This window comes from Rattus rattus, chromosome 13, assembly GCF_011064425.1.
Source record: "Rattus rattus isolate New Zealand chromosome 13, Rrattus_CSIRO_v1, whole genome shotgun sequence".
NCBI classification, from domain to species: Eukaryota; Metazoa; Chordata; class Mammalia; order Rodentia; family Muridae; genus Rattus; species Rattus rattus.
The window spans coordinates 602,215-673,388 of NC_046166.1; the positions used below are offsets into that span (position 1 = coordinate 602,215).

Genomic DNA, 71,174 nt, shown 5'->3' on the forward strand with positions numbered 1-71,174 from the left:
ATTTTCTTTGTTCTACTACTCAAAACAAAGTGGACAACACGACTCATACAGATTTCATTGAAAAATTATCTTTGTAAACATTTTATTTTCTCAAAAAAACCCACTTTTTTAAAAAAAGATTATTTATTTTATGTATATGAGCATATACAAATGCATTGTCTTCAGACACACCAGAAGAGGTCATAAGATGCCATTACGGGAAAAAAAAAAAGATGCCATTATGGATGGTTGTGAGCCACCATGTGGTTGATGGGATTTGAACTCAGGACCTCTGGAAGAGCAGTCTAGTGCTCTTAGCCACTGAGTCATCACGTCAGCCCTCAAAAAACAACTTTTAATACTTACATAGACCTAAAATAAACCATAGTCCCATCCCTAACATTTACCCTAGGACTGACCTTAAATCAACACCTCACTCTTATGAAAAACAAAAAGTACGCACTTCTAAATATTGTTTGTGAATCGTTGCTTTTACAGTCATTTATTGTCTTGGAAAAGATCATGCCTTGGTTTCAGAAAAGTATGGAAACTCAATGCAGTAATGATTTGCTTTGTTCTACTTCTTGAATCAGAGTACGCCAACACAGAACTTACAGGTTTCATTGAGAAAGTAAAAGTACTTTTGTAAAATTTTTTGTTACCTTTCTTACCAAAAACTTTTGGTTCTTTTTTTTTTTTCAGAGCTGGGGACCGAACCCAGGGCCTTGCGCTTCCTAGGCAAGCGCTCTACCACTGAGCTAAATCCCCAACCCCTTACCAAAAACTTTTAAGGTCCATATAAAATGTAATGCTAACCCTCACCCTAACCTTAACGCTAGCGCTAACCCTAATGGGATACATTAGGTATGAAATTCTACGTTTTGAAATATTCTTAAAAAGAAACACTTGTAATGCTCATCTAAGACCTAATGCTAACCCTAACCAAAACCTAATGAGAACAACCAAGTATGCACTTCTGTGTGATGTTTACGAATCGTTCATTTTATAGTCATTTACTGTCAGGGAAAAGATACTGTCTTGGTTTATGAAAAGGATTTGTGGAAACTCTAAACTGTAGTGATTTTGCTTTTTCCACTACTTGACGTAACTTACACCAAGACAATAATTACAGATTTCATTGAGAAAGTGACATTATTTTTGTAAAGCTTTTGTTATTTAAATAAAACTTTTTTATGTTCATAGAAACCGACTCTTATAATGGAAAACACTTCACTGGGGCTGGCTTACGGTTTCAGAGATTTAGTTCATTATCATCATGGCAGGAAGCATGGTGGCATGCAGCACACACGGTGCTGAAGAAGGAGCCAAGAGTTCTGCATCATGATCCACATGCGGCAGGAAGAGATAGAAACAGTGGACCTGGCTTGAGCTTCTAAAACCTCAACAACCCCTCCTCATGACACATTTCCTCCTATAGTGTCACTCCCTAAAGCCTATCAGGGGCCATTTCCATTCAGTGTGCCAACCCACCCAAGGCGATCCTCCTGCCTTCACTTCAGGTGCTGAGATGACAAGCATCTATCACCACACTTGGTTTATGTGTCACAGGGAATCTAACTCAAAACTTCATGTGTGATCTACACCCCAGCCTGGCAGATTATAATACTTTCTGTCCTGCAAGATTCATCTCTCCAGAGTAGGTAGTAGGTAGTTGATAAATATTTTCTTGAGGCAAAAAGGTAAGTCTCTTGGGTTCTGGTGAACTGCAGCTTCCCCCACCACCCTGGTGGGACCTCTGAGTGTCTTTCAGGAGTAGCAGTTACAACAAACCTGGAGCTCAATCCTTCCCATAGTGCACAGCAGCAAAGGTGAATTTCCTGTCCAGCATTTCTTGGCCTGTACATGAAGTATAGCACGATTTGTGCAATGTCTGTCTCTCACTCCATACCCCAAAGTGCTAACCTGGCAGTTCTCAAAACCCAGAGTGATTCTCTCCTATCCACCATAGTCATTTTTCCTAATCTCTATCCTGACTTTTTAGCAGCAAGTAAATAGAGCTTAGAGCAGAAGAGAAGAAGCCAAAGCAAACTGCTGTAAAAAGCTTATGAACAACAGATTCTTCTGTCCGTGAATGAATCTGATCACAACACCAAAGGCAATAACAATTTCTGAGCAGTGACTACACCCCGGCATGGCTCTAAGTGCCACACATCCATTGACTCCTTTGATTTTTGCACTACTTCAAGGTCCAGTGATGATCCCTAGTTTATACAACAGGGAAATAGAGAGCAAACAGCCCAGTGGTTATTGGACTTGATCATGAGTCAGCCCCAAACCTAGGGGACTGGACACGGAGTCATGGAGAGAGGATGGTTAGGGAAACCAGGGTGAACTTGGGTGGAGGAATCACTCCTTTTTTGTAACATGTTAAGTAACTGGCTGGTGCTATTTAGTTGTATATTACAAAATAACTAGTGAGAAGGATTTTGAATGTTCTAAGACATGACAAAGGTTGGCAGTGATGGGCAGATGTGTTGCTGACCCTGGGATCTCATAAAACTGCAAAGCTTCTGTAAGGCAAAGGACACTGTGGTTAGGACAAAACAGCAACCAACAGATTGGGAAAAGATCTTTAAAAATCCTTCTCAAGATAGAGGGGTTATATCCAAAATATAAAGAACTCAAGAAGTTAGACTGCAGGGAGACAAATAACCTTATTAAAAAATGGGGTTCAGAGCTAAACAAAGAATTCAGAGCTGAGGAATGCCGAATGGCTCTGAAACACCTAAAGAAATGTTCAACATCTTTAGTCATAAGGGAAATGCAAACCAAAGCAACCCTGAGATTTCATTTCACACCAGTGAGAATGGCTAAGATCAAAACCTCAGGTGACAGCAAATGCTGGCGAGGATGCGGAGAAAGAGGAACACTCCTCCATTGTTGGTGGGATTGCAGACTGGTACAACCATTCTGGAAATCAGTCTGGAGGTTCCTCAGAAAATTGGACATTGAACTCCCTGAGGATCCAGCTATACCTCTCTTGGGCATATACCCAAATGATGCCCCAACATATAAAAAAGACACGTGCTCTACTATGTTCATAGCAGCCTTATTTATAATAGCCAGAAGCTGGAAAGAACCCAGATGCCCTTCAACAGAGGAATGGATACAGAAAATGTGGTACATCTACACAATGGAATATTACTCAGCTATCAAAAACAATGACTTTATGAAATTCATAGGCAAATGGATGGAAGTGGAAAATATCATCCTGAGTGAGGTAACCCAATCACAGAAAAACATACATGGTATGCACTCATTGATAAGTGGCTATTAGCCCAAATGCTTGAATTACCCTAGATGCACAGAACACATGAAACTCAAGAAGGATGACCAAAATGCGAATGCTTCACTCCTTCTTTAAAAGGGGAACAAGAATACCCTTGGCAGGGAATAGAGAGGCAAAGTTTAGAACAGAGGCAGAAGGAACACCCATTCAGAGCCTGCCCCACATGTGGCCCATACATATACGGCCACCCAATTAGACAAGATGGATGAAGCAAAGAAGTGCAGGCCGACAGGAACCGGATGTAGATCTCTCCTGAGAGAGACAGCCAGAATACAGCAAATACATAGGAGAATGCCAGCAGCAAACCACTGAACTGAGAATGGGACCCCGTTGAAGGAATCAGAGAAAGGACTGGAAGAGCTTGAAGGGCTTGAGACCCCATATGAACAACAATGCCAAGCAACCAGAGCTTCCAGGGACTAAGCCACTACCCAAAGACTATACATGGACTGACCCTGGGCTCCAACCTCATAGGTAGCAATGAATATCCTAGTAAGAGCACAAGTGGAAGGGGAAGCCCTGGGTCCTGCTAAGACTGAACCCCCAGTGAAAAGATTGTGGGGGGGAGGGCGGCAATGGGGGGAGGGTGGGGAGGGGAACACCCATAGAGAAGGGGAGCGTGGAGGGGTTAGGGGGATGTTGGCCTGGAAACCGGGAAAGGAATAACAATCGAAATGTAAATAAGAAATACTCAAGTTAATAAAGATGGGGGAAAAAAAAAAATAAATAAATAAAAAAAAGAGACCAAGCTGGATTTGTCCTCTACAGCAAATTGAGGGAGCTGGTTCAAAGCTACAGTTTCTACTTTGTAATGTAATTAGGTTGGGTAGCAATGCCATTAAACACAGTGGATAAAAGCCTGGAATCTGAGCATCCTTCAGCTTCCTTACTTACCAGTTGTATGAACCAAGGGAGATTACTTTGCCCACTAAAGGGCAGGGAGGAGCAGGGAGAGGGTATGCTTTAGAGATTGAAATGTGTGTATCCCGACAGGGTTGACGTGGATAAGGCTGATGGGGAGAACGGATGCGTACAGAACATGTACGGCAGCTGGAGCAGCTCAGGCACGGCTGGGGTTTGGACGTGCCTACTCCTGGGAAAATACTGCCTTTGTCTTGTGCAGTGTGAATGCTTGGGTTGCTAGGGATAGAAACCACATGAGCCGGTTATTAGTTCAGTGATGGGACTGTCCAGGGCTCTGTGGGGCTGGAGCCCTCCCAGCAGTGTGCTGATGTCACCAAGGAGCCAAGGTATTGTGGCTTTTCTGTTCTCTGCCTTGATGCCTCCCATCCCACATAGGCAAAGCACTAGTGAGCACAGAGGCTGCTGACTTCCAAGAGAGGCTCAGTACAGTGGAGAAAGTTGCCTTTGCCCTGTAGTCAACAAGCCAGTCCTCCAAGTCTTCCAGGCTCCAGCTTTCTTTGGCCTCTGTAGGGTCAGAGTTCTTCAGTAGAAATCCTAGCTGCTTTAAGCAGAAAGGTGGAAGGGTGAAAGATGTTAGGTGCCCACAGAGGCACTGGAGGAGGGGACCTCTCCATTAAGCTTCTAAGAATAGTGCCCCAGACCACACTGTAGATCTGACTGGGTGAACTCACCACCACTGAAAGGTGGGCTAACAGCCCTCTACCGCGTCCAAGTCCTGGGTGTCAGGGCCTCACCCTGGCTGCTACCACTGCTGTTGTCAGCATCCGATCAGAGACGTTTCATTTAGGGGTACAGCCTCTGTGGGGCTAGTAGCTGACAGCAGGTCCTTTGTCCTGGCAGCATGGAGGTGGACACTTTGCATCTCAAGGTTGACTATGAGATGCCAGAATTGGTCCGGGGACATTTCCTTGCCCACAGATGCATTGTCTGTCTTTGCCGATTGCTTTTTAACTGTCAGCCTAAAATCATCTAAGAAAAGTCTTACTGAGGGATGGCCTGTGGGTTGGTCTGGTGTGTTGTGGGTGTCTTGTCTGTAAATTGAGGTGGGAAGATCCACCCTGAAGGAAGGCAGTAAGTACCATTTCCTGGGACAGACCCTGAGAGGTGGAGTGGAGAAATCTAGCTTAGAGTGAGCAGGGAGGCAGCATGGGTGCGCTTGCTTCTCTCTGGTCCTGACTGTGGAGAGGGCGTGATGCTAAGCTGCCTGTCCCTAACTTCCTCCACAACAATGGACTCTAAACCAAATAAACATTCCTCTCTGTGATGCATTTTGTCAGAGTATTTTTATCAGCGCACAGAAATGATCAAACCACCTTTGATCAAACCCTTAGGCAGAGATCTAGGGCTCCACAACGATAAGATTGGGCTGACCCGACCAAACTGAGGATTTCCTGATTCAGTCCAGTCACCTCCTTTCTGGTGTCTCTACATGCTCATGGCATGTGCAGATCTTTCTGTGGTTGAAGTAGGGTCTGGTCTGGCTGTGTAGTTCAGGCTAGCTTAGTACTAAAAACAAAAAAACCAAAACCTTCCCGTTTCAGCTTCCCAGTGCTGGGATCAGGTGTGCGTCACACTTGGCTGCAAACATTGCTTCTGATGCTTCCTAAGGCCCAGGTACCCTGTCTTCCCAGCCATCCACAGTATTTCTTGCTGATCCTTGTCCCTGTCTAGAATGCTATTCCCTTTCCACTTTATCTACTACGGGAGTTTGAATGTTATTGGCTCCCAAGTATGTGTGTGTGTGTGTGTGTGTATGTATATATATATGCAAGTTTAGTCCCCAGTTGATAAACTATTTGGAACCTTAGGAAATATGTCCTTGTTGGAGGAAGTGTGTCACCGAGAGTGGCTTTGAGGTTTCAGAAGCCCATGCCGGGTCAGTGTTGCTCTCTGTCTCCCCCTTGCTATCAGGATGTAAAACTCTTAGCTACTGCTCCAGCACATACTTACGGCCCTTTTGCCATACCCCCACCATGATGACCATGGACCAACCCTCTACTGTAAGCCACCCCCCAATTAAATGCTTTATTTTATAGGATTTGTCATGGTCATGGTGTCTCTTCACAACAAGAGAATGCTAAGACACCTACTATCTCTGGTGTATACTTAAGAACTCATTTCAATCATGTTTTTTCCCTACCCTTCCAGCTATTAAAAAAAAAACCAGTGTGTGTGTGTGTGTGTGTGTGTGTGTGAGAGAGAGAGAGAGAGAGAGAGAGAGAGAGAGAGAGAGAGAGAGAGAGAGAGAGAGAGAGGAGAATCCAGAAGACCAGAGGACAGCCTGGGTGTTCGTCTGAGACAGGGTGCTCAGGTATGACAGGGTAGCTGAGTTTCCAGCCATTTACTGATCTCTTCCTTCCATCTGGCTATAAGAACGCTGGGATTACAAATGTTGGCTACCGTGCCAGACTTCATGTGGGTCCTGAGGGTCTGAACGCTGGTCCCATACTGGTACCGGCAAGAGCTCTAACCACTGAGTCATCTATCTCCCCAACCCCTTTTTAGGGGATTCATTTATTCTTATCAAACCCTCCTTCCATCCTTCTAGAACATGAAATGCTGGTCTCGTTCACAGCTATTAACACAAAACTTGCCAGTTAGTGATTAAAGTGTTTTTTGGGGGGCATTAAGCAAACCCTATTGCTGGTATTTAAAATGTCCCTCATGTATCAAAAGACATTTTGATATCTTACATCTTTAATGATACCACAAAGTGTTTAGTTTACCACCGCCCTTTAAGACCACACATGTAGTCGTCACTTCCCATGTCAGTAGTCAAACAACGATGCCCTGGCTGCTACTTCTTCTGAGGGTCAGTTCAGTAACAAGGTGTTGATGGAAACAAGAGACAAGGCTGGTATCAGGATAGAAACTTGAATTTGGGAGTGAGGACTGATGGTGCCAGAATAGGAAATGTGCTGAGGTCAACCCCACTGCTTAGTCTTGCCCCTTATCATCAGGGACATCACACTTCCCTGGCCAGAGATTAAATCAAGATGATCCATTGGATGTTAGTGGGCTATTTAACCACACCTGAAACCCGCACTACAACCCATCATAGATCAGAACAGGGTCAATTTCAAGCATCTGCATAAATGATGGATATCTTAGTATACTTCTTGGTATACCCATGGGCCCACATTTGTTAAAAGACTGAGTAAATAAAATAACACTGCTGTCAAGAGAATTTAGGGGAACCACTGCTCTTCTTGTTAGTGATGTTCCAGTCTAAGCGACCGAGTCCTCCCAAGTGTCCCACGTTACTAGGCAACTCAGCTTCCCTCTCATGTAATTTACAGTTACATGGACAGGGCCTGACCAGGGCCTAGCCATCCCACACTGGACCTCACATTCTTAGGTTCTTTCCCAGTATGCTTTGAAGATGGTGTTGTTTCTACAGCCTCTATCTCAAAGTAAAATAACAACAAACACTTAATACCTCAGAATGAATAAATAAAGAAAATGTATTTACATTAGTTCATCATTGGAAAATCTGGCATAATTGAACGATGGGAAACCAGGACTGTGTCCTAGTCTCTTAGGTCTAGACCTAGCTCACAGGGCAGGCATGGGCACCTTACAACCCTCTGTAGAAACGGAGAGAGGTGGCATGGGTCTTGAGCAGGTTGAGCAGCAGCATCGACACCCCTCAGTGAAGAGAATCCCAGCGTCCCAATCAAGGAGCTCCTGCTGAGGGCATGGGCTTCGTCTAACCGTGTAAGTTCACGTAGACATCTGTCCAAGTTAAACAAAGTCCTTCCATTCAGCAGTACATAGGACAAGGAGCCACGGTCAGGAATGGCAACCTCTTGCCACAAACTATGTGACAAGAGGGATGTGGAATTCATGTGTGTCAAATATCAGGGGCCTCCTGGGTGGTTTTGGGTCCCTGTTGGCTTTGTGTAACAGTTTGAAGAGACCAGTTCCAATGTTCATTGGGATTCCCATGATGATGCACTCAGACACACCTGAAACCAACCAGAACCTCAGTTAGTGAAAGGATTCACAGAGTGGAGAAAACTGTACTGAGTTAGAATTGTAAACTTGAGATTTGAGGCCTAGTCCCTCCATGTAGCAAAGGACAAAAGCTCGGGACCCTGTCTCTGGAAGGACAGTGCCTACCACAGTCTAGCAGGTCACTGGAAACCAATTCAGCTCAGCCATTTCTAAAACAAGAGTCAAGAAGCAGTGGATAGATAGTCTTAGGGAAACAGCTCTGACACCAGGCAGCCTACACATGATCAGTAGATGATGAGTTTGTCACTATTTTCCTTACTCTAGTGCCTAGAAGAAAGGAAGACAAACAGCTGGACGTGCAGGGCCCTGGGAACCAGTGACAGGATCAGAACACTGAGGTTTCCATTGACTTCTAGAGGGGATGGGTGCAGAACCCCTTCTTGGCTTCACTTCAACTCATTCTTCTTTTGTTTCCGGTTTTTCAAGGCAGTTTCTCTGCTTATCCCTGGAAGCCCTGGAACTCACACTGTACACCAGCCTGGCCTCAAACTCTGCTTCTGCCTTCACAGTGCTTGGGATCACTGGTGTGCAGCACCACTGGGCAGTTTTAGTCGGTTTTAAAAGCTCTAAGTACAGTCTCCATTATAGGAATCTGATTCTCTAGGAAGCAAGCAAGAGGCAGATGCAATACAGGTTGATGCCACAGACAATGATAGAACCAGAGAGGCAAGGAGCCGATCCAAGTCCAATAGACAGGGAGAGCTACTGTTGGTTTAGAGTATTACAGGCACAGAGGCAGGGGCAATTTCAAAGTGGGATGGGGGACAGAAGGTGGACTAAGACTGCATGCTGTCAGTGGTAGTGATGCACCAGAAAGCGGGTGCTGTCGAGCTCAAGCAAAGACTTGCCTCCTAGATCAGGTGGGTGCCAGGCCCCAGTACCTCACATCTAGCTCTACTCTGGCCTGTGCCTGGGCCTCTCCTATGCTAAGCCTCCTCACTTTTTTTCACTTCCTTTTGGTGTTTTTAAGACAAGCTCTCACTGTGTAGCCTCGACCGGGCTGTGTAGAGCAGCCTGGCATGGAACTCACAGGTTTCTGCTTGCCTCTGCCTCTTTTGACCTGGGATTAGGGATGTGCACCACCTGGCCTGACTTTCTAGTCATTCCCACCCCCACCCTCTTCTCTCTTTCTTCACCTTGTGTCTTTCCTCATTCTCTGTGGCGCTTGACTTTTGAAATGATGTTCAATGTCTCACCAGGAGGCATGACCACAGGCCACTCTCCTCTCCTCCTTGTGGTACTTACACTGTCCATCGCCTGTCAACCCTGGGCAATGTAGGCTTAGTCAAGCGGGCCAACTCAGGATCCATATATTTTTTTTTTTTTTTTGGTTCTTTTTTTCGGAGCTGGGGACCGAACCCAGGGCCTTGCGCTTCCTAGGCAAGCGCCTACCACTGAGCTAAATCCCCAGACCCGGATCCATATATTCTTTTGGAACTCAAAAACTATCTGCACTGAAAGTAGTTCACACTAAGTAGGAGAACAAGGTGCCCAGCTGGGTTCTAGAGACAACAGATCCACTCCAAACCTACCACACACGGAGTCTTTCTGCCCAAAGTAGGCAGCATCAAAGAGATGGTCAGCTGTCTTCTCAAAGGAGGCCAGCATCAACACACTCTCCTTCATCTTGGCCAGGCCAAACCTGGTTATACCCAGTACTTCACCCTGTGTCAGCAGAGATTGTCAGAAGGGAATAAAGTCACTCTCAGAATTTTCATAGCAAAGCAACAGGTAATATCCCAACAACAGAAAAACCAAAAGCAGCCAAGCAGCTATTCAAGGAATCGAGTCAACCTCTGAGTTTTTTTTAAAAAAGGGGATGGGGGTGGAGGTAGCGTCTTCCTTCTGTGAAGCTAATACTGCAATTAGGTATTTCCGGTAAATGTAGGTGCCAAGCACACACAAGACTGGTGCTGTCAACATCTTAGGGTGGAAGGGAGGGCTTCAGGAACCCTTCTGTGAGGATTTACATTTTTCATGGGCACAGTCAGTGACAGACATTCTCCAGTGGTACAGACACTGGTAAGGTGCCCGTGCTCTTGTAAAGGACTCCTCCCTCACCCTGACCCTCTAAGCAGCCATAGTGAGTTTCACTGGGCCTTTAAAAAGGGGGACATGAAAACAAGGATGATCTGGGAGGAAGAATGGGACGAGCAGGAGGGAGTCAATAAGACAAGGCAAACGGAGGTGACTCCAACAAAACCACACCAAATGGTCAAAGTGCAAGCCCAGGCAATGCACCATTAACATGTGCCAATAAAAACACCTAAAAATCATCACACGGAAGTGCACGGCTTCAATTCCAGCACTCAGAAGGCAGAGGCAGGTGGATCTGAGTTCCAGGCCAGGACTTGGCTATAAAACCAGTCCATGACAGCCAGAGCTATACAGACAAACTGTCTTGAAAAGCCAAAAAGAACAAAAAGGCTTTAAAAGTCAAAGGTCAATGTCTGAGGAACAGTACCCACACTTGAACTCTGACCTTCATGCATGAAGGAATGCACTTGTGATTACACACACCCATGTATACACCACACACAAATGGAACGAAACCTGTCTGGTAGCCACAGTAAAATAGCACATGCGCTCAAATACCAGAAGGCGCACCTGAGATACCTGCTTTAGGGACGCTATTGTCACAGAAGCCAGGGATCAGGGATATTTATCATCACTGTGCTCCTCACCTCTGACTTATACGTCTGGGTCCTAAAAGCCCTTTATTGTAGTAGTGGGTTATCATGAAAACTGATGGACTGCAGCTCCCCACACTCACACTTGAGAGCAGGGCAGATCTCTGTCTGTCTCTCTCTGTCTGTCTGTCTGTATGTCTCTCTCAGGGCAGATCTCTGTCTGTCTCTCTGTCTCTGTCTGTCTCTGTGTCTCCCTGTGTGTGTGTGTGTGTGTGTGTGTGTGTGTGTGTTGATGGAGTTCAAGCACAAGGCCCATGCTTGGTAGGCAGACAATCTGTGACTGAGCAACATCCCCAGCCCTACTCTCTGGAAACAGCTAAACAATCAGCACAAGGGAACAACACTCCAAGTGGCCGTGGCATCCTAGTTTTGGTAATGGCCAGTTTTGCTATAGAACTGGACTGAGGAAATGGAAAAAGCCATGTTCACTCACTGAACCCACAAACTTTTCAGTGTTTGAAACTTGGCTGTGTTGAAATGCTGACCCTGGGAATTTACCAGAACACCCGGCCCCATTTCCACACTTAATGCTTTTTGGTGGTGACACCTTACTCCCTGTCCAGGTTAGTCCTCGCACCAGTGTGCTTCACACGCCATAGCTCTCTGGCTGTTTGCCAGGTAGTGAGTCACGACCGCTGACAAGCTGGAGCCTCCCTTGTCTCACACCTTGTAGGTCATCAGGTCAGAGAGCAGCATCACGTGCCTCCTGTCAATGCTCATGCCATGGTTGACCATCGTGTACTGGATCTCATTGATGATGGTTGTCCTCGCAGCCTCAATACCCAGGGTTTTTTCCACCTAGGAAAAGCATGGAGTGAGCAGAGGCAGCCCCATGCAGGATCCACCCCACTCCTACTCCAGGTGTCTGACAAGCGCAAAGCAAACCCTGCTCTATTTCCACAGCACATGCTGTGCAGTTGGTGGGGTTAGAGAAAGTAAATGTCAGGATCGGGAACTGTGCTGGGTATTGGCCAAGGGTCCAAAGGGGGATGGTACCTCATAGGTGTTATTAGAAGTGGTTCGCGTGCCTTTCACACCATGGGTGGCCATGACTGCCCGCAGGTTGTCACCTTCTACTAGAAGCTTGAACTTCTCCTTCCCACTCTGCTCGTCAATGTGGATGACTGCTCTTGACACCTCTGGGATGCCCTGTACCACCACCTACATTCAACATAAAATGTTCAAGATGAAATAACCCCTTGGTCCTACCCAAGAGCCTCAGACACAGGGCAGAGGAATGGGTGATAACCTGACTCGTCATTCTCAGCCATCCCCACCCCAGTGTGTGTGATCCAGGGGGCTATGCACTGTTTGGGGTAGGGGAAGACGGTCCAGGGGACAGCAGTGCCCAACCTACAATCAGCTTGGAGAGAGAGGAGAAAGAAGACCAAAGGACAGAGCTTCAGCCGCAGAATAAAATATAAAAGCAGGCCGAGGTCTCAGTCTCTAAGTCTCCCCCACAGCCTGAAACCCCAGGTTTGATTCTAAGGTCCCAAAGGTAGAGAGATCCAAGTACCACAAACACCACACACTCCCACACCTCCAGAAACACTTAATAAGAAGAGCAAGACTGAACCCGTGGGTGTATGGCCATGAAGGGCTGGGGTGCCATCCTTGGTCTTATAGTGACCTGGTCCTCAGCTCCACCCTGGCTGTTTCTCCAACAGAGGATGCTTTACCTCACCTTGGGTAGATCCTCTTTTAGAAACTGCAGCACATAATACATGGAGCTCTTGCTGTTTTCCCTGGGGGTGACACACACCACGGCCTCCCCATGAACCGCCACATCGCCAGGCTTCACTCGGAGCTTGGATGTGCAGATGGAGTAGCGCACTGTCTCAGCATTAACCTGCAGGGTGCCAGGGCCGTTACCAACAGACATCTGTAGGCTTCCACAGCAATGGCTTTCTTCCTTAATTACGGGATGATTCTTTAAGAAGTCCGGGGAGTCAATTTTGCTACCTCCTCTGCCATAAAATTTTATTCATGTGTATGTGTATGTATGCCTGTGTGAAATATGTCACCTACTTGTAGGTACACATGAAGACAAAAGGAGGGGTTCAGACCCTTGGAGATGGAGTTACAGAAGGTTTTGAGATAATCTATGTGGGTGCTGGAGCAGAATTCTTGCCTCCTGGAAGAGCAGTGAGTACTCTTAACTGTTCAGTCATCTCTTCAAGCCCACAAATGTTGCTATATTGTGTATCGATGTTCAATACCTGTGCTTTATTCATAAACAGAAGATTTTTTTCACTAAAAAAAAAAGGAACATTTTTCTCATTGAACATTCATGCTCAACTCAGGAAAGCAAACATAAGCAATGGAGAAACCTCTAGGGTGTCTGGAGAACAGAGGCCAGAAAGGCTGAAAAGTTTGTGGGTTTCATGCTATATACCCAGATGCAAATGCATCCTTCAGTTCTTATTTTTTCCAATCCCTAGATAAACACATGGGTCTTGTTTATACACAGGAGGCAATTACTCTACTACCAAGCTCCATCAAGGCCTATAAAGCGAGTGTTATCAGAGTCACAAGTTATACAACAAGACAGGACTGACGGTCAAATGGGAACCATGAGAAAACTTGAGAAAAGCTTCAAGATTTTTCAAGGCTAAAATAGGCTTAATTAGCAGCTGACCTCAGCTTACCCCCACCAAGGCTGTTATCAGTTAACCGCTATCTATCCCCACACATACCAGTAAAAGAGGCCAGGTTAACCCACAACTGAAAACAGTGCAAACCAGCCAAGTGCTATGCTAAGGATCCATAGGTTACTACAACAGAACTGGCCCAGGCTCCTTCCATACTACATGAAGATGGACAGAAATAAATTATCCTAACCCATGTGAAGGTAAAGCAGTAAACATCAATTACACCCACCAAGTCATTTACTGTGATGGCCATGTGTTGTCTGCATCAACAACCACCAGACAAAGTCTTTATGCTGTTTCTCTGTCTGCTGAACGTCACATCCACATTCTTCTGACTCACCTCCAGTCTCAGAAGTCGGATCCGTTCCAGGGACAGCTTGACAAGAATAAAGCAGTCATCAGGAAGAAACACTTCTTCAATGTACTCTGAGATCTGCCATGGCAAAGAGCAGGTGGTTACCTCCATCCTCAGGGCCCCTTCCCCGTCTCAACCCTACACAGGCACACATGCCACATGGACTTAGCCACAGCCCCCACAGCAGCCGCTCTGCCACATCCTCAGCACTGTGGAGAGGGGAGGATGTCTGACCACATTCTCTTGTCATCAAAAGGGATTCCTTACCTCCCCCAGGAGGGTTTTCTCAATCCTGCCCTTCACCAGGCGTGCATAATCTGCATCGTCATCCATGTCTAGCTGTGCTGTGATAATTGGAGTGCTGCAAGGAGGAGCAAGGATCAGCACACAGGAAGGGACCTGGACTGCACAGAGCCATCCTGTATTGAGTCTGAGTGCTACTTAGCCATGAGGACTTTACCAGAGCTCGATTCAGGGAGGCCTACGATAAAGAACTCTCCTAGTTTCAGGAGACCCTGGGGCCCAGTGTCTGTGACAAGAAATTCCCTTGTGGGAAAACCTACCTCTTAGCTCTTGACCTCAGGGAACCATTTCCTCTCCCTCTGTCCCTCTGCAATAATAATGCCCCTGCTCCTCTGACCACCATTGTCACCTTCTGTTCTCACAGGGACAGTGTCCAATCAACACGGGACCTTGGGTCAGACCTGACCAGCAGGAGGCAAGCAGACCTCCAACCTCCCTGGCTGTCCACAGGGGCTGGTCTACCACCAGGATCTGCTATCTTTAGCTCTTCCTAAGTTGTTATTTCTACTACAAAATAGACAGAATTATTTTTTAGCCCTAAAAACATGATGTCTCTCTAGTTCTTCTAATCCAAGGTCTCTTGAAAACTTGTCCGAATCACTAGGGGCTCACAAAGAATGTCTATAAATCAGGCAGGAGAATAATCAGTCAGCACTTCAAGCACAGAGCAATGCCACCAAAGGAATGAAATGTCTACTGACCTATTCCTCAATACTGCTAGCTTGAGTAATATTCTATATTTCATGTAGGGAATGGCCATAACATTAAACAAGTTTTGATTTGAGCCACTTTCTAAAAATCCAAACAATGATCAATACAGTAGACCTGCCCTCTGGACACTAGGACTTCCCAGTTAATAAATCATAGGCGTTCATGAGCACAAGGACCACTGGTCCCCAAGAAACAGGCCAGGGCACAGCTACCTGATGGCCTTGGAAGCATTGATGATCTCCTTGATCCGAGGCACACCCAGGGTGATGTTCATGGAAGCTACCCCTGCAAAGTGGAAAGTCTTCAGGGTCATCTGGGTGCCCGGCTCACCAATGCTCTGTGCACAGAGTGCACCCACTGCAGAGCCTGGCTCCATCTGTGCCCTAGGAGAAAAGGTGCAGAAGCAGATTTGACACAACAAGGAAAAGGCCATCAAACGTGCTGGACAGGGCTTCAGGTCACTGCCTTTTAAAGGAAAATATGTACATTCTGTCAGGTTTAGGGTGGAAAGAGCAATGGACTAGGCAGTGTTTGTGGCAGAGGAAGGGGCTGGCACAGGTGAGGAACAAGTGTCATCAATGGTGTGAGATGGTCAGAGGGGCAGACAATATGATCAAATTCTATGTGATTAGCTTACGAAATACACATGGCTGGTGTCCACTGTGTGGAGTAAGTAGAAGTGATTTGCTCTTATTGTGTAATGAAGTTGGTAGAGAGCTTGAATCTACCATACACACTGTGAGCTTCCTTATGGGTACAGGACATTCGGGACATTTCTTTGCAAGTCCTTTCCTGTTTAGGAGCATCCAGGTTGGGGTCCCACTGGAGAGAATAGATGTGAGGCACAGATCTGTCCAAAGCCTGGAGTGATGTCGGTCAGTGCGCTTGCTCACTGATACCATCAGCCTGACCTGACGCAGACTCATGGGGAAAGACAGACCCTCAATAGGGAATAATCTATGTTACACTGACTGTGGGCATGCCCGAGGAGGACGGTACAGATCCTTAATTGAGGTGGGAAGACCCACACTGAGAGGTCAGAATCACTTCATTGTGGGGGACCTGAACTGTGCAACATGAAGGAAGCCACAGCACAGGCAGAGGCGATCAGGCAGCATGGCTGCCCCCCTTCCCTCTGCTCCTGACTGTGGGTGTGATGTGACCACCTGACTGAGAGTCAAGCAGGCAGCATGGCTGCCCCCCTTCCCTCTGCTCGAGTGCCACTGCGATGCAACTAGGTGAGTTCTTGCCTTGACTTCCCCACATGAATAATTACCTGGAACTGTGAGCTAAAAATCACCTTTCTCCCCTATGTTGTTTTTGGACAAAGTATTTGACCTCATCAACGGAGATGAAACCAGACCAGCCAGGATCCTGAACCCAGAGAGAACACCCAGGACATGGGAGTCCTGGGTGGACGCCTGGCAGTGTAGGACAGTGAGCGTGCCTACCTCATGTACTTATCCCTACAGGTCTCCAGAAACTTCTCTATTTGGGTACGGGTAATACGGTCCAACTGGTACAGCACACGAGGCTGGAAGGACAAAGGCGAGAGCACGGTCAGCACGCGCTCTGTCTGTGAACCTCTGCGCCCAGCAGTCTAAGAAGGCAGTACCTCTGTTGTGCCGTTGTCATTGATGCCGTATTTGTCTCTGGTTTTCTTAATCTTCTCAGACACCCCTTTAATGAATGTTTTTATTTCCTGAAAAGATTATGGAACACATACCAATTTGTAGGATTTTCAATGATTGTCAATGATTTAGACAGCAAAACCACTCCGTAAGTCAGCAATGGATGCAGTACTCTACATCTTAGCAACTGGTGACCACACAGCATCCAGGATGCAGCACAGATGCTGGTTCTCTGTGTTTGTAAGGAGCCCACTGGGCTTTCCTACCTGGGGAAACTTGCCCTCTGCTTAAGATGTTCGTTAGGCCTCACTACCCAACCTTTTCCAATCAGTTATCCTGGACCCTTATCTCAGCCACATGGCAATAGGAAGGAGCTTGGCATAGCTCTCGGGGACTCTACAAGGTGTAAGATTCCACGCTCAGAACCCTCATGACTCCACAGTGAAGACCTCTTTGGAAGCATTGGCAGTCACCCTAAACATCACTGTCTCTCCTGTGGTGAGCTGCAGGCCTCATAACTGCCTGGGATACGCAACTCAGTCATTCTTTTGAGAAGGTGAGAGACAAGGAGGGTGACTCTGCAGTTCAGACTTCCGTCTACATAGAAACGATTTCATTTTAGAAAGAGCTTTTTTACATTGTAAGACTTAAAGTCTCAGGATGGGCTGGAGAGAATGCTCAGCAGTTAAAACACTGGTTACTGTTCCAGGACATCCAGGTTCGGTTTCTAGCACTCACATGGAAGCTCACTACCATTTGTATCTAGTCTCAGTGGACTTGACACCCTGTCTCCTGGCCTCCATGGACACCAGGCATGCAAGTGGTGCAGACATACATGCAGGCAAAATACACTATACATAAAATAATTTTTAAAATTATGCCTCACAGACTGATGTGGCAGAAAATCTCATTGTTTGTGAGATGGGTTGGGGTGGGGGGTAAAGTGCCTGTCCCAAAGCCTGATGGCCTGAGTTCTGTCCCCAAGACCATATGGGAGGAAGAGTTGTCCTCTGATTTCCACATGCTTGCCATGGCAGAGTATGCACACCACCCAGAATATAAATGAAAAGGCAGTAATGTTGAAAAGAAAAGAAAAATTCTCCAGACTAATCAGTCGCCTGCGGCTGGTTTGGGATACTGAGTGACTGCAAAAGACAACCTGCAAAGGAAAGGTGGGAAGCCACTGCACTGGGCAGGCTTCTCTCTGTGCCACTCAGGGCAAAAAATAAAATCCCTGCTCATGGTGGCTTTCACACCTTGCTATGTGTGGTCTGGCTCAGGGCTGAGATCTAACGGCCCAGGAGCTGTGACAACTCTTTCAGCGAGGGGAACAAACAGCAGAGGGCAAAGAGGACAAACAGACACACACACACACACACACACAGAGACACACACACAACCAGACACACACACCATACAACAGGCTACAGGCACTAGAGTAACATCTGTCAGTGGCTCCCCATGCGACACGCTCCCAGGGGCTTTGTGGAAAGGAATGAAGTCTAGGGGGCACACACACTGGATGTGAAGTTTCTAGAAATGATAGATTCACATTGAAGAGCCCAACCTTATACAAGCACCAAAAGTCTACGCATGCTAAGGGGAAGACACACACAGCACTCAGCAGGCAAATCAACATATAGGCAACTCGCTAGTCTCACGCTCATCCGGGTACACCTAAAGCATTCATACTGGCCTCTGCTCAGGGCCAGCTACTCAGACCTGCCTCGACTGTAGAACGGGCTGAGCTCAGCACTGAATTTTAGTTCTGTCAGTGCATCTGAGATCCTCAGATTGTGAGAGACTGGGGAGAGGGGACATGCTTCATCATTGTCATATCATCAAGTCTTTAACATGAGTGACACAGTGGACAAAATGAGCCAGTGCTCACTGAAGAAACTGCTGGCCACAAGGCCACCTATGGAAACTGGCCAAAGGCGTAAGAATCAGCCAGAAGAGGAACCTGTGTTTGCTACAATGGGACAGAAATGTGTAGCTGTACGCTGGCAACAGGTCGTCTGCTGGCTCGTAGGCCAGGCTAACACAGCACATGGCTGTTATTTCTCAGGGAAGGTCCTTGAGGGCAAAGAGAAGATAGCTAATGTAGTCAGGTGGAAAACAAAACTGCCATTCTAACCTCTAAATAGCAAAAAAGGAAGATGACGTCTGGGGTAAAATCCAACAGAAGTGGTACTTTGAAGAGACCTTTCACCTTTCCTCCACACAGGATTAAAGGGAGTGGGGTCTCCCCAGGATTTCCCTCTGGTCCTGCTGCAGACACAAAACTAGCCTGTGGCCTCAATCCCAAAGGCAAGCACTGGTTGGGGTCTCGACCTCTCTGCTTTTGATCCTAGCCATGATTATAGACGAGGAGACACTGCTGGAGCAGGTCCTCACTGGCCAAAAACAAAAAGCAAGCCAAGGCACATCCTGGTGATGGCCCCAGGAGGAAGTAGAAGATCACTCAATTGGTTTCTGATCTGTGAGAGAAAGAAGCTGTAACTGAGGCAGATGGCAGTCAGTGAAGACAGGCGTTCAGAATGGCTGCAGACAAAAAGGAAGAAATGGACACGGGGCTGGCAAAAGGATTACATAGACAAGATCTCTAGGTTCCTTCTAACACGAGTCACTTGTGTGAAACACAAGACATTATTCTTCATTCTGGATAGAGAGAAACTGCCTGGGACACAAAATTTCCCACAATAAAACCCTGTTTTATAAAACAAGTGGGAGGTACTAGTCAGAGGCTTCAGGCCCACCAGGCGGAACCTACCTGCAGGAAGCTGTCTTGGCAGCACAGGAACTCGTTCTTCTTCATGATGGACTCAGTGGTCAAGGTGAGCTCATTCTTACTGAGAGCACGTTCACTCTGACATGGATACACTGCCTGAGTATCAGAAGAACATGGTGTTATATGTGCCTGGGGAGGGGGAAGGGAGAGGACTAGGCAGAGAAATTTCCCAGATATAAAATTCTGCAGAGTGAGCTCTTAGCAACCTGTGGTTTTCTTTGCTAACTCTGGACTCGACATCTCATATGCAAATGAACACTGGATAAGCTCTGCCTTCTATTTTGTCTGACTGAGGCAGTGTCCTGTGTAGCTTAGGCTGACCGCAAGCTCACTACACAGTGGAAGTTGGCCTTTAATTCCTGATCTTCTTCCCTCCCAAGTGAAAGGATTACAGGAATGCACTATCCCATCAGGAACCCCCACATTATTTAACGAGTTCCATGTTACATTTAATAAGTATGGATCTACTGCTTCCCAACTCAAATACAGCCCAGATTTCTACTTAGGGGTTTTGTTGTTGTTCTTTGTTTTTTGTGAGACAGGATTTCTCTGTGTAGCCGGGGCTGTACTGGAACTTGCTCTGTAGACCAGGCTGGCCTCAAACTCAGAGATTTGCCTGCTTCTGCCTACAAAATGTTGGGATTAGTACTGCCTGGAATATTTTATATTTGTGAAAATGTACATTGCTGTCATCAGGCCTAGTGGCCCACAAGTTCTAGCTTGCCTAAGCTACAGAATATATTCAGCTTCAGTTGGCAGCCAAGTAAGACTTAGCCTGAAAATCAACAAAAGTAACAAAGGATCAAAGATGTGGCTCATGCTAGAGCCCTTTCCCAGCGTAATCCAGGCTCTGGCCTCCACTTCAGGACTACAAATGACAACCAGCCAATTAAACATCTCAAGAGGGAAAATACTTTAACACATCTTAAGCACATGGGGTTTCCTCAAAGTTTTACTAGATTTTGACCCATTCTGAACTGGTAGTTTGCAACTGCTAGAACAACTGGAAAAAACACCGCAATGGAACAACCTCCTCTCACTAAAATTGCTGTGTCAAAAGCACTAAACTGAAACCAAGATGAATATTGTCCAACTTATATTCCTGGCTCTAGTTTATGAAAAGAGCCTACTGCCTAACACCACTCTTTATAAAATTCATCTCTAGTTCACTCCACTAGATGAGAGGAACCAGGCCTCTTCCATTTGTACCTGATTTGGACTAACAGGTGCCCAAATGAAAACAGAGTCACTCAGAGAAGGGTAGGAACCTAATACTCAGGTAGAGGTGACTTAGAGGGACGCGTTAAGTGTGGTAGCACAAACAGTGCCAGCACAGGACACAGCCCCCCACCCCAGAAGTCTGTAGCCCCCAACAGAGTGCTGTATGTATCTCACCTTGATGTTGTCCAGAACTCTTTTAAACTCCAGTGGTTCATCTTTGCCCTCCATGGCGGCAGGATCTAAGCCATCCCCTCCATAGATGAACTGGATGATGTCACCGGTGGAACTCCGAACGGTCAGATCATACTGGGAACAGAGGTCTTCCAGGGATTTGACCAGTCTTCTCTACAGGAAGAGAAGAAAGCTTAGCTGCCCACTGAAAACTGCTCCACACCACACAATCAGACTCGCCTTTCAAAGTTTTAAGGTCACAGGTCATTTATTTGTTTGTTTTTCCTGGTGCTAGAGATCAAGCCAGGGCCACATGAGCACCAGTAAGCACTTGATCATCAAGCCTTATCCCAGCCCTGGGTTACAAGCACTGGAGTTACCTCAACAGCACTTATCAGAGATTCCCTCAAAGGGCCTCCCACGCCCGAGAGCAGTGAGCCACAGGTGCAGTGAGAGGCAGCTCTTGCTCTAACCTCGTCTTCACTGTGTTAAGTCTCCATATGACAGAAATCTTGACAGTCCCAACAACTCCCACACTGCTTTCCTGAACTGCTTTGCCTTCCCACTCAGCTCCCTGTGGTACAAACTATACATACTCAAGCCAGGACACCTGTAGACCCAGGACAGAGAATCGATGCAAACTCTGTTTTTAGGACAGAGGAGGAGAAAGCAGGGCAAGAATCTAAACCAAGAGCAGCAACCATTTCTCAACTCTGCTTGGGAGAGCCTTCCACCAGCACCCAGCATTGTACCTTAGAAAAACAAATTTCCCATTGCCAGAACCACTGCCTCTGAGTTAACACACTGCTCCAGAAATTAACATTACATACGCTCATACCCTCAGTTATGGCTTGTCTTGCAGGAATAGGAAAAGCATTTACAGTCCATTGGGTTTCCGAGAAAAGTGGCAAATTCAGGAGCAAAGGGTGACTCCTAGCACCTACAGCACCAGGTGATACCAAACATGGCACAGACAGGGCTCTGACTTGAACACGTGTCTTCTGCCTCTATTTTACCCTCATAACCTTTGTTTGGCTCACTGGTTCATCAATCCTGGTCTATAGGGACTGCATTTCCAGGAGAGACAGGAAACAAGCCAGAATCAAGTTTGTGGCCCAATAATGGGGCCTGTCAATATTCAGTGGTGCCGGTAAAAAACATGGAGAATTTTTGTGGGGCTAGCACTATGCTCAGCAGTTAAAGCCCTGGCCTAGCATCTGGGAGGCCCTGTGCTCCAAGCAACAGAAGCACACAAGGACTGTCTTGTAACACACAGAGCTGATATGTGGAGAGTGGAAATGACCTCCACCAGGATCTGGAAATAAATCCTGCTGCTCCCTTACAGGAGACACACAGGGTCAAGGTTGACAGCCATTCGTTAAGTGCAGCAAAAATCCTCTAGCTCAGTCCTGCTACTCAGCTGTAATTCCCGGGAGCCATGGAAAGAGTGAATAATGGGATCCAAACAGTAGCAAAGTGGGAGGCAGAAACTACTCGGTAACTACCAGGCCAGTGTCACCTCACACCCTTCATTGCTAGGAAACTGCTAGAGAGGGCGAATCACAAGTTTGGGCTATAAGCTGAGCATCTTCCTCTAGGGCACTGAGTCTCTACCATTCAGGGTCCATAGGACAATCTGAGTTGGGTTACTATTTTGTTCTGGAGCACCTACATGTCTAAATGTTCCCCTTCAATACCAAGATGGTGGTAAACCACAGCTCATGAACAAAAACAAAAACACACAGACATAGACACATGTTCTCTCTCTCTCTCTCTCTCTCTCTCTCTCTCTCACACACACACACACACACACAGAGCTGCTGCTCTGCAGCTAATGATACTTCCTCACTTACCTGCATGTATCCTGTTTCAGCAGTCTTTACAGCTGTGTCCACCAGACCCTCCCGACCAGCCATTGTGTGGAAGAAAAACTCAGTAGGCGTTAAGCCAGAGTAAAAGCTGTTAGCCACAAAGCCTTTGGCAGCAGGGAGCTAAAAAGAAGTAGGAAAGAAGAAAATCAAATGAAGTTCAAGATCCAAAATTGTGAAATCCATCCACATAAGAAAATGTTCCCTGGAGGCTTCTCACACCCAGCCAGAACTGGTAGATGCTGTATGCTTTGCCTGCAGTAGAAACGATGTGAACAGGCGTCTCTGCAGGAATGCCAGTGCACGTGAGTGCTTCAGAAGAGCGAAGTGTGAGTTGGAGCTGCCGTCCCAAAGTGTTAAGGAACTCGGCAGGTGCCAGACCCATTCCTGGGAAGCTGCTGCCTTCAAGACGTCCTTACTGTGGGCCAGCACTGCCCACCTCCACATAAGAGGTGGACTAAAACCTTAAAAATGAACTATTGTGATTGATGGTGGTGAAACTCTCACATATCGACAGTCACTAACAAGCACTTCAAATGCTTCAAGACTGATGTGAAGGGGACCTCAATGCCACAGCCACACATCATATTAAACACCCCATGGAAAAACCAATGGCGGCATTATACCCTGACAGCTCTGTGTTCCTAAAGGACAACCTAGACAAACCTTCCGAATCCTCCACTGCCATTTACCTTTGAATGCTTCTCAAAGTGAGGCAAAGATCTGTTCTCAAAGCCATCTGGAACGCGGGAGCCACTGATGGCTTGCTGTCCCACACAGGCAATCATCTGTGATATGTTAATGAAGGAACCTAGGGCACAGGTCAGAATGTAAATTATACTAGAAAAATGTAAAAATGCAGAACAGTAACAGAAGCCAGGCAGGACAGGGGATAAAATAGAATGGGACACAGCACAACCCTTATGCTCACAACCTAGGAGTCCACGGGTGGCAAAGGACAGCTACGGCAACGTAGGTGAAGGCAATGAAAGGGCTCAGGGGCATGTGCATGTGTGAGGTGGAGGGAAGCCCCTTTGGAACCTTTCAGGTCACCAGAATGGGGTTTGCATACATAGGACAGGGAGAAGGAATCTGAAAGTGAGTGCAAGAGTAAGAAGCAAAGACTGAGGAGTGGAAACCCAAGGTGCACACCAGGGACAGGAAGTACGACAATGGGTAAAAGGCAGCCAAGGTAGAGAGCTAGAATTCTATTTCATAATAAACAAAAATTACAGCAATAGAAGCCCCAGGTTCTGAGTTTGAGCATAGATTATGAAATCTGATACTTTTACAGGTCTGAGTAAATACGGTTACATTTTGCCACATCTGAGACAGAGCTACAACAGGTCAGTAATAGAGCACCTGCCTAAGATGCACAAAGCCCTAGATTTGATATTCAACACCACAAAACAAAAAAAAAGGAAAAAGACTGCTACATCACTAAATCTATTACCTTTGAACTCAGGAACCCAGTCATATTACCAACTAGTTTCTCCAAAAGACTTCAACTGCCCTAAATGCAAAGGTTCAGTCATCCATGATTTAGAAACAGGCACTTAATGAAATGAAGAACCTCTATAAAGTTACAAGCACCAAATATCTGTATTCTTCAGCCAAGCCCCTGGTAGGCCACACAAACATCCAACCCTGTTGGCTTAGCTCACCTTTGGAACCACACAGGGCCATGGTGAGAGGGCTGTTGCTCTTGTCCAGCTCTCGGAGGCAGGCACTGCCAGCATGGTCCCGGATCACAGAAAGCTCCTTCAGGATCAGAGCCTGGGGCGAGTGGGACAGGGAAGAAAATGCAGTCCGTGAGAAGTCATGCTCTGGCTCTACAGAAACAAAGCTTCAATGTGACATTTACAGAAAATTCAAATGATGTCCAATTTCCAATCAGTGAAGTTTACTGAGCTCTGATAATCAAAAAGTCCAAGTGGCATAGAGGCCTTTCTTCTGGAGAGCTCTGAAAGAGTGTGAATAGCTAATTATAGTAAAATCCTGAAACAAAAAGTCCAATTGTTCATGAAGCAGAATGTATACATGGCCTTGTGTATTGCTGTCTATGTGTCAGCTCCTGGACATCCCACTGTGTGTATGCACACATGGCCCTGTAAAGACACATGCTGTAGGGAGCGGCTAAAGATGGCGCCGACATCCAGTGGTCGTTTGTGGTAAACACCTACAGCGCATGTGTTGGCATGCCCCCAGCATCTACAAGGCCAGGGTGATATTCATGCTAAATAGGTTATTTCATACTCCACCAATCCCCAGTGGACAAATTTACAGCCACAGTCTGTTTTGTATATAAGGCAACTGCCTTTGTTCCTCGGGGTCCCCGTATCATCAATGAGGTGTCCTGCAATAAAGGCTGATTGAGAAGGATCCAACGGTGTTGCGTCTTCCTTGCCGGTCGAGGTGGGCGCGACAACTGGTGGCCCGTACGGGGACCCGAGAAAATCTTTTCTCGTCTGGATCCAGAACTTTTTCAGCCACAGGACGGTCGGAGTCGGTAAGTTCCCAAGGGGTGGCAGTTAATTGCCGGAATTGGGACAATAGAGTTCCTAGAAGTGGAACGGTAAAGTTCCTGAAATTGGGACGATAAAGCTCCGGGATAAGGGATTGTAAAACTTCCCTGGTAGGACAATAAAGTTCTCTGGAAAAGCAGAGACAATGATAGCCTTGGTTTAGAGGCAAAAAGGGGTTTGTGGAGCACGGTAATGTTGTCTTTTCCATTTGATCCTTTGTGGGTTGGACTAGCACTTTTGCCTTATACTCTTTTTGTGTTGTGGTGTTGCTTCTGTCTGAATTGCCACCATCCAGGGCACGAATGCATTTGTTGGGAAGAGTCCACTGATGAGCCACAAGATCGTGTGTAAATAAACACGCCAGCTCGCCAGCTCGCCTTGCTCGTAAATCGATCGTAAATAAGGTCGTAAAAGCATGGGAAGCTCACACTCCACCCCGCTCCTGTCAGCTCTTCAGGAGCTTCTTAGTCAGCGTAAGCTTAAAATTAAAAAGAAAATCCTGCTAAATTTTCTTGATGAGTGTAACCGTTGTGCCCCGTGGTTTATAGTGTCAGGGTCGCTCACTTTGAGAGCATGGGAGAAGCTGGGAAAAGATCTGGATAAGGAGACTACAGTGGGCAAGCTTAAACCAGGGACAAGGCCGCTTTGACATATGGTCCGTGCCTGCTTAGAAGATAAACGGTGTAAGGAAGCTGTTAGGACAGGTCAGAGAATCCTTACAGAGCAACAGGAGAGTATGTCAGAAGGAGAGAAAGTTTTGAAGGAAAGAAAGAAAAGAAAAGGAGGAAAAGAGGTAAAAGAAAAGGCAGAAAAGATCAAGGAGAGGACAGACAAAGGCGGGAATAATAATCAAAATCAAGGAACATAGAAAATGTATCCCTCATTAAAGGCATTGACCTTGGAAATGTCTAGTGATTCAGAGTTTAGTGATAGTGACTTAGCTGACCTTGAGGAGGAGGTAGCTCATTATGAGAAAGAGGTTTATCATTCTGACTGGCCAAACACTTATGCTGTGCAGAAACAAGCCAAGGACTTAAATAAGAAGACAATTATCCCAACAGCACCTCCTGCACCATCGTATAACTTTCAAAGGAAAACAATGGTGAAGTCTGCAAGAGGTACTTCTTTTTGCCCAGAAGTGTGGAAAGAGTTAGGATTGAGTTTTCCAGTTTTTCTGGATGCAAATGGGCAGCAACATCATGAACCTGTTGACTTTAAGACAATAAAACAATTAGCAGAGTCAGTCAAAACCTATGGAGTCAACACAGCTTTTGTTATCGCTCAAATTGAGGCTCTTGGCAGATATTGTCTCACCCCTGGAGACTGGGGGAGTTTAACCAGAGCCTGCCTCTCTTCGGCTATGGAGCAGGTGTAGTGAAAGGAAACTTAATTTTATAGACCCCGCTCTAGTGGCAGTGTGTTGGTTGATAGCCAACGTTAATTTTTGAAGCATAGTGTTTTATCTGTGCTTGTGCTCCCAGCCCATACAGTAGTGGGGAGCGAAACTAGCTGCAGAGCTGCTGCAGCGAGCATGGAGACTTCTCAGTCTCATCCAATTTTTCTGGCTCTTCAGGAGCTGTTTGAAAGAAAAAGGCTTAGGATAAAAAGAAGCACTATAGAGAGATTTCTTAGTGAATGCGATGCTATTGCACCTTGGTTCGCAGTCTCTGGGAATCTCAGGTAGACAGCTGAGATAAGCTGGGAGAGATTTACATTTTGCTTGGGAACAAGGAACCTTAAAGGGACAGGCTGCGTTAGAAATGCTACAGGAGGAATGATCTGAAAAGGCTGAGAGTGAGGTGGGGGAGGACTCTAAAGAAAACAAGAACAAGAAAGAAATTTCTGCCAGTTGAAGGCCTGACCTTCAACTTTTGCTCACAGAAAGAGAGCGCTCATTAAGAGAAGTTCTTTAAGGGAGCCTACCTTATCTGTTGGCTTTATTCCAAGAGAGGAGTCAGTCTCCAACATTAAGTTATTTTTCTCGTTAGTCATCATTAACATGGAGAGTGCCTTTGATCCTATCCCCACAGCAGCCAGTTCCTGCCCCTATGGTCATAATGCCCCAGATTGGGGGACAGAGAAGCCCCACGGACCAAAAAACTGCCAACAGCCAAAGGTAAAAGTTAAAACAGAGAACATTCCAGGAAACCGGTCTGCTCAAGCCTAACCAGATGTGTTTCAAATACAGATGCTTCATCAACTCTGACCAACTTTTACTCCGACAGGACGAGATAAAAATAAATCGGACCTGAAGATCGATCCTTCTCCTGATTTAGTAGCTCTGTTCCAAGAACCAGGGGCCATAAAACCTTTTGGCATCCCTTATCTCCTGGAGCCATAAAATAGGGACATATTGGGGTAAGATGGGCTAGAAAAGGCCTCGATGATTTGGGCTAGCGTGAGTAAAACTTGTAATAAAAAAGAGACAAGGTAATGGTAAAGTGTTTTTGTGTATGTGTTCTTTTAGAGTTATGTTTTAATCTTTGGACCCTGATTAGAGATAGTTTACACCCTAGACATGAGAGAGAATGGGTTTGGGAAAAACAGTCCTCCCAGACTCTCCACAGATGCTTTGGAGAAAGAGAAAAACTTTCAGAGCTCTCCTGGGAACAGAAGAAAGGCAGGAGACGTCCTGCCTCTCTGCTGGCTCCTATTGGAGAAATGCTTATTTCTGGTTCTGAATTCCATAGATAAGATATCTGGGTCCTTTCAGTGGGACATCATCTAGTTTTTTCCCTTTATGTCTATTGTCTGTCCTCGGTGCACCAAGCTGTCCATGTCTGTCATTTTATGTCTGTGGTTTTTGTTTCTCGTTGTTTAAATGTTTTATGTTTCATGTTCAAAAGAAAAAATGATAAAAACTTTATCTGCCGGTCATTCACACCTTGATTTGGTCTTAACTCGTTTCTGAAAAGGGAACAAATGAATAAAAAGCAGTTTCAATCGGCCTTTGGAGCCCTGTACCTGCAGCAAGGAGCCTAGGTCAGCTGGAGAAGCTGCCTGGGGGCGGAGCATCTGCAGGAGCTGATCTTAAAGGCGCCAACAGCTCCTCAGCTTCTTGGTATGGGAGCTGATGGCTGTTTCTCTTAGAAAAATCCCTGATTTGTTATTAGACTTAACAGATGACAAGGTGCTTCTTTTTAAATCACAGCTAGAAAAACAAAAATGGTGCTTGGTCTAAATATTAAAGACATGTGTTAACCACTTCAATTTTGTTTCTGACTGGTTTTAAATGTATAAATATGCTCTACATGCCTTGGTCATAGATTATTGGCCTTTAAGTTATTGGATATGGTTAAAAAATTATAACATCTATAACAAGAAGTTGACATAAAACTGATAATTTAGATAGAGTCATTCTAGACAATATGTGACATAAGCCAACCTAGAGAAACAGGTCTAAATTGAGATAATATTTTTATAGAACTCTTATCCTAGGAGCCAGGCACCCCCAAATTACAGAATGTAAAATTGTGTTAGAAGTTTTTAAAAGATTTCATGATTCTTTCAATTTAATTTCTGATTCTGCTTATGTGGTTAATGCTGTGCGCTCACTTAAAATTACAGGGTCAATTAGGTCGACTAGTACTATATGTCAAATTCTTTTAGAATTGCAAAAATTAATTTGGGCCAGGAAAAATAAGTTTTTCATACAACATATTCGAGCTCATACTAATTTACCTGGTCCCATGGCCAGTAATAACGCTCTGGTGGATGCTAGTACTGAGAGAATTTATTTTCATACAGCCCCAGTTGATCTGTAGAGAATTTCATCAAAAAGTTCCATGTTCCTGCTTTCACTCTTCAGCAAAAATTTAAAATCTCTAGAGCTACAGCTCGTGATGTAGTATTACGTTGCCAAAATTGTGTTCAGTTTCACCACCCTCCTCAGGTGGGAATTAACCCTCGTGGCCTGATTCCATTAAAGCTCTGGCAGATGGATGTTACACACATATCTCAATTTGGAAATTTAAAATATGCACATGTTTCTGTTGACACCTGTTCTGGCATTATACATGCCACTCTGATGACTGGTGAAAAGGCTCGTAATGCCATTAGTCATTGCTTAGAGGCGTGGACAGCCTGGGGAAAGCCTGACAGTCTCAAGACAGACAACGGACCTGCCTACACTGCAAAGTCTTTTCAGGCATTTTGCCAAACAATGCAGGTCAAACATACTACAGGATTGCCATACAATCCCCAAGGTCAAGGAATTGTGGAAAGAGCACATCATACTTTAAAAGAGCTCTTACAAAAACACAAAGGGGGAATTGCCTATGGCAAAACACCAAGAGAACAGTTGTCTTTAGCTCTTTTTACTCTAAATTTCTTAATTTTGGATACGCATGGCCGCTCTGCTGCGGATCGCCATGCTGCTACTAAACCTATGACTAATCAAATACAGACGGCTGAGACTATCAATCAGATTGTAGAAAGAACCACAGTAGCATTGGAGATACAAGAAGAAGTCAATACCCACTTGGCATCTGGCTTTCTATTAGCTAACCAACGAATAGATTTGCTTCAAGAACAAATTGAGGCATTATATCATATGACACAGCTGTCCTGGGTTTCCTCTTTTAGAGGCTTATGTGTTACTCCATTGCAAGCTAACCTTTCTCAGTATTCTCAACAGAGCAAAGAAATCTCGAATTATTTGAAAGGAAACTGGTCCATGAAAGCGGAGCGATTATCAAGACAATTGCTGATGCAGATTGCTGCCCTTAACAACACTAGATTGGAACCCATCACGTTTGGAGATTTCACCTCGTGGATCACTAATGCTTTCTCATTTTTTAAAGATTGGGCTGGCATGTTTGCCTGGGGGGCTATTGTCCTCTTGGGATGTGGAGTATGTCTATGGCTTTTTTGCCGTTTACAACGAGAGCATGCCAGACACAAAGCGATTGTTTACCAGGCTATGGCGGCCATTGAAAGCGGTGCTTCTCCCAGTGTATGGCTGGCCTCTCTGAGAGATTGAGAGTTCGCCCTAGATCATGTTTTGTCACTGTCATGTGAAGTCATTGTATCCAGAGACGGGCAACTTTCCTCAGGCTCGGACCAACCTAAGACAGGAGCCCGGTGGCGATAGGGTTAATTTCCAGTGACGGGTAAGGCCGAGTTTTTTGAGAGGAACGACCTAAGACAGGAGCAATGACAAGTATTGACGTGACACCCAGATCTAGACCAGTCATAGACAGAGGTGGCCTCGCCCTGTTTGAACATTCGGGCTGGTCCTATGTCCCTCTGCTCTGTTTCTCCCCTAATATTTAAGCACACACGTATAGCCCAGAACGGTGTGTTGTACATAGTCATCTCTAGCCATTGGGGTGCAGTCCTAACTGCAAGAGTGGCTCGCCATGGCCGAGCTGGGCACTCTGTGAGGCATGTCTGACCTCTCTCAGACCACTACCTCCACCTAATGGGTTCATTTTTAAATAAAACAAAAAAGAGGGAGATGTAGGGAGCGGCTAAAGATGGCGCCGACATCCGGTGGTCGTTTGTGGTAAACACCTACAGCGCATGTGTTGGCATGCCCCCAGCATCTACAAGGCCAGGGTGATATTCATGCTAAATAGGTTATTTCATACTCCACCAATCCCCAGTGGACAAATTTACAGCCACAGTCTGTTTTGTATATAAGGCAACTGCCTTTGTTCCTCGGGGTCCCCGTATCATCAATGAGGTGTCCTGCAATAAAGGCTGATTGAGAAGGATCCAACGGTGTTGCGTCTTCCTTGCCGGTCGAGGTGGGCTCGACAACATGCGGCATGTGAGGAAGAACTGCTCACTCTGCTTGTCTCTCTACCTGTTCTCACCAAGCATGCTTCCAACTTGTAAGAGCAAAGAATGTGACAAGATGACTCCAGGAGCCCAGTCTCTGAGCACAGTCATAACACACAATTTAAGGAGCCTGCTGACCCCTCTAGAAGTCCTGGTCCTATTGAGGACTCTAGTAATTTGAAGCATCCCAGTAAGACTTAAATGTCTTCCAGGGGATTAATATATTCCTTGGAGTCTAGCACTCAGGAGGCTATGGCGGGATTGTAAATTAGAGACTACGAAGGCTTACATAGAGTAACCTTGTCTCAAACACCCATCACAAAAAGAATTCTTCATCTCCCCACCTTTTTTTAGTCATAATATTGTTAAAGTTGCCTAATCTGGTCTTGAACCCTCTTTAGCAGAATATTTATATGATCTGAAGAGAAAATAAAATACTAGCTTTGAACTATCCATTTTCCTGACTCAGCCTCCAGGTGACTGGGATTATAGGCGTGTGCCACCACATCCAGCTTAGAAAACTTAACGCTTCAAGGGCCTATTTTCCCCACTACAGTGAGATAAAGGGTCAGGTCACAGAGAAGGCAGAAAAAGAGAGATATGGTAACACATACTTGCAAATCCCAAGACTCAAGGACACTGAGGTCAGAAGAGTTTGAATTAGAGACCAGCCTGAGCTACAGAGTGAGACTCTCACAAAACAGAACAAAACAAAGCCCAGTGCCCCACCTGCTGGGGGTGCCCCACCTGCTGGCGCCCCAGTTACTCTAGAACTTTAGGCTTCTAGAGGAGAGGTTAACAGATTTTGATGGGGCCAGCTCAGGACTCAGCCAAGCAGTTTAGCACGTGAGGAGGCTGTGGGTTGGGTGTGTAAGACCGTCCAGCATGAGTATTTCCTGCCCTATACATACCCAAGCCATGGTAATGATGAGCCCACTGAGAGCTAGAGTTTGGTGTCTATGGAAGGACGCTGGAGGCAGGGAGGGCAGAGGCACTGAGTGACAGTCGGAGCAGCCCCATGAGGTCAAAGAACAGGTATCATGCTTCCATACCAGAGAGCATGGAGCAAAGGCCCTGTCTTGTCAGAAAATAAGAACACAGGCTAGGACTGCAACAGATGGTGCTTCCCTTCTCGCTCCTCTGCCATCTCCTCTTCATGACTTTTAGCCCATCCCCAAGCACACTATAAGCAGGACAACTGACCGTGCCGATCTGGAGGGCAGGCTCACCTCTAGTGTCTCCTCAGCAGTGCAGCCTGGCTGCTGCTGCAGCTTGCCTGTGTTCAGGGCTTCAATGTATTCGTCACATTTTTTGTAGCCAGCATTTAGTAGCTCATACTTGGCTTTCAGCAGTCCCTGGCCAGGCGTGACATCACCAATCCCGATGGAGAACCCACGGTTAGCTGAAGAAGAATTGGCAGGCAGGATAAGAGAGTGATAACCATTATCCGTTAAACTGTCAGGCAGAGCTCATCCTACCGCCTGCCCTCTTCTCAGAAACCACTTTCAAAGAGAGAAAGGAGGAAGTGTCAGGCTGGGCGTGTAACTCCGGGGGGAAAGAGCTGTGTAAATCTGGGTTCTGTCCTCAGTGGGGAACGAAAAGGCAATATAAATGCCATTTCCGGTAGGGACTAAGCTTCAATGTGAAGTGGTCAGTCTCAGCTGCATGGGAAAGGAGAGGACCTCCCATGTCGGGAGGTGGAGAACCAACAAGGCTTAAGCCTGAGATTGCTAGGTTCTACAGACATGGAGATGAATATACTCAAAACCAGATGAACGGGTGGGAAGTCTGTGTAAGGAACAGGCTCTGGCTGTGCTCCAAAGGGAGACAGCAGGACACATACTCAGGAAGGAACCAAGGGCTCCAGATTTGGGAATTCTAGTCACAGCCGATAGGACGACATGACACTGGAGAACCTAGAACAGGGAAATCTGAGCCCCTCCTGTCCAGCTTCCAAGTCACTATCCCTGGGGAAGACTTGTCTTCTGATGTCTCTGAGGGAATCAAGCCTCCCTAGGGAAACCTGTTACTGCTGGAGAGAAGTGGTGGCCCTTTGGGTGCGATGTACTAATCATTGATTGGAAATGGGGCTATGGGTTTGATGGTCCTCTAGGTTCCTTGGTTGAACTGAGAGTCGGCCTTCTCACTGCAGACCAACACGTATCAACAGAAATGATAAGAGATGAATCAACAATAAAGACATAGGTAATAGAAAAAAGGTATAAAAAGCACAATTGATGAAGTAAATAGAAATGCAACAACACAAGGTAAAAACAGCAAGAAATGAAGATAACATTATCCAAGAAATAATGAGGAAATTTCCAGAAAGAAAGGACACTGTTGCAAATTTATGACTGACTGATTAGCACAAGAAATGAAAAGGCTTACATATACCAGGGCTTACCACTATGAACTTTTCCAAAATGCACAAGACAACACACACACACACACACACACACACACACACACACACACACACACACACACACACACACACACACACAGTATGAGTGGTTGGGATCAAGAGAAGCCCAGAGGGACCATTCCCAAGTACCTGGGAAGTGTCACATAAAGGGCTTTATATGCAGTGAACCCATTTATAGACAATGGGAAGCTACTGAAAGTTCTGATTAGGAAGAAAAAAAGAAAATCAAATTCACATCCCCAATTTGGCAGGCCTGAGTTGACCTTACTGCTACATGCACACATGACTTAGCATTCTGTCCTGTGTGGGCATGAGGATGAAGCAGTGGAAGAGCACTTAGAACACATACTGCAGCGGCATTAACATGAAACATGAAGCTACTGAGACACTCACACAGGTAGACAGGAGCCAGCCTGGCAAGCCGAGACATGGCATCGGCAGCCTCGTTCTGCCCCCAGTCTCGAAGCAAGATGTAGAAGATGTTGTTCTTGGACCCCGACCCCAGAGTCCCTTTGTCCATGCTGCCGCACATCAACTCGCTGTTCTGGATGGTGACATCTGGAAGGGTGATACTTGACAATGCATTTAGGTGGACAGTTATCTGGTCAACAATAATGTTAACATCCCGAAAATTCAAAGTACAGCCAAAGAATTTCTCCTTAAAACCTTGTTTTCTGATAAGGCAACAAATATGAGAAGAAAGTATCCCTCCAAACACTAGACACAGTCTAGTCTGACCTTCAGAGAGCTCAGCAGGGCATCCTGGAGAGTCACAGAGCTAGTAAGGCCCTGCTAGCCACGCTCATTCTGACCTCCGCTATGCCAGGGACTGCTAGCCAGTGAGCTGGGAGAGCTAAAACGATTGTGCTCGACAGTAAGCACTGGATGCTGGTTGTGAACCTCACTCAGAGTCACTGATTTTACTAAAGAGACGCGAATGAACTGTATTTAAATCCTCTTTCTGTTATGCCAAATCTTCATGTTAGCAAGACTTCTTTCTGACCAAATAAATTAAACCCATCAGTCTTGAGGAGGGGTGTAGTTCTGTGAGAGCATCATGCATAAGGCCCTGAGTTCAATCCTCACCACCAAAGCAGAGCGAGGTGGGACTGCTCACCACGGAAGTGCCAGCAGCACTCTTGAAGTGAAGCAGAAAGATGCTGTTAGCTCCATGTTGGTTTGGGCTACAGTGTGAGACTTTACCTCCATTAAAAGCTCACCTAGTTAGTAGTTGTGCTGTTAGACAATGAATATATTGTCTAAAAGGCATATATAATAATAATAATAATTATGATAGTAACTTATAAACCTTAAACAACCTTTGATGCTCACCTGCTCCCCACTCCCCAGAAAAAAAGAGAAATTGCACTAACTGACAAAACCATTAAAAAGGACCACTCTGACCCCTGGATCTCTGCCATCTAGAGGAACCAAGACTGATATTTCTGAAAAAGATCACTTCCTCCTGAGGCCTTTGTAGGAACAAGAGTGGAGTTCACTCTCTGCCATCCCATCCCTTCCCTTCCACTCACAGGAATCGTTGGTGCAGAGGTCTTCCCCCTTGCCACAGTACTGCTTGCCCTTGGTTCGGAGGTTGGCCCTCACTGGATTGTCGTCACTAGGCCTGAGGATGACACTGAAGATTTGCTTTCCGGTCCACAGGGTGACAGGCTGGAGGAAAGGAGGGACAGATGAGCGCTGGTCTGCTCTCTCCACTTCAGAAAGGCAAGAGGGTGCAGTGGGGACAGGCAAGCCCAGCAACGGCATGGCCCCCTTCACTCCACCCCAACCCACGTGGACCCCAACACACCTTTAGTATTGTAGGGGGTGGGAGGCGCACTTTAATTTTTTCATCTTTGCCAACCAGTATTGAAGCAATGATCTGGCAAGCCTTGGCTCGATCAAAGAAAGTGTCCTTGAGGGTGAGGAGGTAGGCACCTAAGAAGGTAAGGAACCAGCACAAAAGGAAAAGAAACCATATTGGGGAAACGCACACACTTTTAACCTTTAAGTCTGTTTCCTAGATTAGAATTCAAACAGAGGTACTGACGGTGCCCCCGACTCTACTCCTAAGTTAGTGAAGTGGCTTTGTCCCATCCCCTGCCTCAGTTAGAGCTGTGGCAGTACCTGGGCCAGATACTAGGCCTCTCTAGTTTCATCATAAGCTCAGTCAGCCCAGAGGAAACCCTAATGAACATCTCCCAACACGTACTCAGCCTATATGAAGCCTCACCAAATCCCCAGACTCAGCCTACTTGAAGCAACACTCTTTGCCCCCACCTCCTCTCCCTAAGCCTCCACCATAAAAGAAACAACAGAAAAATAAATGCGAAGTCTGTAGAGCTCAGTGAGTGCACCCAGAATCAAATGATAATCAACTGGTTTAAAACAAATACCTCCAGCAAGCTCAAGGGCAAACGACAAACCTAAGCACAGGGCAGAGCACGGAGGTGCACACCTATACTGATGACACCTGGGAGAGTGGGGCAGGATTCTGAGCACCAGCCCAGCCTAAGCCACCCAGGGGACCCTGTCACAAACCAACAAGTGAATAGCATACAATGAGCAGTGTTCAGTTCGGGCCATCGTAGGAATCACTGTGGCTTCCCAAACTCACCTGTTAGGAAGTCCTGAATGGCAGCAATGAGTGGCTCCCCATTTCTTGGGGTTACAAGGTTCGCTTTGGTCTGAAGGAGAAACAAGTACAAGTCAGACACTCTAGCTGTACACTGCAGCATGCATCTGTGACTGTTGAACTGTGAGGTCTCTACCCCAGCATCCTTATTATCTGGTAGCTTTCTTATCTACCAAGGGAAAAGAAAACTCTCTAGTAGGCACTCATTCTGTAGCCCAGGTTGGCCTAGAGCTCACTCTGTAATCCAGGCTAGACTGGAACTCACAGTGATCCAGCACCAGCTTCCCAAGCACTAGCATTAACAAGTGTGGAACCAGTCCAGCTAAGAATGCCCTTCAGTGAGTGCTAAGACAGTGTTAGCTCTGAAATCAGCAAGTCCATGTTTCTCCACAATCACAGCAGGACTGAGCAATTTCTCGTGTTTGAGCTGTCAAGTTCTAACAGCACTTGAGAACAGGCAGAAGTTTCCATGTCAGAGTGGGAATCTTCCAATGTCCATGAAGTGATACAGAGCACTGCTGTGAGACTGGGTTTTCTGGGCCTCCTTGTTACCTCCAAGACCCTGCCAGACCTTTTACTTCCCAACTGTAAGCCACCATGCAGTGATGACCCCCATGTCCCCTAGGTTTTGAGTGAAACTCAAACATTTGTTCAGATAGAGCAGACCCCACACACATACGTCTAAGCCTATAGTTAACAGTTGTGATTTTAGCCAAGAAGTTCGTCTAACAGAACAACAATGGTGTGGCCCCTACAAGCAGATTCTGACTGGATGAGTCCAAGTGCTAGCTATTCTTCCTGAGAACATTTTAGTATTACTTTAAATTACAAAACAGCAGGTACGTTCTGTTAAAAAAACAAAAACCCTACAAAGGCAGACAATGCAAACCTCAGAATTAATACATGGACTAAGGCCTAAATCAGTGTTAAGTCTGAAGTATCACATCAGTGATGAAGCCTGTAGCTAAGTGCAGTATTTCAAGTCTATTATATTAAGGCTAAAAGCAGATGTAGGAGGATCATGGTGAGTTCTAAGCTAGCCTGTGCTACAGAGCAAGCCCATCTCAACAATGAACGTGTGGAGGCGGAGTGTGCCTTAGTGGTCGAGAGTACAAGCCTAGGAGTAAATCCCAGCACTACAGAAGAAAAGCTGGATCAAAGAAATAACTGGCTTTAAAAAAAAAAACCTATTTACATTTAGAGGGACTGGGAACTGAATTAACAGCTTTGAGCATGTCAGCAAAGAGTCCACCATAGCGCCATAGCCATACTCTCCCTACAAGTGATTTTTTTCGGGGTAGGATTATAGAATACTTACAACTATGACATAGGTTAGTTTATAATGTAGAAATGTAAGCCAGAGGGAAAAAAGGCCAAGCAAGATGTAGTGTGATGTATAGTTTGACCACTTAGGAGACTGAGGCAGGAGGATCACTTGAGCTCATGAGTTCAAGGCTAACGCAGGCAACACACCTAGGTCCCAATTAGAATCCACAAAACCCAAAGCTCTACCAAGAACTAGTCAGGAATTATTAAAGGGCAGAGTCTGACAGAGAAGACCCCCAACAGTGCCATGTGCAGCAGGAATAGGAAGGGCAGTGAGGACAGTGCATAGACAGAGACCAACTCCTCTAAGCAGGTGCCAACCTCCCTATCATAGAACCTCTGCAGCCACAGCAGTCTCATTTTAAGTCTGGAGGAGAAAAGAGTTAGTGCTGTGCCCTTTAAGAGGCCAAAGTAACATGAAATACACTTGAGGGAAGCTTCATTTAGAACATACATGTGCCAAAAGCTACTGGGAAATCCACTTGGTTGGGCATCTTCCCCCACAAGGGCCATACTGGCACTGATTCACACCCCCCTGCCAACTTTTTTGAGATAGGATCATGTAATCCATGCTGGCCTTGAACTTATAATGTTCTTGTCTCTACCTCCAGTGAGCTGGGTCTCACTCAATAGCTAAGGTTCTTAAGTGCTGGAATTACAGGCAAGCAGTACCATGTCAGGCTATTTCTTCTCTTTTCTTTTCTTCTTTTCCTTAGACACAGTTTCTCTGCGAAGCCCTGGCTGACCTAGAACTCACTCTGTAGAGCAGGCTGGCCTTGAACTCAGAGATTCGCCTGCCTCTGCCACCACTACTGCCCAGCTGAGCCTGGCATTGACCTGCACCGCCATTTCATGTGGGGCCCGTCTCACAGGCACTACCTACCCCCATGAGAACAAGGGCCTCTGCTTTGGCTTCCTCTGTCTGGGGAAGATGAAGGTTCATTTCATCCCCATCGAAGTCTGCATTGTAGGGAGTGCAGACACATTCATTGAATCTGAAGGTCCGATGAGGCTTGACCTTTGCCTATAGAACACCAAACAAAATGAAATATGAAAAGGACTTAGGCGTGTCCAGAAGAAAAGCACTTCTACATGTTCTGTTGTGGTAAACATCATTTGTAGATCTAGTCAACAAGCTCTGGTGACCAAAACAAATGTAACACACTATAAGGCAGACACCAACATAGGATATGACATGTACACTCCGCAGTACCCAAGCAGTCATTAAGTTTCACACTGAGCTTATAACAGGTGGAAGTCAAAAAAACAAACCTATCAAGTAAGTAAACTGGAAGTGCCTGCGTCTCACCTCCCCAGACTGAAAAGGAAGGGAAAGAACTAGCCATGAATACTCCTTCCTCTGTGAACTGCACTTCAGGGGGAGCCACTGCTCCAACAGCAAGGAAAAACTTTCATTAAACTTGTCTGGATAATGCAGAACAGAAAGAAATTAGAAATTAGGGTTCGCTCTGTGGCCTCAGTATTTGAATCTTTTTATTAGCATCAACCAGAGTAGGTGGCCAGATTACACGAACCTCCCCAAATAAGCCAAGCACAATAACCAACACCATTTAGACATCAGTTCTGCCAAAAAGGCGAACCTGAATCTGGGGATATCTTCAGGCTCATTTTGAGCTCACAGGGATGAACAGCAGTAGCAGGAGCAGAGCCTCATCTGCAGGGGAGCCCACAGCACAGCTCTCCAAAACCATGTCTGCCTCTGCTGGTGCCTATGACACTCGACACTCTTCAGGAGGCCTGCTGATGCAAGTCCTTTAAGCATTTCAGTTGCTAAGTTAACAGGCAAAAGCAAAACCAAATGATTTTCTGCCTATTTTATACAAAGCTGTATGCACAACACATTTGCCTTTGCAAAATGAAACCATTTCTGCTGTTTTCACACCAACTCTCAATTAGACCTGTGCCCCTGTGGGCTGGGTATGGTTCTTACAGCTTGAATCTGAAGAACTCTTTAGGGAGGGGCTGCAGAGGGTTCTGAGGTTAGAAGTGCTTGCTACTCCAGAGCACGCAAATCTGGTTCCCAACCCAGTGGTCCTCTCACACTGCCTATAATTCCAGTGCAAGGGATCTCATACCCTCTTAGGTATCTGCACACACATGGCACGCACGCACATGCATGTGCGCGTACACACACGCGCATACACACACACACACACTCTCTCTCTCTCTAATAATAATAATAATAATAATAATAATAATAATAAACTCTAAAAAATAAAGTAAAAATTAAAAAGTTCTATTCCTGACAACCTGAGTTTGACCTCTGGGAAGCACATAGGAAAAGAGAATCAGTTTCTGTGCATTGTTCCCTAACTCCACATATGCATCATGGCATGACCATAGACACAGTCACACAGACAGACACACAGACACAGACAGACACAGACACACACACAGACACACACACACACACACACACACACACACACACACACACTAGATTTTAAACAAGTTTTCTTTAAACTGAAATGGAAAGTTCAGAGTTATAAAACTTGGAGATTTTCAGCATTTTTAAGTTACCTCACTCACAGTTCAGCACACTGTATACGCTGTAAGCTCCCACTCAGCGGGAAATAAGAGTGGGAACCTCACACTCACCAGATGGGCCATGATGCTCAGTTTGTGCAGTGAGGGCTGCCGGTTGAACAATACCACGTCTCCATCTATCAGGTGTCTCTCTACAATGTCACCGAACTTGAGCTCCTGAGCCATCTTTTCCCGATTTCCATACTTCAGGAACCTACAGGTGCAGAATGCACAAGGTCTCTGAACGAAGTTCTCCCCCACAGTTCTCGTCCTTCAGATCAGGAACTGGTGTCTCTGACACTTAAACTAATCAGAGACAGACATTACCATCTGACTGACTAATTTGAGACAAGGTCTTCCCATGTAGCCAGGCTGACCTGGAACTTGTAAGCCTCCTTCTTGCCTTAGTGTGGGCTTCCAAGTGCCTCTGCCACCACACACGGCTCCATTTTCAAGCATAACACTAGTCTATGTATCATCAGGAAAAAAGCTGTTAACCTATGCCAAGTTGATTATAAGACATGCCCTACTTTTAGAAATGAGAAAACAGCTAAGAATATGGCTCAGTGGCAGAGCCCTAGGTTCAAATCCCAGCTGAGTATACCCCAATATGGACTCTACATCGAGACACACACACACCACACACCCCCACCCCTGCTCTTTGTTTTTTCAAAACAGGGTTTCTCTGTGTAGCCCTGACTGTCCTGGCACTCACTCTGTAGACAAGGCTGGCCTCAAACTTGGAGCTCTGTCTGCCTCTATTTCCCCAGTGCTGGGCTAAAGGGGTGCTGCCATCACTCAGTGAGACCCAGCTTTTAAAAAGAGGGTACTGGGAGCTGGAGGTATGGCTCTGCAGGACATAGGATGTTTGCTTAGCATCCTCAAAGTTCCGGATTCATTCTCCAGACCCAGGAGAGACAGGTGTTAAACACTAAAGTATTTTGTTTTAGAATCATAGTAATATAGTAGTGCGCCTTTTTGCACAGGATTCTTAAGATCCCCATGACAGAAGCCATTAGTGGTCACCTCACCTGGTGCCGCAAGCCAAACCTGGTGAAATGAGCACCAGTGAGAGATCCTCAAGGGCCCGTAACAGAGAAAACAGACATCTGTACCTCAAGGTGCTCTGTGCATCCAGGTCTAATAATGTCGCGTGCTAAAGACCAATATACTTCCTGCACATGCAGTGATTAAACAGTAACAGACATAAGTACACTCGACTGAAACATGCACACTACACTCCAACACGCCACTATTTGGAATGCACGCCATGGCCCTGGGGAGCAGTGCTGTAAAGCAAGTTAATCCCAATTGGGAAGGCATTACCTTTTCATCTGCATGTGCCTCTGTTGGATAAAATTGGCTCCTGGGTGAACATCCGGGCCATTTCGAACCAGTTTCCTCAAAAAATTGATGTTTGCTTTGTTCACCTATGGGACCATGATAAAAAACAAAAAACAAAAAAACCCACACACAATGAAACAATCTTTCCTTTCATAAGCTAGCCAACAGCACTCAGTTGTTCCTTGTATAGATTCTAAGAGAAAAAGAGCTACACAGGGCTTGACTGAAGTTTAAGAACAGTGAGCTGGCAGGCAGGAGACCAGATCTAAGGAGGCATGGCTAAGTCTCTTCTCAGTCTCCAGTCTCCCCATCTGTACCACTCTGTACTGCACAGTGTAATACGGTACTGGATTGCAGTCTGAGGCAGCTTCATCTGCCAATGTGTACTAGGCTCTAAGACCTAGAGATACGGCAGCAAACACCACGAACCGTGGCCTGCTCCTGCCATACTCTCTAACTTCTCAGTCAGCAGTTCCATGGGAGGGCATTAGATCGTTTTTCATTCTAATGAGGACATGAGGAACAGGTTTACCACAAGCACCGATGATCCAGGCTGTCTATAAATCACAGGTATGCAACCAATCAGTGAGTTTTTATGAGCAGGCCCTACAGTGCTCTAGGTGTCCATGCAGAGCTCAGTTTTGGGTGTGCTGTAACCACCATCTTATATAAACTCACTGCGCATGAACTGATACAGGCTTTCTGGATGACCAGCAACAGCTTTCTAATGATCAAACTCCTTGACTCTGTGATTCCACAGTTTAAAAACTAACACCCCATCCCAAAAAACTAACTAGGAAGAACTGATGGTTTTGACTATTTTGACAAATGTGTGTCCAGAAGTTTTTGGATGGCTAGACTGCAAAATGTACAAGCAAATGAGAAACACTGCTTATTTTACTTAGGTACCATTTAGGAAAAACATTTTCATGGAAATAGTTTAAATGTGAGGATTAAACCAACAAAGGTGCTGAAGATGTCAGCAGGGAGCAGAGGTGGAATGTATGGAATGTATGCATTCATAAGCAGGAAAGAGAGGGACTCCAGGGACCACACTGTCGCGCATCTCGACATGTCCCCAAAATGTGCACCCCAGAATGGTTAAGTAACACTGACGGAACTGAAAATAGATGGAGTGGGTTTTGCTGTTTGGGGGAAGCCTGACAGAGAAGGCATGACTTTTTGTTTTAAAACACTGCTGAATGAGCCTGAGATGAGGCCTTCAACTCTAGAACGTGGACAAAAGGAAAAAATACAGCAAAAGGAAAAGCTGACTCTTTTTGTTTTGCAAATATAAAGAAGTGCTCTGTTTTCATTTGCAGCTGTCTCTGACTGACAGCAATATGGTAAGAACTGGTGAGGTGGCTCCTTGGTTTGGTAAAATGCACACTATAGGTCATGTACACTCACACTCATGTAAGTGTACACACATATACGCAATCAGAATAAAAACAAAATACAACGAAAGTAACTTAGACACATTATCAATCTTCCCTTTAAAACCTTAAAAAGCTGATCTGGGCAGAGGTGGCACATGTCTTTAATCCCAACACTTGGGAGGCAGAAACAGGAGAAGCTCTGTGAGTTCAAGGCCAGCCTGGTCCACATAGTGAACTCCAGAACAGCCAGGGTTACATAGTGAGACCCTGTCTCAAAAAAAAAAAAAAAAAAAAAAAAAAAAAAACAAACCACACCTTACCAAAACCCAAAACACTTAAACTATTATCAATGGGCTGGAGAGATGGCTCAATGTTTAAGAGCACTGACTGCTCTTCCAGAGGTCCTGAGTTCAACTCCCAGCAACCACATGGTGGCTCACAACCGTCTGTAATGGGATCCGATGCCCTCTTCTGGTGTGTCTGAAGAGAGCAACAGTGTACGTAATATAAATAAAATCTTAAAAAACAAAAAGCTATTATTCACTATAGCTATTTGATAATAACTGTCTCCTTAGAGTCGGTGAGAGGCTGCTTTTGGTCTGTGGAGAGGGTGCAATTCAACGGTTGAGTGCTTATGTGACTGGCACCAGTGGTCCGAGGTTAGACCTCTACAATTACAACAAACACCCAACAAGCGCCAGCTACAATGATGACTATGCCAGTGTAGGTGTTACTGTGTGTGCTGTGTGTGTTTAAAGTGAGATGGAGAGATGGCGGAGGGGTTAAGAGCACTGAACTCAATTTCCAGCAATTTCTCATGGTGGATAACCACCGTCTGGATCTGATGCCCCCTTCTGTCCTGCAGATGTACGCAGACAGGGCACCCATTTCAAAACAAACAAAACCCCCATAAACAAAGAGGAATGAGATCTTCTCACAAAGCTGTGTGAGTTTCTGGGGATTTGCCTGTATGTGTAGCATGACCCATCCGATCGGAAACACTGCACTGAAACCAAAGAACTGGGCAGCTGAATGCTACGAACCTTCTCAGGAAAAGTTAGAATTTTGGCCACATGAACTGGCACAGCTACTTCATCAATGCGGAGGTTGGGGTCAGGTGAGATGACTGTTCGGCCAGAAAAATCCACCCTCTTCCCTGACAGATTACCTCTAAATCGACCTAAATAAATCAAAACACATCATGAGTTCCACGACACACTGTGCTGTTTGGCAGTTATCGGAACAGACATCTACTCCCTCACGAGGTGATAATGGCACATCCTGTCAGGAGCCTACCCTGCTTCCCCTTCAGACGCTGGACAAAGCCTCGAGTCCACTTCTTAGGTGCCATGTTGAGAGGGATGCCAGAGAGCTCACTGTTGATGTAGAGGGCACACTGCAGCTGCAGGAAATCCCAGTCCTCCATGATCATCTGTGTCTTGGCTCCAGAGATGCGGTGCTAGAGTAGAGATCAGAAACAAGCCTGTTCTCTGCGTCTTCGCCAACTGAAACTAAGCAAACATCTCCAGATGCAGCCACTGCAGGATGCAAAGGTTAATGGGAGACACTGACCTTTTTAATAACATCATTTAGGAAAATGATCTCGGTCAGTTTCATCGTCAGATCATCTTCATTGGTTCCAGACTTCAAATCACTCACGACAGAAGGTCTGATACACAGGGGAGGCACCAAAAGTCGGGTGAGAATCAAATCAGAGGGCTTTCCAGCTTCTGGGTTCATCAGAAGTAACGGGACATCTTCAGCTGGGATGCGCTTAAACAAGTTCAGAACTACTAAGGGATTCAAGTTCTCCTACAGGAAGTAGGAAGGAATAGGGAGAGTAGGTTAGTTTTTTTCAGGTTGGTAAGGTTATCCTTCCCTGTCTGCTTTGCTTGGAGACAGGATCCCAAATAGCCTCAAGCTTACCATGTAATGGAGAATTGCCTAGGGCAGGCTGGCCAGCCAAGCCCTAGGGTTACGCCTGTCTCTGCTTCCCCACGGCTGGGATTATAAGCACACTGGCTTCCCGACATTTGAGTTCTAGATATTCATCACAAATCCTTTTGCAAGCACTTAACTGACTGAATCTTTCTTTTTATTATAATCGGATTTTTCTTAATAAGCTTATATGCATTACTTTTGAATTAAGCTCATTAAGTGTTAGACTGTGAAGGAGGCCAGGGCTCACAAGACCCCACTCCTAGCTGAGGAACCATTGCTAGTTGATAGCCCTTAGGAAAAGAAGAGCCAATTCTCTTTAAGGTTGTGGCTCCTGCTGGGTTAACCGTGCTCCAGTGATGACCTCACTCTTGATACATGGGCAGCATAAATTTGACTTGGTGGGTTATTAAAAAGACAAAGATCATGAAGGTAGAAGGGACAAGCCATGAATCTGAGGGGATGTAGAAGAAAAGTAGGGTGAATATGATGAAAATATATTGCACGCATATGTGAACATAAAATTATTATATTAAAAATGTTAAGATATGAGTTGCTAACTTATTACAAACTATGCAAGTGATCAGAGATCTAAAGATCCTAAGAATGTAGCCAAGCATGGTGTCATACACCTTTAATGCCAGGTTTTGGGAAACAGAGGCAGACCAGCTTGGTCTACGTAGTGAGTTCCAGGACAGCCAGGACTACATAGAACAGTGGTTCTCAACCTTCCTAGTGCTTTGATTCTTTAATACAGTTCTTCATACGGTGGTGATCCCCAACCACAAAATTATTTTCATTATTACTTCCTAACTGTAATTTTGTTACTGTGTTTTCCAATGGTCTCAGGTGACCTGTGTGAAAGGGTTGTTGGACCCCTGCGGTCAAAATGCAGATCGAGAAACACTGACAAAGAAAGACCTTGCCGCGAAAAGGAGCACTGAATGCTCTCCCAGAGGTCCTGAGTTCAATTCCCAGCAACCACATGGTGGCTCACAACCATCTGTGATGGGATCTGATGCCCTCTTCTGGTGCGTCTGAAGACAGCCACATGTACTCACAGAAAATAAGTAAATAAAATCTTTATATATATAATTAGTTACTATGTGGGTTGCTTTCTACTTATTAAATTTTCTGGAGATTTTATTAACTAAATCTTACATTTCAATAATGAAATGTTACTTAAGTTGACATTAACAAACATTTCCTAAAGGGTCTAGGAAAGAAACAAAGTTAGAAAGAAACATCTGCATAGCTACTGCCATCAGGACCCCAAAGCATGGAAGGCAACTGTGGACAGCAGGGATGACACAGGTTAAGTAGCTCCTGTCTTCCAGCCATGAACACCTCCCTACCACATGATAAAATAAGGTAGGAAATCTTCAAGTCCATTGAGAAATGGTAGGAAAGGGACAGAGAGAGGCCAGACCTCAGCTGAGAACCAGCTGCAGCGAGACAGGACACTGGAATGTCATGGAACTGAAAGGCCCAAGGACTGTAAAGTCTAAAACACTTATCAGCAAGAGCAGCTCTCTGAGAGACTCAACAGCCCCCGGGGGCACTGGACTGGAAAGAGGCTGCTGGCAACTGAACCACAGACCAGGATGCAGAGACCAGGAACTACAGGTAAGGAACACGGGAAGCAGGTAGAAGATGTGGGAGATGGCCGACCTCCATGGAGGGACTGTTCACCACATCGGGACATACACTGTGTGACAGGAGTTTGAGGACTCACTAGTCTTTTGGGGACAGACTATAATTTCTGTCCAATTGCCATAGGTTCTTCTGGGTGTGGGAGTACAAGCCTGGAATGCCAGCACTTAGGAGACTGAAAAGTTATGGGAATGGAAGATCCTGGGCTACACCGAGAACCTGTCTACTCTCCCACCACCACTAGGAAAGAAAACACTAACGGGAAATCACAACCAACCAAGTAGAGTTAGAAAGCCAACTCAAATAGACTTTGCACCAGATATACACCCATCACAGTCACGGGAGGTGCTAAGGGCAGAGGCACATAAAACCCTCGTTACCGTCTGAAGACTGAGGTACACTGGGGGTGGAGAGTGGAAGGGGAAACGGATGAGTTTGTGTGCATGTGTGTGCCCCGACATGATGTTTGAGAGGTGCAGGCGAAGGCCCAGCACACATTTCCAACTCACCTGGGCCCTTCCTAGCAGTGGTTCAACCTCTTTGTTATGCTCAATGGCTGTCTCAAAAGACTGCAGGAAGTTTGATACAATGGGATCCACAACTTTTTTGTTTGTCTTGTATTTTTCATGAATTATCTTCAGCAAACCACATTTCTTTACAGTACCTACAAGAGTGAATTAATTTACCAAGGATTAAAATAGTCAGGTTCTCAGCTACACTATCTAAAGGTTATAGTCTAACAAAACTGCGACGGCAATCAAGGGAGAGAAACATTTTCTAGGAACACACTGGCTGCTGGCCCCATAATCACAGGAAATCATAGGAAAACAGCTGATTTAAAGACATCATACAGGATCAAGCCCAGAAACAGAGTGAGCAGAAGGGCCATCACTGAGTTTGGGCAATCGCCTCACCATTAAAAGCACCACAGTAGTGACAAGTGCTTTTCTTCCGGCACTTGTCTGAGATCTTCTTCTTCAGGCCTCGCTTCTGCAGGTAGGTTAGGCCAGGCCTCTTCAGGAAATCTAGAAACTGCTGCTTCTCTTCCTGGGACAGCATAATGTGGCAGCAGGTTTTGCAGATCATCTTTCAAAGGTTAAACAGAATGGAGACAGAGATAAGAGGGTAAACAATCCCTCCTCTTTAAAAATGACACTTCCGAAACTACTGAGACAGAGCATCGGGCAGTGCTTGAGGCCAAGCCTAATGACCTGAGTCCAATCCCTGGGAGCCACAAGGCACAGAGAGAAACTGACTCCCGAGAGTTATCCTGACCCATATTGAGTGCGTGCGACATGTGCATGCACACACGCGCGCGCACATGCACATGAAACAAATAAATAATACCACTAAATGTCACCGCTTTGTTGGCAAGATCTTGTCGCTGTATTTTCTTTGTGCTTTCTGTGTCGTTGGAATTGTTATCACTTTGGTACAGTGTTTGGGATTGAGCCTAGGGTCTTCTGCATGCTACGCATGCTTATTAATGAACTGTATCTACCCTACTGCCCTTGTTATTTAAATCAGGCTGATCTTGAACTCACATGTCTCAAGCTAGCTTCAAATCTGCAATCCTCCTGACTCTGCTCCTCTGGCCTTGTGATTACACGTGCACATCACCACTCCTGTAGTTTTTTTTTTAACAGTTGCAATCTGGACTTTTCAGACCTTAAGACAAGGGTTCATCACACATCCCAGGGTGGCCTCGGACCTGGGATTCTCCTTTTCTGCTTCTTGAGTGCTAAGATTATGGTGTATGTTAAGCCTAGCTTAGCACTGTTTGCAATGAGTAAATTACCACTTTCATTTGGGCGGATTTTTTTCTTTTAACATGCATTTATTTCAGTGTGAGCTACAGCTTATGTGTGGAGATCAGAGGACCTTAGGAGTCAGCACTCTCCTTCAACAACATGGGACTGGCAATTGAACTCAGGTGCTCAGATTGGCATCAAATGCCTTTACCCATTAAGCCATCTCCTCTGCCAGCTATTACTTTCTTAAGGGAAAGAGAACATTACAGAATCTGTATGAAATTTAAAATAATGCAAGAGTAGAATACGATGTACTTAGTATAAAAACTTCTCCTGGGTATGCCCCTCCCCATTCACGGTTCCCAGTTCACGCCAACGCCCCTGACCAAACACTGCTGAACTTCTCCCTTGCTTACCTGTAAAATGCCAATGACAGCTCTGAAGTACCCGACATGAAAGCACGGCAGCTCTAGATCGATGTACCCATAGTGGCCCAGACAGTCCGCCAGGTTTTTCCCACAGGTCTCACAAGGACGATCCTTTTCACTTGTCCCCTTTGAAGGAAAGAACACCCAGCCATTAGTGGAGAGCACAAGAAAGGAGCCCAATCCTCATTTCTCACAACCAGTCGGGACTAAGCCTTCAGTGTGTCGACGGAACACTGGGAGGGACAGGGCCTTACCATTCTGTGGTCAAGCACTCCATACAACAAGGGGGCATGGTTGTTGTCTTGGCTGTACAGGTTCTTACTGACAACCTGGATATGTGCCTGCTGGCGCATCTCCTCAGGGGACTTCATTCCAAAACAGATATGGCTTCTGCAGTGGGAACAGAGGAAAGTTATATCAAAGCCCATGGATCTAGGCACACACGCACGGGCACAACCAAAACCAACCTGTCCTTCTGACTCGCTGCACAGGCTCGTTCCCTGACCCAAATATAGTTTAATAATTGGGTCCTCCTTCAAAATGTCTTTTTATCCTATGGGAAAGAGTTTCTATTTTCCTCATGAAATGTTATTCCTGGGTTGGGGATTTAGCTCAGTGGTAGAGCGCTTGCCTAGCAAGCAAGAAGGCCCCTGGGTTCGGTCCCCAGCTCCAAAAAAAAAGAAAAAGAAAAAAAAAAAAAAAAAAAAGAAATGTTATTGCTCTCAAGGTCACTCCCTTGGTGGGTGGTCTTAAGGATGAACATACCTTTCTCAGGTTACTGTTCTGCGGGCACTGGGGGTTCACCCCACTCTCTTCCCCATCTGGACTTGCTTCCCTGTCTCTGCAATCAGGGTTCCCTACTCCCAATCGTTCCTCTCCTCTACTTATACTCTCCTTTTTTACTGTCTTCATTTAGTCCTTTAGTGTCTTGTGAGGTTTCCTCTAGACAGTGGACCGCCATTCTGGGTCATAACCCTCTTCTCTTCACTGTACAATCCTCTCGGGGATTTCCTTTGTATAGTCTTCCAAATCTCTTTAGGTTAGCCGCCTTTAGCCAACTGGGTGTGGGCATTTCCAGCTCAGTGTAACAGAAAGGTTATGTCTATCTCACACACGTACAGGCTTCCCTGCCCTTTGCTATTTTCTAAGAAACACAGTCAAACAGCCATGTGCATGGACAGAGAGTTTATCTAGAGATACTGTGCCGCTTTGAATAAAGGACTTAACATCTTCATAGGTAACTATCTGTTTGGAGTGGTGGGACGGGGGAGGGAGAGTTGGAACCAATGTCCTATGCAGTGGTAACTGTTCATAAAAGTTACAGAGAATTAAAATGACATGGAATGGTACAGTCTGAGAGGACACCAGGGTCTGGTCAGAATGCTTCTCTGCAAAGGTGACCTTCTAGCTGAATTCTAAGTAGGAAGGGGCAGTTAGGAGAATGAACATTTGAAGCAGAAGGTAAAGATCCCTTGGCCCACACGCACTGGGCATCACTCAAGAACCACAGGCAAGTGGCACAGTGGTGCACAGATCGCTAAGGGTACAAGATGAGCCTAGTAAGGCCTGCAGGCAGGGTTTGGGAATTAGGAGAGAATCACGTGTCAGTGCTGCTAGAAGATCCCAGTGACACAGATCTAGTTCACACTGAAAGGATGGTTCTTGCTCTGTGGCTTAGACTAGCCTCAAATGCCTGACCTCCTGCATTGGCCTGAGTGTTGCGAGTATAGGCTTGCGCCATCTCACTTGACCTTGTCCTTGTTCTAAGAGCATCTCTGGGCTGCTGTGTGAGGATCCTTTTATGTGAGTAGGGTGGCTGTGAAGGACAGAAATGGGTGGACACCGAGAAGAGCTGGGAGGTCACCCAGGTAAGATGCCTATCCCAGTGAATGGTGAATGGTGACCAACACAGAATTCGGTCAATCTCATCTCGTTCATACCTCTGTCTCTTCCATTTTATGCCCTATATCCCTTTAAATCCACTTCTCTCCAGTGTCCCCACATCCACCCTCAGACCCCTGGTCCCAGCTCGAGTCATCATCATTGCCAGTCTGGAGCCCTGCCATAGCCTCAAACTCTGTCCTGGTCAAGCACTCCAGCAGTCTGACACAGCTTACAAGACTCACGTAGTGTAAGGCCCCTGCTTCACTTCCATCAGCCCACCCTGTCCCTCCAAAATGAGTTCTGAAAGAGGCCTGGTCTGCACTGGGCCCGGACTTATTCATTACTTGGTGCTTTCGGTGCCCTCTGCTTGTCTTTGCATTTGCCACAGCCATGGCTGATTTGTCTCCTCTAATAGACCAAGCAGAAAGACTGCAATCGTGCAGAATCTTTGGTGCACAATGCGGGCCTCAGTACACTCTCTATGTAAGTTTAATAATAAAAAAAATGCGCCTTAAGCCTCCCCCGCCAAAAAAATAACTGAAAAGTTATCATAAGGAGAGTCTAGGGCTTAATAGCTAAGTTTTGAAGCAGAGAGCCCAGAATAGCTGCCCGGTTCCTAAGTCTGCCACCTAGCTGCCTGTGAAGCCACTTTCTAGCTGGCAACCTTAAGTCAGCACACGCTGTCTCCTCGTGCCACGGGAAAAGGCTCGCTGAGACGAGTCCGCGCAGGGATTCGGGAGGTGGCATCTTGACCCAGAATACCCGTCCCGACCCTGCTCTGTCCATCCCACTTTCTTCAGGGATACACCCCACCCTCACTTCGTCCTTTCCAGGATCTGCAATCCCACCATGGAACTTCTTCGCTGCCTTAACTGTCCCTCACCTGGGACCCTCTGGGACCCGGGACCTCAGCGTCCACCTCACTCCCACCCCTCTGGCTGCGTCCTTACATTTTCTTAGCCACATCCGTCTCGCGGAACTGCTCCTTCACCATGGTGCCGGCTGCCTGGACACCGTCCTCGAAGCTGCGACTATAAAAACCACTGTCGGTGCACCTTCCCGGGGTGCTTTGCTGTTCAGGGGTAAGAAAGCCGCAGCCGCCTCCTCGGCCACCGTAAAGCGCCGCACGTGCCGCTTCCTCTTCCGCCGCGGGACTTTGTGAAGAGAAGCTTTGCGCAGGCTGCTTTGAGCCCTCCCTCTAGATTGCCACCTAGCGGCTCCTGCGTGAAAATGCACCTAGGCCGCGCAGATCAAAAAATATCTTTTCCGGTGGCGTTCTCAAAACGGCAGAAGGGAAATACCGCTTTTTTTTTTTTTTTGTAATCACAATCCCAAAAAGTTACGTCAAACAGAAAATTAAAAAAAAATCAGTAAGTACTTTGTGATTGAAGAAAATCTAATTGTTTAAGGGATATCGAAAGCCAAAATCCACCTGTCAAAGAAACAGAAGAGCACCTTGTAGGCAATCCAGAGAAGAAATAAGTAGTTGAAGACAATAGCTATGCACACAAGCCTCCGGTCTATAAAGTTATTTAAAGGGAAAAGGTAATATGTACAAGAGCAAACAAGGACGTGTGTGTGTGTGTGTGTGTGTGTGTGTGTGTGTGTGTGTGTGTGTGTGTTTTCCTGAGAAAGGATCTCCATATATAGCCCCTACTGGTCATCCTCTGCCTCCATATTCTCAGTGCTTCAATTACATTCTACCTGGTGTAAATAAGTAAATTTACATATCTAGTGTATAAGCATATATACAAACACATTATAACATGTTTATACCTACACAGTATGTATAATACATATTTTTTTTTGTATGGGTGTACACATCGTTGCCTTCAGAAAAGGGCATCAGATCCCATTACAGATGGTTGTGAGCCACCATGTGGTTGCTGGGAATTGAACTCAGGACCTGTAGAAGAGCAGTCACTGCTCTTAATCATTGAGTCATCTCTCTAGTCTATATGGTTCATTTTTAATTGTGTGTTTTGTAAGTAGGTGCAACAAAAAACCCACCAAATCCTTCAGCTCTCCATGGAGAGAAAGAATGGTTTATTAAAAAGTACCAGGCCACCACTCTCAGTGGCAAGGGCTTTTTCGATTTTAGGGGCTTATACGACTGGAGCGGGGGCTCTGTCAGGCAGAGAGGAGACTGACGGATACGGTCAGGAGCCTTCAGCCAGCTGTTAAGAGCTTCTGAGAAATGCTTTAAGTCTGTTTCATAGCAGAACCAAGTTCTGATGGGGCACAGACCATCACTCTAAAACACTTTAGACCAAAATACAGAAACAGGAGGGAAAACAACAAAATACAAAAGCAGGAGGAAAAGAAAGTGAATCGGGAAGGAACACGCGACTGTGTAACCCTAAATCCGTTTGGCTGATCCACCTTCCTTCAGGTCAGCCAACCCACAGTTCTGGGGGCGTAGCTAAAGGCAAGTGAGGCGTGACTTTGGGTACTTTCAGTCAGGCATTGGCGTGGTCTGCCCCGAGGCCTTGGCCACGCCCCCACGTCGGGGTCCTTCCGTGCGCGTTAATATGATTGGTCGGCAGTGAGCGGTCCTCTTTTCCTCCTTTACAGCTCCGGCACCGTAGCCATCATGGTAAGTCTCCTCGGGCTCTCTTCGCTATCCGTCGCTTATCCACGCCATCCCTGCCTGCTCAGGCCCGCCACTGGAGCCGCAGCCATCCAGGGCCCACTTACTCTGCTTCGGCCTGCCTCACAGAGGCCGGTAGCCCAGGGTCGCCGGGTCGCGGCTGTCCGGTGCCGGCGTCGAGAACACGCCGGGCTTTGGGCTACAGGGCCTCGGCCATGGAAATCCCTGTTGAGCTTCAGGGGCACGGGTGAGGCAGGCCCTGGCAGGCCAAGGTGATGAAGGCGCCTCCGGTTCTTGGCCCTGTGGGCCCCTCGAGTAAGTCAGCAAACTTAGCGGCTGAGTAGAATGTGTGTGTCTTGGGATCATTAAGATGGCTTGGAAGGGGCTGCCAAAAACTGGCCTTGCCCATTTCTCTCAGAGGCGAAGCACTGAGTTGAGCGCAACTTGCGGGCTGTTTTACTCTAATGGGTTTGGTGCTATCGAGGCGACTTGATCCGTACTCAAGTCGAGGTCGTAAGGCTATTTGCAAGCTGCTGATTTAAGTTGGTCTCTGATAAAATTGTTTTGTCTGCTTAGTCTTGCTGAATGCCAGCTACCACGGTAGTTTATGAGGTGCCCACTTGCTTTTTTGGGCTTTTTTCCTTTCCTTTATAGCTTGCTCCCAATTCCTGCTTTTTTCTAGACTGCATTGCTAGTAATTGGTGAAATATCAGCAAAGGCAAGACGTGGTTTTAACATAATCTTACTGACTTGTTTGTTATCTGCAGAATGACACGGTAACCATCCGGACCAGGAAGTTCATGACAAACCGTCTGCTTCAGAGGAAACAGATGGTAAGGGTCAGGGTGTCAAGATTTGGTCTTTGTGTCTGCTTTTGAAGATGTAGTTAACTGTAACAAGCACCTCTTTTTAGGTCATTGATGTCCTTCATCCTGGGAAGGCCACAGTACCAAAGACAGAAATTCGGGAAAAGCTGGCCAAGATGTACAAAACCACACCAGATGTCATCTTTGTATTTGGATTCAGAACCCACTTTGGTGGTGGCAAGACAACTGGCTTTGGCATGATCTATGATTCTTTAGATTATGCAAAGAAGAATGAGCCTAAACACAGACTTGCGAGAGTAGGTATCTTGTTTGTGCTACATCTACTGAAGACGTAGTTCCTTTCTGGATACATGCCTGCAGTTCCAGCCCAGGCTCAGTTACCATGGCAAGTTAGATTTTGTTTTCCAGTATATATTGTGATAGAATGAGCAGTTTGGGCCAAACTTGTAATTACCCACTAACCCATCTCCACGTAGTTTACCTGGCCTTCCAAAGTGAAATTTAGCAGTCTTCCCTGGGCTTTCTATTGAGCTGTGCTGCCATATATGCTAAGGAAAAGTTGGTAGTCCTTTAGTTAGCATATTTGTTACAGTGCACAGACAGTAAGAATTTAGGACAGAATTTCATGTAGTCCAATGGGTAACAAACTTGATACTTGGTTGATGATCAGGGTTGACCTGGCTGGTTTTGTTTCATTCTTTAGGTGGGCTCTCACTGTTGAACAGGCTGGCCTGGAACTTGTGATCCTCTGCCTCCAGAGTGGTGTCTTATTTCATTGGATTGTTAATTTGAGGCATGGCCTCTAGTGCTGGCTAGCCCAAACTAGCAGCTACTTTACCCCAGTTTCATGAGTGCTAGGATTGTAAATGTGAGGAGTTTCTTGAATCCATTTCTCCTTGCTAGGATGAATCCTCTAGTATAACAGTTGGATATGAAAGTTTCCTGAGGCTATGTTTGTTGAGAATAGGGTGTTACCCTAGCTGGCTTCAAGTCACAGGGATCAGCCTGCCTCTTTCCAAGCTCTGGGATTAGAGGCATGTACCACACCTGGCTAGATACTGTTTTAAAGTGGTGGTCTGGGAATCTTGCTGAAAGCCTTGGGAAGATTTCTGTCTGGAATGCCAAGAACAGATTGGTGAGTTAGGACCTGAGGTGAGAGGGTAGGGTTCTTAGTAAGGGTGTCCAACCTTCACTAGAGAAGCAGGAATTGAAAGGCAAGATGCTGAGCAGTGTCCTGGCAGCTTTTAAAGTTGAATTGGTTTGTAAAGCTTTATTTCAAAGTTCTCTGATTGCCTCAGTTTTCCCATCAGAGTGGTGAGGAATGATTTCATTGGATGCACTCTTCTCTCGTAGCATGGCCTTTATGAGAAGAAAAAGACCTCCCGCAAACAGCGAAAGGAACGCAAGAACAGAATGAAGAAGGTCAGGGGGACTGCAAAGGCCAATGTTGGTGCTGGCAAAAAGGTATGGTTCATGGGTGGTACAGAAGTGTCATTAATTGTTAAGCTTAATATTGTCTGTGAAGAGGGGTGTTCTTTTCTAAATAATCTTTCTTGGTGTTTTTCTTTTCCCTCTTCTGGATTGCAGAAGGTAACGTTTTGAGAAGCTCAGTAGCCTAGTAGTTATCCTAGAGTAGACTGGCCCACCTCTTCTGCTCATAGACTAGCACACTCCAACATAAGGCCACATTGATTCAGTGACTGCTTTTAAGGCCTGATTGTTCTAGGAATTTCCTTCTCATGTTAATTGACACAGGCCCCTCAAGGGAGAGCTGATCATGTTCCCGAGGATTTCGTTTTTTTTAGCATAGTTTTTGAAGCAGTTGGATCAATGTGGCTTGTGCTTTTCAGATGTCAAACTGCTTTCCTCTCCCGTTAGCTGAGATCACAGTGATTTGAGTAGTAGCTTTATAGCAGCTTTGCTAGCTAATCTTGACTAGTAAAGTGGAATTAAGGTGTTGGGTTGCTGAGTAATCAAATGTTCTATGAATTTTTTCCCTTCTCCTACTGTCTTGGATTTCTTGTTCAACAGAAATGAAATATCTAGCAGGTACTGCCATTGGGCACGGTGTGGGGTGTGCCACCTTCACTGAGCTGGCTCTGATGCTTTGCATGTTGGCTTCTAGATGATGGTTTCCATAGTATGGCTTATTAAAACACCAGTGCCTGTTTTAAGTAGTATCTTAACTAGCAGAAGGAAAAGCTTTCTCATATTTATCTTGGAAACCCAAAAAGACAGGATAGATGGAGGGAGGTGTCTACTAAAGGCAGGTAGGTGCCCTGGTCTCCTTTTATTTGTATTTTGAGACTAGTATTCAGGAAATAGCTTCAGTGACCCATCCTCTCTAGGATGCTGCAAGACTAACAGATTCTCTTAGGAACAGCATCCAAGCTGGCTGGTCCTAGCATTTCTGTTAACTAGTCTCCTGTTCCTAATAGAAAACTTTGAGGTAACCTACTGAAGCTTGGGGTACTATTTTACCACATGCATTTTAGTCAGAATGGCTCCCTATTCCACATTTATAATGTGCAGTGGGATTAAGTTTGTTTTAGATATGTGCCTACTACTTTCTGCCTACCTTTCAAGCTGTCTGCCTGAGACCATACTCAAACTGACTTGCTGCTTTTCCTATCAGCACTGATTAATGAACACTGCCCATAGACGCACTGCATGGGTATTGCAGATTATACCTATTGATCAGTAAAAACTTTGATATAGATTTGTCCTTTGAGTCAGAACTGCAGGCTGTGTGACACAGATTCTTTGCCAGCCTGTCCCTCTGAAAGGTGTTCTGTGGAGCTGGTAATCTCACTAGCACCATTTTGAAAGGCTAGCCTAAACTATTTTGCTTGATGTTAGAGCTTAAACCAAGGCATTGATGGTCATATATTTGCAAAGTATTTGGATTTTTATTTCAGCTAAATTTTTGTCACTAATTAGTATGCCTTGTGGTATCCAGGATTGGTATAAAGTATAAAACATGAACTGAACAGATTTCAAAAGACTTGCTTAATCGTGTAGAGCCGTCCCATTGGAGTCTAAAGATTCCCAAATCTGGGTCTTCTGCTTAGCACAAAGCCAAAGGGCCCAGCCTCAAATGCATCCCCCCTTCCATGTGCTGGTAGTGGCAATATGGGTGTGGCACACTCTGGCACTAGTGCTTGTTACTTTGTTAACTTTGGAGTCATGGTAATCAGGGAAGGTGCTATGCAAGGAATGTTCTACACAACCACAGGGTAGTCACCTGAGGTATCTGATTGCATGTACTTCAGATAGATAGCTTTGCTGTTTGAGAAGGGACTACTAATGAGCTGTCTGTTTTCCTCCTTCCCATCCCCTTCCCTGCCACTGATTCAGTGAGTGGAGACTGGATACAGGTATAATTCAAGCTACTATGTAGATCACTAGACTCCTTGTTACTGACGTAGTTTGAACAAGCACGTGAACATTTTTAAGTAGATTTGCAAGTGTAGTTTGTAACAGTACTAACAGTGACTGTCTAAAATTCAATGAAGTTTACTTTTTTTTTTTTTCATTTCTAATGTGAATGTTAGTTTAGTTTCTGTGTTTGTATCATTCTTACAGTTTCTGTTTTAGGTTAATACTTGTGCTGCATGAGTTATTTTTAGAATTTGTTTGTCTTTGAACTTTAAAGACCTTTTCAGAACTGTCGCTGACTGAATTTCTTTCTTCATTTACAGCCAAAGGAGTAGCTCTACGGTGACTTGATATTCTGCTGTGATATGCAAATTTCTGAGGTTAAAATAAACTAAAAAAGCTTCTGTGAGTCTGGAGTCTGCTGCTTATTGGTCATTAGAAGTATCTGGTGGCTGCTCTGGTGTCGCAGTTCTTCCCCTTTGAGTTCACTGGGCTTTGTGGAAGCCTGGTGTAAGGAGCTCTTGCACATCCTCCTGGCGAGGGTGGTGATGGGAAAATAACGACATCAGCAAAGTATAGGGCCAGTGTGGTGTGTGCTCTGTTAGCATTTGTCTTTGCTGACCCCCGTTCTGTGTCTCAAGACTCCAACCTAATTCTTAAAAGGTTTTCTGGGCCTTCCTCCCTCCTCCCCTAAGGGTCTGTCTCTAGCTTTGATTGGTCTGTAACTCCTTATGTATAGATTAGGCCGGCCTTCCTCAGGCCTGTTCCCCTTGTCCCCCATACCTGGCTTCTGGCCTTAGTTGAAGCTAGATCTGCTTGAGACTGTAAAAGACAGCCTTACCAGATCTTGTCTATCCCCAGTGGAAATTGAGTCTGCCTTTGGCCAGGACTCCAATGTTCTGACAGTGGCTCATAGCTATCAGTCCAGCAACCTATGCTTTTGCTGGATTTTGGGAGGGATCAAAGTCAGGACCCTGAACTGAGTTAATCAGGTGTTTGGGCAGATTGGGTAGGAGTCACCTGAAAGGCATTGCAGCTTAAATTTGTTTTTATGCTGGAAGTGATGTGCAGCCTATGGTTTTTTTTTAGGTGAGTTTTTCTCTAAAGGTTTTTTTTTTTTTTTTTAATCAATTTGTATGGGTCTATGTGGGAATTAAATGCAACAGCATTGGATGGAAAACTAGCGACTTCCTGGGACTGCAGAGATGAGTGGTTCTGGGGTTTGCTCTTGAAGATGCCCTCATGGTTGACTATCATTTGTAGTTCTAGTTTCAGGGAAATAAACATATTTTATGTGCATTGGTGTTTTGGTTGCATGTGTGCGTGAGGGTGTTGGATCCCCTGGAACTGGGGCTAATAAATAGTTGTGATGTGCAATGGGGTGCTGGGAAGTGAACCTGGGTACTCTTGAGCAACCAATGCTCTTAATCGCTGAGCCCCTCCTGCCCTCACACAATTGTAATGAGACATCTTGAAGCAGTGTACAGGTGAGACATCATTGGAAAACAGGGCTTCAATGTGGGGAGCAAAGATGTGACTTGTCACTGCAGACTTGGGAGTGAAGCTTTTATTTTAGGGAATCTGTTCCCTTAAATGAGTAGTGTGGGCCGTGGGCTGACTGGTTATCTGTGGATACGGGGTTACATGGAGTAGGATGAGCTAACTAAACAGCAAGGGCTAGAATGAAGCCAGGAGCTTTATACCAGCAAGGGTGGATCTCAGGGGCTAACCTGGTTCCAGGATGGCCAGGGCTACACAGATGAAGCCTGGAACAGGAGGTTGGCTGCTGAGCTGGAGTGTGGAAGCAGAGGAGCATCCAACGGGTACAGGAGGGACTGATGTTGGCAGGAAGTTCCATATAGAGCTGGTCTGTTGAAAGGAGTGCAGCGTAGAGATCGAGCTGCCTCCTGAGTGCTGAGATTTAAAGGCCTGTGCCCAAGCAAATGAGTTTTCTTTCTTTTCCATGTGGAAAAGTTTAATGAGAGAAGAGTAGAAGAGCAGAGTAGAGGCCGGCCGTGAACACGTGGAAGGGTGGGGAGAGAAGGGACAGGGGAAAAGGGAAAGAATAAGGAGCAAGAAACAAATAAGTTTTCTTAATCAGATATTAAAGCTGATAACTAGCTAGGGTGAGTAGGAAGGGTGGCAAGGATTGTATATGGGCCTTTTCTGTGGTTGATGTAGGCAGGGACAGTTGTGTAGATAGGCATGCTTCCTGGGCTCCACAGAGTGGGCCAGGTTCTCCAGAGAAACAGTTCTACAAGTCTGACTGCCTGTAAACTTTCCTTGACGGTGGTGGTGGTGTTGAAATAGCTCAAGCCACTGGCCCATCTCCCTATGTGATGGATGTAGGCATCCTGGATGGGCATTTCCTGGCAACCAGCCTCTGTCTTAGCCAGTTAGCATTTTCATCAGTTTGTCCCCTGTAGTCTGTCCTCTCTGCTGCTTTTAGTTCCCCTTGATGTTTATTGTCCCGGTTAATGTCACATTGAGAACTTTGAAGGGTACCTGTTCTGACATTCTGAATCATAAGTTATTTTGAGGCTCAGGATGACAGAACTATGGAGGCTGAAGGGCTTGAGCAACTGACAGGAAGTGAGGCTAAGGGGAAACTAAGTTGTGTTATTAAGCTTGGGAATGTTGGGAGCTTTGTCACAGCCATGATGATAACTAGACTGACACTGCTCTCTGCAGCTTTGGGCAAGCCCTTAGAAGAATGCAAAGTTGATTCTAGTAAGGAAACAGCCCCTCCAGCTTAGCTCTAATTGGAAATAATGAGTCAGTCTAGAGAACAAGAGCTCAAGACTCAAAACTCCAGAACTTGTGCCTTCTTGATGGGTGGTGTGCAAGCTTCCTTCCACGGAGGAACCACCAGGGGTGAGGAGAGAGGCTGGAGGTGGTTCTGCAAGTGTAGTGTCTCCATTGCGTTTGGGGTGCTGCTTTTGGATGGCTCCAGCACCCATGTGTTTGTAGCTTTCAGTTGTCCTTCACTGCTTCCCTTCCTTGCCAAGTTAAATGTTTTGTCTGCTCTAAGAGTATCTTACACCAAACTCACGGGGCTGAGGCAGGTGGGGTTACAAGTGGTACATTATGTGGTCAGTGGTCTACAATTTACCTCGAGAGGAAGGTGTAGAGGTGAAGAGGTCTGACAACTGGTAGTTTTAGCTACCAGGTTGGTGGTGAGGGTGAGATTAGCCTGCAGTTGTGAGACCCTCTATATATAATGTTCAGGAACCAACCTGCTTTCTTTTCGACATACCGTTTGTCAGTGAGGTCATTTGCCATAGGGATACTGAACATAGGTAGCCAACCGCATCCTTCATTTGCCAAGTTAACTATGTGCACCACCAGTCCCTGCTCCTGACACCTAGGGGAAGGTAAGACAATAGGGTGTATTTATGTCTTAGCTCCTGGAGTGGCTAGCAGGTTGGGACATGGTGGCAGTCTTCAGCCAAACTTGGTATAAGAACCTGGATCCTGGAAGGTTTCTGGAGGTAACGGTTAAGTGACATTATCTGGCTCAAACTCTCATTCAAGGCCATGAAAAATGATTAAGCATGTACATGAGGGAGTGACCATTACACCGTGGGGCAGGGGAAAGAGAGATGAGATGGAAATCTTCTGTGTGACTGGTGGTTTCAGGCAGTTGTCCTTTATTCCTGCTGTTCTTACAGGAGAAATTCCATTCTGGACAGAGGTCAGCAAGGACAGCTGACTCAACACAAGCTCTCCTGAAGCCCAAAGCTCTACACAGCTGCCCCTCTGTCCTCCAGACTTTCCTCCTATGCCAGACCTGAGGCCCTGTCTCCCAGTGTCTTCAGGCTGGGAGTGAGGTTGTAAGACCTGCTGGAGCAGAAGGTGCTTGGAAAAGTCCGCGGGAAACAACCCAAGGAAGACTGCCAGGCTGAGGGCTTTTCTCATTCATTATTTTGGTTGAGTAAAAGAAAATGTAGAGAATTAGAGATTGAACAGTAGATCAAGTGTCCTTGTCACATGCTGAGTTTTTCCACACAGAATACTTGAACTGTTTGACTGCTCATCAGGCATGATAGATTACAGCAGGAGAGGGCTAATGAGCTAGTATTTGAGTGGTGTACTGGGTGGGAAAGGGGGCCAGGCCAGGAGCCCAGACTGGTTCCTGCTCCTCAGTCTCCAGGCAGCAGGAGCCATAGAGGAACAGAGGGGCTTACCATTTGGACCTCCACCCCTCCCTCTCTATATCAGGTACAAGGACTGGCTTGAGTAGTGAGTGTTTGTTAAAAATGCTTAGCTGTTCACTCCAGTGTTCACCTTGTAGCTTAGAGTAGGACATTTATTCATCTGAAATTTTAACAGCTTTGAGGTTTGGACTGAGTTCACAAAGGTCCTTTCTGCCTATGTCTCTTATGCAACACATCTTGTCCAAGAGAAGCTTGCAAATGATAATGCTACAACTACTGCTAACAAAAATTCTGAGCACAGAACTAAGGAGGTGCTTAGTGGGTAAAGTGCTTGCTGTGCACACATGGGGACCTGAGTTCAAATCCCTATCACCTACGTAAAAGCTGAGCGGAAGTGGGTGCCTGCCTAGAACTCTAGTGCCAGGGAAGCCACAGGCAGATTTCTGGGAGTACTCCCAAGCCTATGCCTAGATGATGAGGAATAGGTTTAATGAGAGTCCAGTCTCAAAAGTAAGGTGAAGACTAAGAGAATATCTGAGGTCTACCTCTGGCCTCCATATGTACATGCACAGGTAAGCACCTGTAAATATATACGTAATAGTCATAAACACATTTATTGAGGTTATACTGGGATCTGAGTCTAGGAGAGAGGCACTATAATCCCCATTTTGCAGATGAAGAAGTTGAAGTTTACAGGGAATTGAGGTTGCACAGTCAGCCTGATGAGCTAAGGAAGGTCATGCACATTCATTCTAGCCACAGCACCCCCTGCTATAACTTATTAGAATTTCAGGACCCTACTCAGCCAACTACTGGAAAGAGAGTGGGGCCCTGGATTTTAACAAGCCTGGCAGGGGCATCTGGTATGGAGTAAAGATAAGGGTACGGGGCTGAGGGAGACAACTGTGGAGGCCAGTAATGGGTGCTTTTGATAGCCACAATCCTGAATCTTCCTTGGTGGAATAAAAGTGGTCCTTCCGGCTGACTCCCACAAGGGGGCACTGTGGGTTCAGGCTTGGAATCACCTGCTTTGTTGTCAAGGCTGCTGCTCTGGGAAGCCTGAAGAAAGCCTGCTGCCAGATTAATAGAGGGGTCAGCCTTTCTTCTTCCGGGAAGGTCTGCCGGGGTGGTAATCTTGTTTACAGGATTCAGCCCTCGTAGTGAAACTGAACCTGGAGGGCTTGCTGCTGTTCACATAGGCATGGCGAGCAATGTCTACCCATCCATGGGGCAAGGTCTCTGCAGATCCTCTGCAAACAACATTCCCCTTTTGTAGCTGCCTGACTGGCAGCTTACCTTTCCTTTGAAGACAGAGCACTAGAACCCCAGTAGCCGATTACGGCTCAGCTTTCAGCATTCTTGCGTGTCATAGTGCTGTCTTGTTCGGATGGGGACCAGGAACTATCTTCAAGTCTTTGCTTTGTGATTTGGGACAGTTTTCCTTCACCTCTGGGCCTCAGTTTCCCAGCTAGGTTGAGGGGAGTAGTTTTGATTAGGTGGCTGTCAGCCACTCTTTCTCTCAGTGTCTAAAAATCCTGCCCTAGGGAAGAAAGGAGGAAGCCAACAGACCTTTCTCTGTTTCCTAGTCTACCCCAAAGTGAATGAACCACGGTTCAAACATGTCCTCCCCTTGTACAGTAGAAGCTTCTGACATGTAGACCCTCTGCTCTCAAAAATGTAAGTGTAAGTGCACACACATGCAAACAAATACATACAAATCCTGCCCCAGGGAACTGGGGAAGAGCCCAACTCCTGCTTTGAAAAACATGTGATTTGAGGGGGCTGCGGGAGCTATGACATGACATCCATCTCTGGTGTTCATTTCAGTAAGCCTTTCCAGGGACTTGCAAGGCAGTAAGGTGGAACCTACCAAATTGGATTTTTTTTTCAGGTCCTTAGACACCCAGGATTTGCCTCTATATAGATTTCTATTCTGTGCATTTGGAAGAAGGAAAGATTTACATCATGGTCTCCTCTTGGCTGCACTGTGTATTTCTTCAGAAAATACATCGCCTCAGAGTGACTTCAGCGTTTCCCTCCTTAATGCAGGGACTGGTGTCTTATGTTGACAGTGGCTGGACACTCAAGCAGTTGAGTGCCCAGTTAGGCACTGAGCCTCTGGCATTGCCCAATATGAGCTTATAGAAGTACCCAATACCAAGGGAGAGTCTAGCCCTCTGCTGATTGCCACCATGCCTGATGATACGCAGCGTTTGGTTAGAAATTGCCCATCCCACCAGCAAGACCACTGAGCTGTAAGCCTCCACACTAGAGGGCACATGTTAAACAAGGTATCTGCTTTCCCAGAGAAGCAAAGGGAATTTTTTTTGGCTGATCTAGTCCCTCCACAGAAATGTGGAGAGAAGTGTCAATGACTTGCTGAGGTCTCTGAATTTGTTAATGGTGAGAAGGGGACTGGGCTTCAGGCTGCTTCGCCCATAACTCATGCCCCTCCTGACAGCATGCGTCATTTGAAGAAGCTCAGGTACATTTATACATACACAAACATTAATTACCCCACCCCTGCACACAGACATCCCCTCAATACACACTTGCTTGTGGTGCTGAGATGGAACAAGCAGGGAGAGAGAATGCTTTATCCGAGCTGCCCCTCAGCCCCTTTCCTTACGTCCTTGAATTCATGAAGCTCCATGGTACCTTTTCCATGCTCTCTAGATCATTGTCCTGTGTCATCCTGCACAGTCTGTCACAAGCACAGAGGTGACCCCTGGGAGGATGAGGCTTGACACATCAACTCTGGTGCTTTCTAGGCCATAGATTCAGTGGGCTGGGAGGAGATCTTGGCTGAAAGTAACTTAGATTCAGTGTAAAGAGCTTTGAGTAGGCAGGACACTTAGCGCTCATATATGTGAAGTCCTAGGCTTGGATGCAGCATTTCCCTAGGTTCAGCAATGGCCCAGATAGTTTTTCTTCTTCACTATCTCATATGAGTGTGTGCTGTGGCATGTACAAATCACAGGTGGGCTAAGAATTAGGGAAGGAAACAAGAGTTCAGCATAAGAGGTCTTAGGAGAGCTTCATTACAGATGACTAGGTGAAGGATCCAGTTCCCCCAACATCAGCACATCTGGGAGAAGTCATACCTTCTCCACATAGGTCATCTCTACCCTAAACCATCAGTGGAGAATGGCTTAGGGACCAGTACCAGTCTTTGCTGTGGCAGAAGGAAAACAATGGATGCTTTTTCTTTGGGGGAGGAGGTCCCTTTGACCAGAGACCTCTGGAGCATGAGGGGTTTTTATTAGAAAACTGACTGGAATTTAGCAGAACTGAAAAGCAGACAGTGAGGGGTTGGGGATTTAGCTCAGTGGTAGAGCGCTTGCCTAGGAAGCGCAAAGGCCCTGGGTTCGATCCCCAGCTCGAAAAAAAAAAAGAACCAAAAAAAAAAAAAAAAAAAAAAGAAAAGCAGACAGTGCTGGAGGCTTCTTTGGGATGGATGCAAGAAAAATCCCTCCAGAGCATGAGCAAGCTTTATGCTCCAGTTTCTCTACATCTTCTCCAACACTTGTTAATATCTGTAGTATTGATTTTAGCTGCTGAACAGAGTGTGAAGGGGTAAGCTAATTATGATTTTGGTGTTTTTGATACAACGTCTTACGATGTTACCCAGACTGACCTCTAACTGGATATGTAGCTGAAGGTAACCTTGAACTTCCAACGCTTCTGCCTCTACTTCCCAAGTGCTGCGATTATAGCCCTCTATGTTTTATGTGATGCTGGAGAGCAAACCCTGGGTTTCATGTATGCTAGGGAAGCACTCTACCAAGTGAGCTACATTTCCAGCTCTGTTTTGTTTGATTGTTTGAAATAAGATTTTATTGTATGATTCAAGTTGGTCTTGAAATCACTACATAGCTATCTTAGTTCCTGTTCTATTGCTGTGAAGAGACACCATGACCCAGGCAACTCTTATAAAAGAAACTGTTTAATTAGAGTTTGCTTACAGTTTTAGAGTATTAGTTCATGTTTGTGGTGGGAAACAAGACAGTTATGATACTGGATCAGTAGCTGAAAGCTTTCAATCCCCACTCACAGATAGCAGGCAGAAAGAAACAGTGAGCCTGCTGTGAGCTTTTGAAACCTCAAAGCCTATTCCCAATGACACACCTACTCCAACAAGGCCACACCTCCTCTTCCTTCCCAAACAGTTCCACTAACTGAGGGAACCAAGCATTTAAACATGTGAGTTCATGGGGGCAATTCTGATTTAAATCCTTACAGTTGCCTCAAATGGTATTGGATTTGTTATCTTCTTGCCTTCTAGTGCTGGCTTACAGGTGTCTGCCGCATAGTTGGTTTATGATTGCCTCTTTTTGGTGTGTATGGGTACTCTGGGGATCAAAACTGGAGACATTTCTCTTAGACAAAGACTATATTATAAACTAGAACTAAATCTCCACCCTTCATTATAGTTTTCATTTATGTTTCATAATAACTAATGGTTTTGCAAGGCATGGGAGCACACACTTTTAATTCTAGAACTCTGAAGGTACGGGCAAGTATATAACTGGGAGTTTGAGACCAGCCTGTTCTATACAGCAAGTTCCAGGACATCCAGAGCTTCATAGAGGGACCTTATCTTAAAACAAACAGACAAGTAAACAAAAACAGCCCAACTAATAGCTTTGACCATCTTCTCATGTGCTTATATGTGCTTATGTGTTATTCTATTGTCATTTCTGTGGCTATGAAAAATACCCTAACAAAAACAGCTTTGGAGGGGAAAGAGTTTCTTTTAGCTCATTATTCTAGGTTCAAGTCCATCACTTTGGGAAGTCACAACAGCAGGAGCTGGAGACCGATAGTTATATCACATCTACAGGCAAGAGCAGAGAGAAATGAATGCATACATGCTCAATTGCTGTTTTGCTCTTATCTAGTTTCATACTGTTCAGAATGGTGCCACCTACAGTAGGCTGGGTCTTCCTACATCAATTAACGATCAAGATAATCCCCACAGATATATCTTAAGACTCTCTTTCCCTATGATTCTGGGTTGGCAAGTTGACAGTTAAAACTAAGTAACACATAAACCTTTAAAAAAATCCTTTTGAAATCCTTTTCTCAATATAAAATTAGGTTGTGGTGTGTGTGTGTGTGTGTGTGTGTGTGTGTGTGTGTGTGTGTGTGTGTGTGTGTGTGGTGTAGGGGACAGAACCACACACATGCACATGTTAGCTAAATTCATTACTACTGAGCTACAACCCTTGTGAGATGGGCATCCCCACATCATTTGTTTGTTTGTTTGTTTGTTTTGAAACTGTCTGGCTGAATTAACTGGGTTGACCTTAGGCTACTGTACAACCCAGACTGGCCTAAAAGTCTCAACTTCACTGCCTCAGCCTCCAGAGATTACATGCCAACCAACCCAATCAGTGTTCCCATCTGAGAGAAAAGCAAACTAAAATTGAGAATTTAAGACACTAGGAGTCACTTAATAGGTGTCTATTGATGTCCCATCCCATGTCTGCCCTTCCTCCCAAACCTCCCATGGGTGGACTCCTCTAAGCGCTGTGACTCTCTGTTCCAAGAAGTCCCAATTACTTAGATCTCCCCCTGGGGGTGTTTAGAGGTGCGTTATCTAGATCTCTCCAATTCAGACGCAAGGCCCCAAATCTAAATGTAGGTAATGTAATACCTTGCTGTGATTTCATGTGAGCTGAGTGTCCAGCTGTCTGCCTTAGAAGAACATGGGCTCCTGGAGCAAGGGCCGGGACCTGCTCCTCTGTCCTGTCTTATGGGTTTTCTGGGAGTTATGTCTGGCTTTGAGATTACAAGGAGAATCCATGCACAATAGAGCGTCAAGGGGGCTTGACTTCTGATCATGGCTGTGTGTGGTCTGCTAGCATGTGAGGGGCTTTTACTTGGGAGTGAAAAGACGCTCATTTTATTGGCCATGGCTATCCTATAGGAAAAGCCTAAAAGTAGTACTGGGCATGGGAAGCATGGGAATGGGTGTGACTAGACAATAGGCCACTTGTTTGTTTGTTTTTGAGAAGAGGTCTCATGTAGCTCAGTGTGTCCTTTAGTGTAATTTAGTGAGGAAGATGATCTTAAACTACTTCTTTTCCTAAGATTTATTTATTTCTGTCTATGAGTGCTCTATTTACATATATGCCTGCATGACAGAAGAGGACATCAGATCCCATTATAGATGGTTGTGGCCACCATATGGTTGCTGGGAATTGAACACAGGTCCTCTGTAAGAAGAGCCAGTGCTCTTAAGTGCTGAGCCTTCTCTCCAGCCAGATCTTGAACTTCTGGTCCTCCTACCTCCACCCCTCAAGTGCTGGGATTACAGACACATGCTACTGTACCAGGGTGTTGTGCAAAGTAGGCAAACATTCTCCCAACTGAAAGCCCCGAATCCGGGAGCAAGTTCTTAAAACTCGAAGGTAACGGAAGAAGACAGGAACTTCCTGTCCCTGCAGGATGAGCAGAAGCTGGCTGCTTCTGTGCTGGGACGCTCTTAGTGCGTCTTTCAGCCTCTCCCAGCCTTTTGTGAAGTGTAGACTGAGGGGGGGGGCATTAGGGTTTCTTTTGGCCCCCAAAGCCTGTATGTCATGGGTTCTGATTTTATAGGGACTTCCTGTCCATGCAGCTGCGACTGCTCCCGGCCTAGCTTTGTCATGTCTCACTGATCCCGAGGACTAAATTTGGAATTTAATAATAACACTTTGGATTTATGTACCCTGTTTCCTTGGAGGCGCTTCATCCGTCATCCCATTAATTCTCATAACGTCCCTGGGCGGAAGGTGAGTGAGCAGAGAGATGAGAAAGGATCTCTCTCTGGCTTCTACACATCCTGAAGGTGAGAGGAGGTGCCTGCCTCGGAAGCAAACTGGGGACTGTAGTGTGCCCTGCCTTGTTGTCCCCTGGGCTGGCCCTCTCAGGAACAGACTGCCTTTGGGTAAACTGAACATCTTTCAAAAAGATGTTCTTGTCTCAGGCAATCTGTTGGTAGTTTAGTGCCACAAAGCAAAACGAAACTTTAAGACTTACCTATTGTGCACAAGTTCCTAGGTGTAAGCTATTATGTTGTATCATGAAGCCTGAACCTCAAGGTACAGTGGGAAGGCCACTGTGTCTACTTTACCAGAGGAGTCAAGCCACAGACCTCACGATGGTTTCCTTGAAGAGAGAGGAACCTTGCAGTCTGGTGCTGAAACTTGCAGTTGGTTTTCTTAACCAACCAGATAGCATGCATCTGGATGCAGAGCCAGGGAGCAGGAGAGGTGGCGGCCTCCCCTGGAAGGGAGCTAATGGAACCCAGTGGCTGGGGAAGTTGAGCAGAAATGAAAGGGAAGCAGCCAGTGGAGTGCGGTTCTTTTTCTCATCGCTCTGACCAAGTATTTGGCAAAAGCGCTTAAGGGAGGAAGAGATTACTTTGCCTGGCAGTTTGAGGGGAAATAGTCCATTATGGTGGTGAGAGTGATGAGGATGGTCACATTCTGTCTCCAGCCAGGAAGTAGAGAGAGAAGAATCCTGCTGCTCTGTCTGTTTTCTCCCTTTTATTCATCCTGGAACCCCAGCCCGTGGAAGAGTCATCCCAGATCTAAGGATGAGTCTTCCTGCTTCTATTAAGTCAATCTAGAAACGTACGTCCTAGACATGACCAGAAGTTTGTTTTCTAGGTGATTTGAGATCTTGCCAAGTCGACAATCTATATTAGCTATCTCAACAGCCTTGTTAGAGAAGTGGGCTGGCTTTGGGGTTCATATCTACTCTAGAGCATGTTGTCGGTGCTTTTTCTACTCAGATTTTCAGGGCAACCAACTTCTATAATCCTCCCAAGCACTGTCACTTCAAGCCTGGACAATTGGGATTCAAGCTGGCTTGGGCATTCATTCCAGCCTGCAGTTGGGAACCTCTTAGTTGAACTTCAGAAACCCAGGGCAACAACCCAGGACTATAACTGGCAGATGTTTTTTTTAAAAAACTACCTGGTACTGCACAGTGCTTGCTGTTTCCCCTTTGGAGGTGAAGGGATTGTGTTTGGGAGCTGCAGGTGTGATACAGGCCTCTTCAGGAAGAGTGGAAGCACAAACCTGGAGATGTGCTGTGCTGGGCCAGAGAGTGTACGGGAAAGAGGCTGGGGGTGCGGATGTGGGCAGGGCTGACTGTGCAGGGGCTGTAGCAGCGCTTTACAGGGTTTGCTAGGACTGGAGGAGGCATGCGAGGCAGGAGCGCTAGCCATTATGTGTGCATCGTAGAAAGTCCTGGGTCATCACAGAACCCCTGGGGTTCTGTTTTCATTTGCTTCCTGCTTCTCTTCACTGCTCTGTGGAGGGTGACCCTTCACCTGACTGGACAGAGAGCCTCATTTCTCTGCAACCTGGAGCCCTCCTCTTATGTTCGTTGGTATTGTCTCTTCTTTCGCATCTGGAGTCCAGCTGCTTACCACCCCATTGCTCAATTCTTGTCTAAGCCATTGACACATGTTCTTACCCATGTCATTTCCATACAGCGTTACTGTACCCCCACACCTTTGTCCCTTCAGTTACCCCTTTGTCACAGGTCTCATGTAACCCGGGCTGACCTCACACTTTATTTGTATCAGCAGATGACCTTGAATGTTTCTTTTTTGTTTGTATGTTTGTTGTTGTTTCTGCATTTTGTTTTGTTTTGTTTTGTTGAGACAGAGTCTCACTCTGTAGCCTGCTGGCCTGAATCTGCTATTGAACTCATAAAGATCTGCTTGCTGGTGCCTGCCTTTTCTTCCTGAGCACAGGGATTAAAGGCATCGTCCACCATACCTGGTGGCCTTGAACCTTTAAATCCTCCTGCTTATACCTCCTGAGTTCTGGGGTTATAGGCATCTGCCGTCAGACTCAGTATGGTGCTAGAAACAGAATCCAGTGCTTAGAACGTGCTAGGCAAGTGCTTTGCCAACTGAGTCGCACACTAGCTGTTCCCTCCCCACTTACTTTTCCACTCAGAGGACTGCCTTTATGAAAATGTCAATCTGATAAACTCGCTCCCTTGTCCCAAGCCCTCTGGGGCTTCACATCTGCTCCTTGGCCACAGCTGTGTCTGTGTGCTCTTGTTTGTTCTCCTCATCAGGCTCTTTCAGGATCTTCTTGGTTACCAACTTCTGCTGCCAAGAAGGAAGCACATGGGGATTATATATGTCATTCCTTTCCCCTGCTGGGTCCTTGTGCCTCAAACATTGTCTAGCATACACTAATAAGCATTTGTTGACTGACTGACTGACTGACTGACTGAGCAAAGGCTGTGTGGGAAGGACTGGGCTGGAACACAGGCAGCAAGAACAGCCAGGAGGTTGGGGTAAGAGTTCTTTTTAGGGGTTGGAGAGATGGCTCAGTGGTTAAGAGCACTGACTGCTCTTCCAGAGGTTCTGAGTTCAAATCCCAGCAACCATATGGTGGCTCACAACCATTGTAATGGAATCCAATGCCATCTTCTGGTGTCTGAAGACAGTTACAGTGTATAATAAATAAATCTTTCTTTAAAAAAGTTCTTTCTAACACAAGGTGATGGTAGCAACAGTAATTCATGTCAGGTGCTGAGATTTAGGACCCTTCCCCACTGTGGATGTCAGCTGAACAAAGAGTCTATAGGTTATACTTTCTAAACCCCAGTCCCCAATTTTAAAAGATTTATTATATTATGTGTGTGAATGCTTTACCTACATGTGTGCCTGGTGCCTGAGGAGGGCAGAGAAGGGCATTGGATCCTCTGAGCCTGGAGCGGCACGTGGTTTGCAGCAGCCATGTGGGTGCTGGGATTTGCACCTGAGTCTTCTGTAAGAGCAGCAGTCGTCTTAACCACCGAGCTGTCTCTTCAGCCACCTGCCCCACCTGTCTCTAATTTGGAAGGAATTAGACCACATAGAGGGGTTTCCCTTTAAAGCTGGGGACGGATAAGGACAACTCCTCATTTTTCAGTGAATTCTCAGTGTCCGCTAATGAGTTCTGCAGCAGGATGAGTTCTTGCCAC

General features: G+C 45.9%; 2 protein-coding genes across 6 annotated transcripts; one reads left to right on the plus strand and one right to left on the minus strand.

The window, feature by feature from the left end:
* Nucleotides 1–7,649: 7,649 nt before the first annotated feature.
* Polr3a (RNA polymerase III subunit A) lies at nt 7,650–51,386 on the minus strand. The gene is made up of 31 exons (XM_032918737.1): nt 51,192–51,386; nt 48,612–48,747; nt 48,346–48,483; nt 47,093–47,264; nt 46,688–46,842; nt 44,160–44,399; nt 43,884–44,046; nt 43,631–43,767; nt 41,191–41,294; nt 39,937–40,078; nt 38,201–38,341; nt 35,974–36,043; nt 35,167–35,294; nt 34,889–35,027; nt 33,750–33,914; nt 32,161–32,333; nt 24,287–24,398; nt 23,315–23,433; nt 22,608–22,745; nt 20,758–20,928; nt 19,345–19,458; nt 16,556–16,642; nt 16,392–16,474; nt 15,153–15,323; nt 14,194–14,287; nt 13,912–14,004; nt 12,605–12,769; nt 11,917–12,081; nt 11,587–11,718; nt 9,763–9,895; nt 7,650–8,181 (listed from the first exon to the last, which is right to left on the minus strand). Exons 1-31 carry the CDS (start codon nt 51,233–51,235, stop codon nt 8,033–8,035), a joined length of 4,173 nt encoding a protein of 1,390 aa, XP_032774628.1. The 5' UTR covers nt 51,236–51,386; the 3' UTR covers nt 7,650–8,032.
* A 1,383-nt stretch (nt 51,387–52,769) lies between these two features.
* Rps24 (ribosomal protein S24) lies at nt 52,770–57,442 on the plus strand. 5 transcript variants are annotated; one of them, XM_032919028.1, is made up of 8 exons: nt 52,770–52,837; nt 53,599–53,664; nt 53,745–53,954; nt 55,012–55,122; nt 55,246–55,248; nt 55,690–55,707; nt 57,016–57,035; nt 57,360–57,442. In XM_032919028.1, exons 1-6 carry the CDS (start codon nt 52,835–52,837, stop codon nt 55,693–55,695), a joined length of 399 nt encoding a protein of 132 aa, XP_032774919.1. In that variant the 5' UTR covers nt 52,770–52,834; the 3' UTR covers nt 55,696–55,707; nt 57,016–57,035; nt 57,360–57,442. The 5 variants fall into 5 exon arrangements, with proteins under 5 accessions (XP_032774919.1, XP_032774921.1, XP_032774920.1 ...); XM_032919030.1 differs by lacking the exon at nt 55,690–55,707; XM_032919029.1 differs by lacking the exon at nt 55,246–55,248.
* Nucleotides 57,443–71,174: the final 13,732 nt, after the last annotated feature.

Coding starts and splice junctions, on each gene's coding strand:
- Polr3a (XM_032918737.1), bottom strand. CDS start 51,235: ATGGTGAAGGAGCAGTTCCGCGAGACGGATGTGGCTAAGAAAAT. Junction 48,748..51,191: donor ACGGATGTGGCTAAGAAAAT/GTAAGGACGCAG, acceptor TTCCCACTGCAG/AAGCCATATCTGTTTTGGAA. Junction 9,896..11,586: donor CTGACCTGATGACCTACAAG/GTGTGAGACAAG, acceptor CTGCTGACACAG/GGTGAAGTACTGGGTATAAC.
- Rps24 (XM_032919027.1), top strand. Junction 53,665..53,744: donor TGCTTCAGAGGAAACAGATG/GTAAGGGTCAGG, acceptor ACCTCTTTTTAG/GTCATTGATGTCCTTCATCC. Junction 53,955..55,011: donor CTAAACACAGACTTGCGAGA/GTAGGTATCTTG, acceptor CTTCTCTCGTAG/CATGGCCTTTATGAGAAGAA.